The sequence below is a fragment of the Channa argus genome, chromosome 16 (genome assembly GCF_033026475.1).
Source record: "Channa argus isolate prfri chromosome 16, Channa argus male v1.0, whole genome shotgun sequence".
Classification (NCBI taxonomy): domain Eukaryota; kingdom Metazoa; phylum Chordata; class Actinopteri; order Anabantiformes; family Channidae; genus Channa; species Channa argus.
This window is the reverse complement of record NC_090212.1, coordinates 6,236,353-6,294,443: the sequence shown is the minus strand read 5'-3', so window position 1 is coordinate 6,294,443 and position 58,091 is coordinate 6,236,353. Positions and strand designations below refer to the sequence as shown.

At 38.7% G+C, this 58,091-nt stretch overlaps 2 protein-coding genes across 5 annotated transcripts; both read left to right on the top strand.

Moving 5' to 3' along the window:
* The first annotated feature begins 478 nt into the window (after positions 1 to 478).
* Positions 479 to 37,318, top strand: syt14a (synaptotagmin XIVa). Of its 4 annotated transcripts, XM_067480265.1 has the most exons (9): positions 479 to 578; positions 12,272 to 12,319; positions 19,344 to 19,496; positions 21,560 to 21,787; positions 26,842 to 27,113; positions 27,202 to 27,651; positions 28,920 to 29,109; positions 29,716 to 29,772; positions 32,455 to 37,318. In XM_067480265.1, the coding sequence occupies exons 1-9, from the start codon at positions 566 to 568 to the stop codon at positions 32,766 to 32,768; spliced, it is 1,725 nt and encodes a 574-aa protein (XP_067336366.1). In that variant the 5' UTR covers positions 479 to 565; the 3' UTR covers positions 32,769 to 37,318. The 4 variants fall into 4 exon arrangements, with proteins under 4 accessions (XP_067336366.1, XP_067336368.1, XP_067336367.1 ...); XM_067480267.1 differs by lacking the exon at positions 29,716 to 29,772; XM_067480266.1 differs by lacking the exon at positions 12,272 to 12,319 and having other exon boundaries at positions 528 to 578.
* A 1,788-nt stretch (positions 37,319 to 39,106) lies between these two features.
* Positions 39,107 to 55,849, top strand: sertad4 (SERTA domain containing 4). The gene is made up of 4 exons (XM_067478793.1): positions 39,107 to 39,615; positions 51,388 to 51,554; positions 51,841 to 51,959; positions 52,657 to 55,849. The coding sequence occupies exons 2-4, from the start codon at positions 51,407 to 51,409 to the stop codon at positions 53,515 to 53,517; spliced, it is 1,128 nt and encodes a 375-aa protein (XP_067334894.1). The 5' UTR covers positions 39,107 to 39,615; positions 51,388 to 51,406; the 3' UTR covers positions 53,518 to 55,849.
* The last annotated feature ends 2,242 nt before the right edge of the window (positions 55,850 to 58,091 follow it).

Here is a 58,091-nt window from a genome sequence, read left to right as displayed (position 1 = left end):
GAAGGGCATCCAGAGTAAAAACGCTGGATGCCGTACGGAAGGCGTTCGGCTGTGGTGACCCTTGAAGGGACAAGCCGAAAGCCGTTGTTCTTGATCCATATTTAGCTATAACATGTTAGCATCCTATAGCAAACAGTATTGATTTAAATACAGCTTGGTAAAGTAATTTACGTCTTAGCTGGCTGCATGATTAAGCTGTATTAGTATCTACACATGTATCTGAACATAAATACATTTTGTAATGTTATTATGTATCTGCATTGTTAAATAAACCTTTCAGCTGGTTAAACTAAAAAGCTGTAAAAGCATCAGGAGGAGCATAGCAAAGCACAGCAGTCTGCCTCTCATACACCGTGCTGAGCCTATGTAGCATGTGTTCTCTTGGCTGTAAATGATTGATTAAATATTTGTGCAGCACTTGTCTCACACAGCCAGTTTCCTCTTCTCTCCTCACGGACTGTACCATCCTCTGAATTCCTCCCCCTCCCTCCCCCGTCTCTCCCCTTGCAGTGGGCCGCTCCCCCTTCTTCCCCGCCCGCTTTGGTTGAAGCCAAAACAGAACATCATGGCGATTGATGGTAAGTAGGCCAATAACGTCTCTCCTCTGCTTGTAATTAACTTCAACTGGAAACAATACATGTCACAGGTGAATTCTGTACAGGAAAAAGTGAAATGACTTCAGAAGCTTGACGTTTGCTTTGTCTGCGTTCTGTGAAAGTGATTTTTATGCTTTTGTGGCGGTGATTTTCTCTCCGCCGCGCGCGCGCGCGCGCGTGTGTGTGTGTGTGTGAGGGAGAGAGCGGAGGAGAGAGGGATCTTGAAGCGGCGTTTTCTCAGTGTGTGTACCGGTGGTGCTGAAGGGACAGCTCTGCTTTCACACCGTGGGACTCATTTAACACAGACGGACTGAAAGTTGTGCTTCCTGTGCTCGTTGGCTGTGTTTTCACAGCTCATTTCAGTGTCCGTCATTTGGTTCATTTGAAAGTGTTGTGGTCTTTGCGTTGACCCGCTGAGTGTTGGTACTTTATAACTTGCTCTAAAGGGAGCAAACCACATACACACACACACAGAGTGCTTTCAATCAGTGGGACCAGTGGTGGAGACAGAGGGGGATATATTTCGTGCCAAGTTTGTAGGAAAGTGTAGATAGGAAATCGCCAGTTCAGCTTTGCAATTATAACTCCAAGTTTAGCTGCTGTTGCATAAGGACATTGTATTTTATCCTGTTTTTTAATTACTATGATTTTCTTCTTGCTAGACAGTATGTTCCTCCAACTGCCTTGAGGGCTGCACTCTGGACAATATGTGATTTTCCTCTTCACCTTTCTCGGCTTATGTAACTTTGCAGGTTTTAAGCAGCTTTTGTTTGCAGTTTATTGGTTTGAATATCACAGTGTTTGGCTTGGAATATATTACTTTAAATGCCAGAGTCCTGACCTTTTGGAACAAAAGATGTGACGTAAAGAATATTGTCCACTTAAGGGAATGATGTAAAGTATGAAATAACCTAAATGTACGCTTATCTGAACGGGTCAAAATAATCACAATGACATTTTCTTTCACAGTGATTTTATTTGCTTTTAAATATAGATGCAATGTAGAATGAGTTCACATAGTAAACCCTGTAAAATGTGTTCATGTAGGAGTTTTATTCCTTCATTTACTAGTGGGCAGATGAGGTGGGGCTGAAATAAGACAAAAGAGAGAGAAGGAGGATATGCAGCAAGTGATATTAATATAAAAAATATAGTATGTGTCTTAACCACTAGCTGGGGACCCCAACCCTTTAAATATTTAAGGTCTTCACCAAAGAACACCAAGGTAATGAGACATCATGAATATGGGACAGAAGGGTTCACCTCTAGAAACCAGCACAGTGGTGTGAACACTCCAGGTCTGGCCATAAACTAGGCAAATAGACCATTCACCAGAGCCTCCTGGGTTTTGCTAATCCCACTTAACACCCCGAAATTAAAAAATACATCATTCTGGAAATATGATCAAATGTTTCTGGAGAAGACCTCAGTCTCATCTGTACAGTTTAATTTATTTAGTCTGAACCATAATCAAGAGTGATGCATTATGTGTTGTTTCATAATAATCAGCCAGTCTATATTTGATATTTATTTTATTTATTTTTCAATTTACTTCACTTGAGTGAACTCTGAACACATTAGGAACTTGTTCGTTGGACCATTTTCCTTACATTTCACATTTTACCACTGGGGGCAGTTAATTAAACACATCCTTTGCTTTCTTTCTTTCTCTTATCATTTTTTCAACTGTATCTCGATGTGTATCCTTATTTGACATATTAGAGAAGCAAATAAATAAAAAACTAAACACAAGTGTTTTCTTATGCCCATACAGAATCAACATAAGACTAGGTAACTCTTTAAGAGGTGACTCTTTAACCCTTGACTGCTCACTGCCATTATTCGCAGATACCTTTCTTGTCCCCAGTTTATTACACAACCACACCTAAGCTGAGTTATGTGCTTATTCTACCCCACCCACTGATCCCCAGTTTCCCGCTACAGTTGTCAGCAAAGTGTTCATGAAAGCCCACAATTATAACGGTTCCTGTCTGTGATATTTTATCTCCCCTGGTCCCCGCTGAGGTTTATAAAGCTGTGGGGCTGACTGACACTGTCAGCATCCAGAGGCTGGGCTGTTAGCAGCAGTGGGAGGCTGATGTTTCTCGCTGTACTTGTGATGTTAGGTTGGATGAGCATCAAGAGGTGTCACAAAAACAGGAACGGACGTTTTTGAGCAAAGAATTAATTTAGCTGTTTTCATGTTTTTGACTGTGTTAAAATAAATGGGGCTGTTATTTAGAGTGCAACTTGGCATCTCATTTAATAAATACGTAATTTTTAATTGTATAAGATCTAAAGAAATTTTAGTTTGTCAGATCATGTTTATATTGGTTATTTTGCTCAGTCAAATTTTTAAAATCTCCTCAATACATAATGGAAATTTTTAAAAGAACCAACAGTAAACAAACAGCTAATTCTTCAAATTGTATTAAACCATTACATCAGATTATATTAATTTAAAATGACATTTTTTAGCATATCTGTTGCATCTGTTTGATGCAACAACCTCAAGCACAACATTTTGCTCTTTTCAAAGCCTTGTAGTTGAATACTTAAAGTATAAAGAGGTTTTATTAAAATAATGTCACTGACAATCAGTTGTTTGATCAAGTGTTTATTTACCTAATATACAGTTATCACATGTTTAAACTACCATTGGGAAAATATCCTATTTTAAATACCTAATACATCAGAACTCTTTAGGTTCTCTGTGAATAACTTGTGGACATTTATTAAGTGACTAGAAGAGACATTTAAATAATAATCAAAATGGACTGAAAGATGTAAAAATTGATCCTAATTACTTTAATAAATGGAGGACTTTACAAAAGTTTGGCTTCCCTTGTACAAATACTATCTTGACATACATTACAAACTGTATAAACTGATCGACTGCCGACCCGGCTGGATCTCACATGGCCAGGTGAGGCCTGGTTTTCTGGCCAGCACTTCGAAAGCAGCCCAGCTCACACGCGTGGCATTTTTAATGTGTCTGGTGTGGATGAAGCCTCGTTGAGAGCTGAGCTGGAGCCAAGTATACAGTAGGCAGAAACCAAAGTGTTGAGCTGTAGAAATATGTGTTAAAATTACAAGCAACAAATAAGCTCTTCATGATGACATTTAGACATTGTCTTCCAAAGCTTGCTGAAATACCCGATGGGCTATTCATCTTCAAATGCTTCTTTTAAGCAGTTTAGCTAAATCCAATAAGTGGAAATACAAAGAGTATGTGGTTTTCTTAAAAAATATTAAGTCTCTTTTATAAACCCAGTTGCTTCCTGTCAAGGATATTTCACCCTGTGTTTCCAACATGCTATGGTTTTGTTTGTCAGAGAGTGGGAAACAGGATATTAGATGATAATTGCCAGTATGTCTTCATACCATTTGAGCTAATGTGAGCCGTGAGACAGCTTAGCTGGAATAGAGCAATACATTACTCTTTCCAGTTGTGTGCCATCAATGAAATCAGGAGATTTCAGTGTCTCATAGGCTAATAGACAGTAAAGATGATATCAGTCTTTATAATGATAGTTTTGATGAGTTATACTTATAATTAAAGCTGCTTTAATCAATATTTTATTATAACAATGAATGAAATGAAATATCATAAACATCTTGTTAAGCATAAAGGTATAGCTCATAATGAACCAGCGGAGAATGATCATCTAATACTGGAGATCTGCTCAGCTCTACACAAATGTTTTGCACCATCTTTTTTCTTATTGTTTTGATTTACAGACCAGCTATGTGTGTTATGAAAGATACTTGTTGTATAGATCCAGTCGTTGTCACCAACTCTTCAGTTCCCCTCAGTTCTGAAAACATTTTATCATCTTTCAGCCAGTTGCTGAAGAAAGCTGAAGCCACAAAAAAAGTAATTAATGCCGCTTAAAAGCCACAATATGAAACTTTTAGGAATCAAAATAGCTTTAACAGGAAACTTAAAATCAGTCCACTGTTTTTCATTCTCACTTTATTCAGCCTCAGTCTATGTGAAATTACATTATTCATATTTCTACTGCTACACATCAGTGACAATACTGTAGCTTTAAGGTGTATAAAATATCATAATATTTTTTATGAGATAAATGGAATAGATATTATTAGTCTTTATAATGATAGTTTTAATGAGTTATACTTGTAATTAAAGATGATATTAGTCTTCATTATGATAGTTTTATAATGTAAAACTATCATTCTGATGTATTTAGTATTTAAAATAGGATACTTTCCCAATGGTAGTTTAAACATGTGATAACTGAAGTACAACTATAATTACTCCCAAGGACTGTTTTGTTTAGAACCTCAGAGGTTTGTCCTGTGGAGTGTGAGTGTGATGACCAAGTAGTTTTTACAGTTTTTGCCTTTCATCTATAGACACACATACAAACACCCACACTGGGCTATTAACCCATGGGCAAAGCAGTTAAATGAATTTCACATCCAGTGCACTGACTCACCATTAACAATTTTTTTGCCATATATGAGATTTGTCTTTTTGTTTGGATGAGACAAGGTGCGTGATTGTTGTGCAGTTTATTTTTTTGATTGCTTCTCCAGTTTTCACATCACCAGTGAGGTTAGGAATTGGATTTCAAGAAACTGAGGGAAGCCTTTACATCCTTGTTTGAGCAGGGTAGAGCATTAATCCAACAACTGTGATTGATGAATTTGTTTCAGTGAAAAAACATAGATAAATAATGAAGATACAGTTGTGGTGGAAAGAATAATTGTCTGCTAGTTTGCTTGCAGACTCAAAATGTTACCAGATTTACAGTGTTTGTGAAATAAAACGAACATGTGTGACTTTGTCAGTTCTAAAAATAAAGTATCAACTGCACTATTTTTGAAAGTGTGTTTTCATTGCCCAGGGCTATGGAGCAATGGTTGTCAGTGACTTAACACAATTCTCACTTTCCCCACAAGAAAACCTAGTGCAGCAGTGTAGTCTGAAGAAACTGTTGCTGCTTTATAAACCTGGAGCTAAACTGTCGGGGGTAATCTTTGACGTTCTGTATCCTCCACAAGCTAATTGGCTTAGCTAGAGCTGATTCCGAAGTCATTCCCCTATGCTTTTTATTAGGCCAACACCAACATGTTTCATGAACAACCTGATGTAGTGCTAACCCTGTCTGACAGTTTTAATAAAAACACTGAGGATTTTCATGCTGACAATGACAACAATCTGCCTCATAAATCAATTACTGCTCTTGTTAAAAGAGATTCTTGTTAAAACTGATTCTGTCATTATTTTACTGATAAAGATGATCACTGAATGTTTAGTTGAAGTTGATAATTATTTTTACTTGGATGTACTTTAGCATTTTGCAGGTTCGCGTCCTGGCCAACGTGGCGTTTCTGTGTGGAGTTTGCATGTTCTCCCAGTGCTTGCGTGGGTTTAGTCCGGGTACTCCAGTTTCCTCCCACAGTCCAAAAACGTGCATGTTAAGGTTAATTGGTGACTCTGTCTGGTCGTTTGTCTGTGTGTTGGCCCTGAGATAGACTGACGACCTGTCCAGAGTGAACCCTACTTCCCACCCTATGAAAGCAGGGATAGGTTCCAGTCCCCCCACAACCCTACACATATAAGCGGTCACTGATAATGGATGGATCGATGGATTTATTAAGAAGTGTAAAGTTGGATTAATGCACATTTATACCTTTTTATTTAAAAAAAATGGTTCAGATGACTATGTTTAATATTAGTAGGTCACTCTTAGTAACAGTCTTACAGACAATAATCTCTCAGCTCTGCAGTATCTTTTGCTCATTGTTTTGCTTTTATTACCTGCAATGTTAGTGTTTTTGCTTAAGTGCCATTTCCTAGATTTACTGTTTCAGGCTAGTTTTCAGTAGCAGCAGGCAGCTATTTTAAGCTATAAGGTTCAGGTAAACCTGCTAAATGCTAGTGTACCTAGCAGCAGATATAATGAATGGATTAAACAATCTAGATATAACATGGTAATTAAATTGTGTTTTCTGCTAAGCTAAACTGACTGGTTGCTGGTGTCAATATAGTTGCTACAGTATCTGTTTCTGCTTGGTTTAAATCTCTTTCCTTACCTCTCCAGCTGCAAATGTTTACATCATGATTATTATACAAGATATTCTAACTCTCACTTTCCTGTATAGCAGAAGAAACCTAAATGGGGAACAACAAAAGTTTGTTTCCCTGAGTTCTTTTTTCCCAAAGCACATTCTCTTCACTGACCTCAAACAACAAATAACCAAAGTTTCAGCTCCACTTTTCATGCCACAGTCTTAGTCCATTCTTCTCTCCTTAACCCAGACATGTTAGCTTCAGCAGCCCGATTAGAGGGGGCAGATAGAGGAGAGTCCTTAATGGAAACTGGGACAAACCCTAAAAATGCTGCTTTGCCCCGCCCTAGATGTCTGAATGAGGGAAGACTAAAAGGCCACCTTGATTTAGTTTGCTGAAACTAGACATTCTCCCTGGTGGAGTTAAGGGTGAGAAACTGCATAAAATTATCAAAACTGGTGCTTCATTTGATTCCAGCAAAGATTATGTAAACATCTCCCTAGTACAGGATGTTAACAGCCAGTACAGACACAAAGGGCCCTTAAAACACGGGAGATAATCTTCAAACTCTGCGCATTGTTCTCTCTGGTGTCCCTGAGTTGTATAAGTTAGTTCAAGGTTCACTGAGTTGTTATTAGTTTTGCTAAATTTTATAGTCATGGGAGTAAAAGTGCTCTTTCACAAGTAGGGCTGCAGGATATATAATTTATAGCATTGTCATTATAATGTGTGCATGTGCAGTATTCACATTGTAGAACTCTTGATAAGAAAGGCAAATTCATGGCACTGTGTCTAATTGATTCGGAAAACAAGAGGACAGTCGGTTGTACTTTGATGGGAAGTTAACAAATGTATTAAACTACTCTATTTCCAGTCTCTAAAACTTATTTCACAAGAGTAGATACATTGCTCACCTGGTTTTTGTGTTCTGTTTTGTGTGCTGAAATCAACAATCAAATAAAAGCTACAGAACAAACAAACAAACAACAAAAAAAAAAACCCATGAAACCAAATGTCTAAAAAATACACACCTTAGCAAATGCACATCTAAACAAATGTGTCTTTAGCTGCTTTTTAAAGTCATTCACAGCATACACTGCTCTCAAATCCAGTGGTAGAGAGTTTTATAGGTGAGGGGCTACGATCTTCAAAAGCACAGTCCCCTATTGTTTTGAGCTTGGAGCAAAGGGAAAACTAACAAGCTCTGATCAGAGGACCTGAGATTTCTGTCCCAGCTTTTTAAATCCATATGTGTGCATGAAATACTCACTAGATAACCATCATATTTGTTCTCTTCTTTTTCGTCACTATGAACAATTTACAAATTAACATACACGTACAACAATCAAGTTAAGTCATTTATCAAATTAAAGACTTGGGTTACAAAGCAAGCTCACTGGCTATAGGGAGAAGAGATTGAACAAAGTGCTAGTAGAAGAAATGCTTCTTTTTATTTAACTGTATATGAAGTTATATTGACGTAAAAAAGGAACCTCCTGCCATTGACTAGTTTGCATTTCTACTTTGCTTTATTTACTTACTTTATTAACTTCCACCTTGGTCACCATCACCCTTTTTTCTCTAATGAGTCAATCTTTCATTCTTACAAAAAAGAAATCTAAACATTTTTACACTGTTCTTAGAAATAAACTATTTTTAAGCACAGGCCTCAACATTTCATTATGGTCTAAATCACTTTAATGTCATGACTTGTTTCTTTTGCACGTATTATCAAGACAGTTTTGGCTCATTGATTCTGAAGTAATGAACATTACGCATCTGATAAATAAGCTATCATAACTTGAGACATAATTAATTGCAAGATATTTGTTTTGTTTTCACAAATGTACTTATATGTTGTACAACAGAATAATAAACCTATAATAATACACCTCTCATGTGTCTTCACAGTGCCAGGGCTTCTAACATAATAGGCATATGCCATCAGAAGGTACTAATGAATATTCTGGGTGGAAAGGCAGCGCTGGCCCCTCTGGTATCACCACTGCCATGGTGCTTCTGAGTAAGACTCCTAAACCAAACTGCTGCAGTAGAGCTGTTTAAGAAACCCCATTACACAAACTAGACAAAAACATTACACTTATTTATGTATTTACTGTGGAAAATGATACAATCCTAAACATTTTAGTATGTTAATTTTAACACTAGTTTTACAATTGCAGTAGATTTACATATGGAACATATGTAAAAAGGACAATGTTAGAGAGAATTCTGTTTGTAAAAAATACTTTTAAGGGGAAATATTTTTTGGCAGGTGAGATTTCAGCAATGTCAATATACTTAATCAATACAACGCAGGGTTAGGCAAGCTCACTTTTAGACCGACTTTGAGGTGTAAAATCTGTGGCATTCCCATTTAACAATGACATTACATATTAACAACATCAATTTAGTCATGCCTCCTTTCTTGGGAGGGAATCTATGCAAAAGGCATCAGTTTGTCCTTGTATTAATGAATGTTGGCAGTCTGTTCATATTAGTTTTTCAAATATGTTTTAGACAAGTATGTTAATACACATTCATTCATTTGCCTATTTTGTGGTCTAATTTACATTAACATATATGTTTTGATATATGTAGCTAGTAAGGTGAGACATCATAAGAAGTGAAAATGTTTCTTTATTTATTTTTAAATGAAGCCAGTGTTGCAGCATAATGCAAACAGTGAAAGTTAGACGGCAGTGGTAGAACACAGTGTCTTGAAACAGCCTCACCACTGATTAAAAGGCAAATTTGAAAATTTGTGAATTGGCAAAGGAATATCTGTCCTGCAATACTGAAGCCATGTGAGAGAAATAGCTTTGTTATTTGATATAAGCAACCAGCACTGTGTACCATATTCAAGACCACTTGCAAGAAAATGTTATTTTTGACGAGTGAGGTGTGTGGTAAGTGAAGGAGCATGAGGAGCTTCCTCCTACACGCAGCTGCTGGATCAATCTGCTGGACAACAGCAAGATGTCGGCTTCAGCTCACATTTTGGGAGGGAACATTTCCAGACAGTGCTGTCATGTGGAGTCACTACTTCCTTCAGTGTTTACATGAAATCTATACACGTTCTCTGGGTTAGGTCTTACTGAAGTTTGTGTTTGCATGAACCTTCGATACACTTTGACAGCTGTGGAAAAAAAATTGAATGTTTTGCTCTGGGACTAATTTCATCTTTTCTTTGTTTTGTTTTTTGATCCTTGTCAAATAAAAAAAAAACATCAATTGCAATTTGCAGAAGACAAACATATGATAACTGACTGTCTAACTAATTTAAATAATTTATAAATTAAGTGTTGTTGACTTATGAGATGTGATTTCTACAGGCTGCAAAACCTGTTAATAAGAGTCACTGCAGCTCGGAGCTGTGCACTTAATTTTAACACTAGTTTTACAATTCCCACACATACATATGCAGTAGATTTACATTTGGAACGTATGTAAAAAGGACAATAAATTATTACGTGTGAATAGTGTGACTATTTCTGCTGTTTTGGTTGTCAGAGACCTAACATGACTTGACTTTCTGATTTTATTAAGATGTGAATTATTGAGCTTGGTCAAATATTTTGGAAATAATCTGAATCTTATCATAGTTATGTCATTTCAGTAGTAAAAGGATTGCAGATCATTTCTGTCACTTGACTTTAAAATAGTTTTGGCTGTAACAGACCAGAGGAGGAGGAAAAAACAATATTTTGCGGTATGGCAATTTGTTCCACAAGTGCACGTCATAACAAAATCTCACACTTCATGACAGACATGAAGTGATGTACTTCAAATGATGCCCTTTGTTTGATTGCTGTCAGTTTTTTAGTTCATAACTACACAAGTCTTACAGTTGAAGTGTTACTGCTGAAAACAGTAAGAGCTATTTGAAACCTCAACCTGTAGGCAGATCCCAGAGGCTGCGGCAGAGCTCAGAGACTGGGAGGCCTTCACAAGTGTGAGTAATAGTTCTGATTTACAGTCATGCTGTCTGGAAGGCCCCCGTCTGGGTGTTCAGGTATCTAATTGCTGATATACTAATGGACTGGTGGACCCTTAGCGATGTTTGGTGCTTTGCATCCTCAGTTTTTATGGCAAGGCCAATCAATTGGTCTACATCTTTGGCCCCAACCAAGATCGCTCCTGGGTGTTTTTTTTTTTTTTTCTCTTTCAGGTCAGAACGTGTAGCCGGTGGAACTATTGTTTTGGTGTCGGACCATACCAAACTCATTTTAGGGACATACAACAACAAATCCACTGCCATGGTATTTCCATGACTAGACATGTGTAGGCTGGAAAATGGACAAGTATCTCACGAGGGCGCAAAAAAAACGTGATGTTTCCGAAACTAACAAGACAATGACGGCCAACGTGAAGGATGATTCTAAAAATATGTGCAATGTTTAACGGGCTCATTGCAGCCCCTGATACTGGTAAAATACGAAACGGTCACTGAGCATGTGAAAGACTCACGACACCACACCTTTATTTCATGAGCATCCCTCTGCATAGGTTTTGAATTAAGAACTTGGATGAGTGGATTATAACAAAAACACACCTGAATGAGTGAATCTAAATACCACACTGACATCATGTCGCACAGATTTATACATTTATCTTAAAACTGTCCATGGATTAACTTTAAAACAGCACATAAATTCCAAATACATCATATTCCTGCAGTTTATACAGACCTGAATTAAATTTTGGAGTTACTATGTTTATTTCTGTAAATTAGTCTGAAAATATTTACATTTTCTCAAAAATCCATCTGTCATTCCAGTCTTGTGTTTGGTCCTTTATGTAACCATCAAATTATACTGTGAATTGTGACATTAGAAAACCCAAATTTTTTCCATAGATAAGCATCACTGAGCTGTACTTTCTTTACAACAATGCTTTCTTGAGTCAGGTCACACACTGACATCCCTTTTGGTTTTTACACTGTAGCAAGCCTGTGAGGGGAATTCAAAATGTCATCCGAGGATGTTATAAAATATCTTGGGCCTTCATCTTTTCTGTCTGGTGGAGCTACTAATCACAATAAGCAAATTGAACAAACTGCAAAAAAATTAAAGATTTTATCCGTGGGTGTTTTCAAAATACAGAGATGCGGCCGACTCTGCAGACTGAGACATTGTTCAGTGAATGTTCTGGTTTTGAGGGATTGTCAGCTAAAATGAATGACACCTCACAGTCTTAATACAGGGGCATTTAAAACAACTGTTTGTAACAAAAAAGTTTTGGTAAATACGCATGTTTACTTTATTTCAGCAAGTTAGGTGACAATGAAAGTTTTTTTTGTCAAAAAACAGATAAATTTACGAGTTGGTCAACCACTTCTAGTTATTGGCCATTAATTCATTACTGAGATTGAAGAGAAAACAAAATACAATTCGACTTAGTGTCCGTCATCATGTCCACGCTTCTGTGCAAGAACTGAGATAGTAACAGACAGTACAACTGCCTTGTACCATCCAGTCTCTGCCAGTGTCTTTTATTTGTGTTGTCCATGTTTTTTTTGCAATTATGTCTAAATGTATCTTAACATGTATCAATGTGTTGCCATGGTGTTTGTTTGTCCCTTGTTTCCTCCATCACGGTGTAGCTCATTAAAACTGCATTGTCTTTCCAGGTGGCGAGCGTAACTGTGGAGTTCATGAGCTGATCTGCGTCAGAAAAGGTAGGGCAGATCAGAGCCGCTGGGGGGTTGGCCTTTGAGCCCACACTGCATTTCGCACTCCACTGTTTAACTTTCACAGTTAAAACTTGTCCTTGTGTCCTCTTTCTGTTCCACTGTTGCGTTGCCTTCACTGTTGTTGAGCTCTGCTGTATGTTTCATCCTTCGTTTGTTCTTTGTGCCTTGTGCTTCCATTCATTGTTTTTTATAAACCCCTCAATAATCTTTATTTTACTTAAAATCGAGACACAATTTGACAATTAAAACTAAGATAAATAAAAGATAGTAATAAGTATACAAATATTTATTGGCTTGTTCGTGTTGTCACAAGACACTCAAATCATTAAAATAATTAGAATTTCTCATGTCACATCAGAGGAATCGGTGCCTCTCGTTCACATATTCCAGATGGAAATGACATTTAAACAAAATGCACAAGTGGATTGAGAGGGTACTTGTCACTGTGACTGTGTATGGACAAGCTGAAAAGTCTGATTGGGTAAGTGAGTGCTTGGGTGTTGCTTGGGTTTACCCCTTTTCTTAGTATGTGATTGTTGATACTGGTGTGTGTGTGATACGGGTGTGTGTGTGTGTGTGCGTGCACGTGAGTGCAAGTATGCATGTGAGCCAGCAGGTTTGTGGCAATACAATAGTTATTGTGCTTCAGCCCATATCCTGCACATGTGTGGGAGAGTGTATGGGAGTGCTGGTAAGAGTGCTTATGAGCTGCCTGTGGAGTGTGTGGGTGTCTTGTGGTATTGAGATGGTTTTGTGCTTTTTGACATTCAACATGGCAACTGTTTCCATGTGAACAAAATACTTCCTTTACTCTGCTCTAAACATGATAAACAAAAATAGTAGTCTAGGATTAGCACTTAGTCCCACACCTGAGTCTGATTTGACTAGTTGTAGCAGGTTCAGCTGAGCAGTCCAGATGTTCTTCTCTCCAGCATCTATCCATAAATCAATCCATTATCTTAACCGGTTTTCTTGTTTAGGGTCAAGGGAGGGGGATTTTCCCAGCTGTCATTGTTAGCTGCAATAGGCGACGTACATCCTGGAAAAGTAGTCATGTCCTTAGGGCCAACACACCGAGACAAAAACAGATAAACAAACGTTCACAGTCACATTCACAATTTTGAGTCACCAAAAAACATAACATGTGTGTCTTTAGGCTGTTGGAGGAAACCCACAAGGAGCACGAGGAGAGCATGCAAATGTCATACAGAAAGGACACAGCCGGCCGGGATTCAGAACAGGAACCTTTTAGCGTGGAGGCAGCAGCTAGAAGCCTCATTCCTTATGAGTTATAGTGTTCTTTAGGTATCAGAATCAGAATCAGACACTGCTGTTAAATAGTCTTGTCCCCACAATGTCACTGGCCCTTCTGATAATGACAGTCCTCATAGCTATGACAACTATGAGGACTGTCCCCAGTGTTACTCACCACTCTGTCTGACACGTCGTGCTGGGGATGTATATACTGTGGTCTGCCAGTCAGATAGTCAACAATCCAGGACACAGTGGGAGGATCTACCTGCATCACTGTCAGTTTCTCACGCAGAGCTGGACTGATGGTGTTGAAACCACTGGAGAAGTCAATAAACATGACCCTCACAGTGCCCACAGGCTTGTCCAGATGGGCATATGCGCAGTTCACCCGGTAGATGATGGCATCCTCAACTCCTAGCCAGGGCTGGAAGGCGAACTGGAGAGGGTCCAGGTGGGGGCCTTACTATAGGGCAGACAGGTATTGTGGGGTATTTATTTTGTGCCTTACAACTCTTCAGCGTTGAAGAATGACTACTAAGAAGAATGCGGCCTATCACAGTCATCTTCTGCTTGTTTTGATGACAAAAGACTTTTGGTTTAAATAACATTTAGTGTTTCCTTTAGAAAGGTTTTCAAGCACAGTGGCAAGAGGATAACAGGGGTTTTGCATAAACACACTAAAGAAATGTGGTTATTTATTTCTCATGCAGCACCTTTACTTGGTAAATTCCATCTAAGGTTCACCTTAAACAAAGTAAATATTAGTTATGTGTAATTATTACACGCAAATAATTTCTCATAGTGTGACCATGTTTGTTTGTGTTTTAGAGCATAATCGCTGTGTAACGATCCGAAAAGACCGTTTGATTTCTCTGATTTACTGATTTGTTCTTGGTAACGCTGCTCCCTCTCTTCATTCACTCACTATGTCACTTTACTGATGTCCTAGCTCTCACCAAGCTGAGGAGGAGGGGACAATTAAATGGTGTGTTTAATCACAACAATGGACAAATCATAGGGCCTTTCAACAACGTCTGCCTCTCTGTTACGGTGGGTTTTCATTCTTCAAGTAAAAGAGAGAGAGGAGTGGATGTAGGACAGGCAGTGAAATTTGGACAGAACCGTAACAAGAACGGCTCGCGGATTCCTTCGTACCTACCTAGATGTCAAAAAGAAGCAGATTGGTCATGAATGCAACATCAACTATACATAAAAATATTTTGCCAGTTGTTGTAAGCATGGCGGGGGGTCTTGTTGGCATGGTGGGCCTCCATGGTTGTACCATGTAAGTAAAACACTGACTTTAAATAGCAGATGAAGCCATTCCTTTATCTGGACCCAGTTAGTGATTTATTAAGATATTTGTTATTGCTTTTATGTTAGTTTGTTTCAGACCAATGTGTGTGTGTGTGTGTGTGTGTGTGTGTGTGTGTGTGTGTGTGAGACCACCACCAGCACGCCTAAAAGGAAATAGGAAATAATGTGTTTAAAGTGTAGAATTTGCAACCGTGTATTAAAACTGACTTGGGAGCCGCTAAATTTAGGGGGTCATGTATGAAAATGGTACAGTAGAAATTCCTGCATGGTTCATACAGTAGTTTTAAATTAAAGCACACAACTGGATTGCACGAATTAAAATTGGGTCACTGTTTGGGTACTTATGCATCTTACTGCAAGTCTATTTGTTAAACCTAAGGAAAGGTCTCTATGTCTTTTGAACTGTGGTCAGAGATAGGACAGTCTTGTCACACCTGGTGGATGACACACAAATTCAGGCTTTACGCTTCTTATTCAACTTTGGTAGAGTCAATTTATTCATAGCCTAACACAACACAGTGTGTGTAAACTGACCTGTGTTCCTTCTTAAAAATAGATTTTGATCATATTTAACATAGTGTTAGGTTCTTATCTCACCCCAAACACTCACACCAAAAACAAAACCCTCTTACAATTGTGTGCAGAATATTTTATAACCACTATGGACTTGCGGTCATTGTTCTTTGTGCTTCTTGTATAACAAAGTCTGTTATTGTTTAATCTTCCTGTGAGTCATCAGCCAGTCCCCCACACATTATCCACCGGCTATTCTGAGTGTTTTAATGGAGCCCAGTTGATTTAGTGAAGTAAGTCAAACATGAAAATGAGAAATGAGGGTAGACGTCCTACACCACACAGCACCTACACTGTATTACAGCACTCAGGTTTCTTGTAGAAATATCTGAGAGGAAACACGTTTCAATGTAGTGAAGAGAGCAAAATAGAGGAATACTGCTTGATATGCTGTTTGTTTAAAGAATGAAACGAATAATTATTGTATTTTTAAGTGAGCAAGGGCAAAGTAAAGAGAGAAACTCTGTAGGCATCTCTGATTGAATCTTCTCTTCCCTACTGGAGCCAGTTGGGGAATTACACAGAGCAGGATCCCACTCCATCTGTGCTGTGAATAATTCAGTCAACATTGAAAAGCTGGTACAGTGTGAGCAGACAGGCATTCCCATGGGATAACGCCTCCCCCTCCCACCTCACCATGTGACCAAACATCGTGGGCAACTAACAATAATCCAGGCTCATTAAATTTAACTGAGAGAACAGACAATTACTTAATCTTTGTCAGACACTTGTCTTTGTAGGCTAAAAAGTCAAGGCAAACACAGCAGGTTATGTAACAGTTTTTTCTAGTGTTTTGCTGTGTAAGAGTGAATCTGGCTGTTAATATGTAAGAGTCCTAATGTTAAAGCAAACTAGACAGCTTGATGGTTTTATAATAATAGTAGAGCAGATACATTTAAAATAGTTGGAACATACAAAGAACTCATTCAGACTCATACAGATGTCAGCCTTAACTAAGAAAGCTTAAAAAACAGAGTGAGACACATGTAAAAGTGCAGCTCAGAGTGCCATTAAGTGCTAAGTCCATGTGGTGCCGATATTACATTAGCATTGTAAATAACAGAAAGCACGGAATCGTCATCATTGATGGGAAAATAAGATGCCGTCTAAGTTCACTTTGTTTCCGAATTAGATAATTATGACCAAGGTAGTCATTTGGATTTAACTGATTAAAATGGACTTTACATATACTGCAGTGATTTCCACATTGCTTAGAGCTCTATTCATCATGGTGAGTGAGCTCAGTAGTAATTTGTGAACAAAAGGCTTTCTAATTGCATTATAATTCAGTTACCTTTGCTTATTTTGTCTCTGTTATCACGTCTGACTTCTTATGTAACCTTTAGAGAAGGTTATGGTGTTATGCCATTGGTTACATTTTGAGAATTCCTGGATCAAGTGTGGTAATTTCAGACTACTAATGAAGTGTCCCTGCCTCTTTTTCGTTGTTGAAAATTGTACCTATTTTTGAAACCCCAAACCTCATGTATCTATCCAAGGAAGTTGTAAAACCCAGATACTTCCTAAGTCCTTAATGTTATTTAATCATTTTCAAACATTAATTCTAGGTTTTTTAAATGTATTGATATTGTAGCTGGAGTGGCAAGTAAGTAAAATCTTTGCAATGTTCAGATTTTCTGCATAAATTAGTAATGAAATGTGATCTGATCTTTACCGAATCAAAAATATAAATAGACACAATATTTCTAAGCTGATAAAACACAAGCATTTCTGCTCTTTCATGCTCTTTTAGATGATGGTGGGAAAGGTAAGTGCAACGGTCACTTACCTTTTCTACCGTCACTTTGTATGTTTAAGGGGTGTATTAAATAAAGACATAAAAGGTCACAACAATTTCTATTTTATTATCTTACAAATATTTGTGACTTTTTTATAGATAACATATTTTTATTGACCAATTTATGCAAAACAGGAAATATTTATTGTCAGTGTACATCCTTTTCAAAAGTGCACCTTTGCCTTTCACCCTACAATATAAATCCCACATTTTACTTTTACAATAGTGTACGTAGAGTTTGACAGCATTTTCAAATGGTCAAAAAAGATCAACAGCTTTCGACTTGTCCAATCAGGGGTGGTCACAGCGGAACGTGTTCCGCACGTTGATTTGGCACGTGTTTTTAAACCAGATGCCCTTTCTGCCGCAACCCTCCCATTTTATCTGGGCTCGAGACTAGCACCAAGGTGGTCCTTGTACATCCTGAAATAAGCTATTGACAGCTTCTCTGAAAAGGTTGCAGTACTAATGAGATAAATTATATAATTTTCCGTTCATTTGCAACCACGCAATAAAATGATCATGTGTGTCCCACTCAAAAAATAACCACTTAGGAGAATCTGAACAGCTTGGTGCAGTCCAATCCTGTAAATTACACTAAATGCAAATTCTGTTAATCTATTTGTTCTTCAGTATGTTCTTCCTTTAACAATAGATTCAATTTGCCCCTTGCACTCTAGTAATAATCTTGTGTGTATTGCTGTGTCTCACCAGTTCATCAGCTAGTTCTAATTTTGCTAAAATAGAGCACAAATTTCCCACAGTGACATTTTAGTATGACACAGCAGAGGTAACAGTTTGTGAATAGTCTACAAAAAAGAGATAAGGTTCATTCTCTAAATTTGTCCCACTGATTGGAACAAATTACTTTGTCTGTGTTAAATGTCAAATTTATTTCCTGAACACACGCAAGAGGTCACAGCAGATTTCTGGAATGGAGATTTCTGAACTTTCTTCAGAGGTTTAAAAGAATTATAAAATAGACTTGCAGTGAGGAAAACAAGACAAAAAGATTTCCTCCTCTAGCCATATATGATGATGATGATGCTGATGATAGTGATGATGTTATAGCACCTTCATGGTGGGGGTGTAGTCAAGGGAGGTAGAATTTCTCACAACTGGTTCCCATCTGTTAAAACCTCCCTCACGTGTTTTTCATCAGGAAGGCTCATTCTGGTTTTACATGTCCTGTCTACGTTTGTAATGATGTTAGAAAGGTATTTTCTGATGTGTGACACTCAGTGTGGCATTTAATGAAATGTGACTTGCTGGCACCTGAACCTGTTGCTATAGCAACAGCATGCGCAGCTACAGTGATCCAACCTCTCATTTTTTTCATTGGCTTTAGACTACTCTGAGACAGTAAATTTGCTTTTGTCTGTTGCATTAAAATACTCATTATACCATTTATGTTATTGAGTACAACTGTGTTAATTTTAAAATAATAAAATCTAATTTACAAATCTGCAGGTTTGCTTTATGGCACTTTACTCACATGTTGTTTTTTCAATAGTGTCCTTGCTGTCAGTTTTTAAAATTATAGATAATTTTTATCTGGTATATCAAATGTCACGTTAATAATTTGACATTTGACATTTTTATTCACGTTTAAGATAGAAAAGAAAATTGAAAGGCTACTATTATTATGTCTTGTAATGTTAATTACAACAAATATCAATTGGCAACGAGACAGCTAATAATAACTGCAAGCTCTGCACCTGGCCAAGTACTTAGCATAATATGAAGCTAAAGAGTTTGTCTCTAAATCTTAGTAAATAGAGCTTTCTTTCCTCCTCACAAAAACCAAAGTAAGTTTCATGGGTCATTGGTGTGTGTAGGTGTGTGTGTGTATGTGTGTGAAAGCTTAAATGAGAGTAAACATTGTACAGCACTTTGTCTATTAGGGTAAAAAACTGCTGTGTAGATACCATTAAGATTAGCATCTAGAATCATCTTGAACACAATCTCATTTGTTAACCAGAAATTATACTAGAATTGTTTTTAAAAGAGTGTGTTCAAGTTAAATATGCCAAATCCAGCCAGTTTGATTTCATTTCTGTCTTTCAGTCTCTCCAGAGGTGCTGGGGTTTCTGACAGCTATCGGGCTCTTCATCATCCTCATGACCCTCCTGTTCTGGTACCTCAACAACAAGTTGGCACTAGAGAACCCAGGGAGCCTTCCGTGCCTTGATGACTTCAGGAAAAACACAGAGGTGCAAGGTAAGCTTACATTTACAAAGTACATCTAGAAGTACTACTTAGGCTCTAGAACAGACTCAACCCGCTCATGCTGACCAGTAACACCATAAAACTGTGACCATGTGCCATCAGCTGCAGCATGGAGCCATTTTCCACTGACACTGGCCTTTCTCTACCCATGGAGGGATTACTGTTGCCGCCAGGTGTAGGTTGTTTATTTGACATCCAGCTACAAGACTTCAGAAGTGTCAAACGTTGGTGGCCCGAGGGAGCCTGCACTGTCAGCCCAGAGAAGCCACCTGGTGAACATTCAGTTAAAAACAAAGGGGGACAATTTCAGGTGTTTGTTTTTAAGGGCTACGTTTTTTACTGTTTATCCTCTTGCAAAATAATATAAGACATTGTGGTAAATTGTAAAGCCTTAAACCAACTGAAAGAAGATGCTCAATTGTTCCTCCTTTGCTAAAATATTTTTTTTGTAATAAGCAAAATTAATGCTGTAAAACCTGATACACTTTAGAAACTCTGTTAGTTTGGAGATATTTCAGTCTGCTTGAGAAATGTTGCACACTGGCTGGACTTAAAATTATTAAAATTTTGTTGCCCCCTAGTGGAACAAAGGTAAAGCTACACATAGTGTCGCAGTGAAGCAACAATGTTTAATTGAAATTTATTATTTAGAAAAATACATGTAAAAGCAGGGATAGATTTTGCAATCTCTATACAATATTATATAGAGATTATATAATTTTATTTATTTTTTTTTTTCGTGATTTGAATGACCACACATGACCTTTGTTTTGTTTTTTAATTATTTTATTTATCAAGCTTTAATTTCAAAGACTGTATATGTATGTTTGCATAACAAAGACACATGAAAAATTAGCAATGGAAATTAACACCCGAACTATATAACCTTAAAATATATCACACAGACAATGAACAGGTTTAACAAAGATACTTTTGCTTTATATTCTGTAAAACATCATCAGTATATTACTGATTACTTATGCTGTGTGATGCATAGTTTTTCTTTTTGACCGTGTCCCTTCAAAATACTAAAACATATCAGACATTTCTCAAAGTTGAAAGGCTTTTGGTTGTCCCTTCAGGGGTCGCCACAATGGAACGTGTTCCGCGTGTTGATTTGGTATGTATTTTCTACATCAGATGCCCTAAGCCTCCCATTTTATCTGGGCTTGGGACTGGCAACAAGGTGGCTCTTGATGGCTGGGCGGGGCCAAACCTGGCGGGGGGGGAATTCATGAAAAAATTTGAAAATAAGGCTAAAGACATACTCTGAAAGTAATTAAAATAAATCTTGTTCTGTAACTCATTTAAATCTTCACAGAGTGAAACATCAAACATTCACATCCTTCAAGTTAATGGTGTATACAGGAGTATTAACAGAGTGATAAATCACCCTGTCATGAAGCCATGGAATAAAACCTTGGTAATGTATAATTCTTGAAGATATAATCATAAAGCTGACATTAATAGAGTGGTTTGGTTTCTAAAAAATATCAAAAACACTTCAACGACATGTAGAGTAGATAATGGATAACTTAAAAAAATCTAAATTTTCAAAGCTCTTATGGATTAATATTGTCAATTTTCCAAGAGAAAAAAAGCAGTGAATTCAACACAAAACATAAAATTCCAGATACGGTAATGTGGGAAAAATGCAATAAAAGACATAAAATAGCATTGCAGGGTGTGTGTACAGATGGTCCATTTTGATTTAGTGTATTCTGACTTTGTCACCTTTAAAATGTGTAGCTGTACACCCTAAATCATGTAGTCAGCAACAGCTGCTTTAAGGTTTTCAAGTTAATTGTGCTGCAAAACAATAAATGAAAGCATTTTACAATTGAACTTCAGTTTTGTCCATCCAGCATTCTCAAAATTACCATTTGCCTCCCTGATTTAGAGATCATTCTTAAATCACTCCTGAACCATCAGTGCACCTTTATTGCCAGTAGATGCTGCCAGTCAACAGGAGTTAAATCAGCAACCGGCTCTTTTTGCTTGAAAATCTCAGCATGTCCCACAGTAACCAGGGCTTGTTTCTCTACTCCAAACAGACAAGGCCTACTCTGATGCTGACCTGCAGGGCTCATCATCGGACAGTGAGGATGAACTGATGGGTCAGTATCAGGAAGCAGTCAGCCGCTCCCAGGGCCTAAGGGGAGGGGGCAAGGCAGCCACTAATGTCAAACACGCCGGAGGTTTCAGCTGGGAGAGCCGGCAGAAGTACAGTCCTCTGACTGCTGATTATGATGGCTACAGCAGTGAAGCGTCCGCTGACGATGGTAGGTTCTGTATTCGTGAGTTGAATTTTAAAAAAAATCAAGTATGCTCTCAGAAGTGTTTTTTGGGGGGGTTAATGATCATTTAAAGTATTTTGTTTATTTTTCTAAGAACATCCCCAAAGGGTGCCTCAACTGTACAATCCAAATATGCACTTAGATTTTAATACCAAATATTTCCTTCTTATCACTGCAATAAGCTTTAGTCAAAAGCACATTTTCTTCCACAACTCCACCATACTAACAAACACAAATGCACCACACACAACCTACACGCTGATACACACTGTCAGTTAATCCAGAGAGGTGATCAAAGCGAAACTCCCGTTCAGCACACTCTCTGTGGGAGGCTTGTGAAACAGTCAACTGTCTGCATAATCTACACAGCCGCAGTCTCACATTTTTATCTGTTTGTTTGTTTTTTTCAAGTATCATAATGTAAAGAGGTGACCCGGCAAAATTGTATCACTAGTTTTGTTTAACACACGTAGTAAGAGGAAAACATCCTATATATGCCATCCACTGACAGGCATCAGCTGTGGTTGTCTCTTCAAAGACAAAAACAATCTGATTTTGCTTGGGTCCTCAATCTGTGATTCATGTCTGAACCAGCTTTATATTATATAAGACAGTGGGTTCCAAGGATGAGTGTCTGAAACCGTCTATTTAAAGCAATGTTTGAATATGTTGCTGAGGGATAAATAGGGCATGACACGCTTCTGACTCCATTAGTAAAGAAGCATTTCACTGTATAAGGATGTCGTTATGCAAGTGCTGCAGAAGCTGCATTGCTCTCCTTAGCCACTAGATGATCTCTGAGTTCAGATGTATGGTGAAACCAGGGCTGCTCACTGATATGATGTCTAAAGATTTTCTGGGTATTTTAGAAGGCTTATAAAGAATTCTTAAAGCTGTGTTCCCTACTGTAATACTAACACATTTTCTTTTACAAGGTGCTTAAGCCCTGAAACACAATAGCCTGATTTAATTTGTGTTTTACAGCCACAGCGATTGTTCATCCTGAGCTTTAAGAGCTAATTAGTGATTCTTAACCAACAGTCAAGTGATTCTCTGACAAGAGTGAGAACCAGGAATCTAAATTACTGATTAGTTACTGTTCACTGACAGTACAGATTTTTCTTCTTCTTCTTAGTTAGTTAGTTCATCAGTGCATTAACTGAAACTCATCTAGAGTATGCTGTTCACAACATTGCATCCTACAGAGACATATTTCGCATATTATGCCTCAAAAAGTGCTACATGCAGTGTATTATCATCCCACTGTTTTTTAAGCTAACAGTGTAGATAAATGACACCTTTGTATAGAACAATGGTTCCCAACATTTTTGGTTTGTGACCCCTTGAAATTTAAGAAATGTTTAATCTTCATCACTGACGTGTGTCTACCAGGTCAGATGACTCTGTCTCCAGCTGTGCAAGGTCTGATAAACTGCAATTGTAAGTTGAAGCTAAACAAACTGAGTGTACAGACGTCTGTAGCCTGCTCCTCATCTCTGTTTGAGAACTGCAGCACCATTTGTTCCCACTGGCTTCAAACACCTGAATCTCCTGAATGAAACTGTTGGTGGTCAGATAGTATTGTGAGTACTTTAGGTGACATAGAATTTCTGTTTTTATCAATAATTTACTGTTCATTGAATAAATGTCTGACAGTGATTGTAAAATGTACTCGTACAGAGGATTGTTCTATTAGTGATCTCACAATCCCTCAGTTTTATCTTCCAACCCAGGCTGGAAACCCCTGACTTAGAAAATTAATCTTTTAAATGACACTATGTGTCATGGGGATCGTGTTTGGCAGCTTTGAGCAGACAGTAGTAAATGGTTTCATGTTTCTGTGAATGCCATTTTAACTTTTCAATTTCACTTACACTCTCCTCAGCTGCTCATCACATATAGTTACTGCTTCTAACTATTTTTTCTTATTACTTAGACAAATGGTATACTGCCAGGATGTTAAACACAAAAGGTTAAGTCGAATACATCATGTACTTTTCATATATTATGTCTTACAAGACAGTATAAGTGAATGTATGATGAAACAGCTATAATGTAATTTTTCATTTAATGCTACGGTATGTTTTTTATGTTTTTATTTTCCCAAACTAATGTGCAGAGGTGCTATTTATGTCTCCTGTGACATGGGCTCACAGAGTTATTTCCTTCTGTAAGTTTTGGAGTGAGGTTTTGCTCTTCTAACCTATCTGAGTTTTAACCCAGTGGGTCCCATGCAGCTGCAAAACGGTACTATGAGAGGCCACGGGTTTTGATATAGCCCCAATATATGACACTATTGTGACTGTTAATTTTAAGTCTCAAAGTACAGCTAGCCCAATTCCTAATAGTTGTATGTTGTAGCATATTGTAGCTTTAATAGGTTTTAAGACGTCATTGCTTCATGTCATTGCCACATTTTTGTTTAGTTTTTTTTGACAAAGCAATAGCTGGCTTTGTTTAAATTCCATTCAAGGTTTGAAACATTATATGCATCAGGAAGTTCAGATTTGAAGCAATTTCATAAAAAGTAAAATAAAAGAACATTTATTGACAGAAATTCATATATATTTTAACACAGCAGTGAGAGGAAGTGAAAACTATGTCCATCCATTGCTGCTTGTTGTTTGAATGTACTAGAATTCCATAATTTTTCTCACAGTTTTAAGGCTTTCTCTCTCTCTACCAAGTAATCATCAATCTCAGCAAGCCATCGAGCATCAACAATGATGAAGCTGCCTCACCTGACTAACATCAAGTCACTATTACTCCTCAAACAGAGACACAATATTATTTAAAATGTAGAGTTTCCATGATAAATGTGAATGTCACTTTTTTGTCTTAGGTAACATTTCATTTAATACATTTTTAAGTCCTGGGGTTCCTGTAAAGGATGTTTGTAAGTGATCGCAATGCGGAAACTAAGTGTTGATTTTTTTCTTTTTGTTTTTAATGCTTTGATTAGCAGGATAGTGAATTTGATGACCATGAGGATGATAGGGTTGCTACTGGTTTTCTAGAGAAAAATCCAATATATTGAAAATCTAAAAAGATTCACGGTGTGTGCTCTGGTGTTATTTCACACTGCTAAAGACAGTCTCCCCCTTTGCTTTTCCCCCTTTTGCTTATCTCCCCTGCCATCACTCATGCTAAGCTAAGCTATATAATTATAGCTTCACTGCAGAAAATCTAAACAACATTTTCATTTTAGAACAAAGACATTTCTCAGATGGTTCTAATAGAAAAAGAAATTAGGGTTGCTGATTATCACATACTGTAGCTATAATGCTGTTACATTTTTTAAAGATGACTGTATGTGTTTTTTGGGAACTCAAAAAACAAAATTAGGTTTAACTTACAAAGCATATATTGATCGTGTATCAATGAACATGTGTATATAAAATTGTGTTGATAAATTGGACCCATCATTGCTTCTGTTTCTGATTGATAATCATGATGTGAAGTTATTACTTTATAAATCCTGACAGTCTGTCTTTTAAAACTACAAGATGTTGAGTGGGAGAGAGGTCGGTTGCATTCCTATCGTTCTACAACAGTGGGCAGGACAATAGAGCAGTGCTTCCCTCATTTGTCACCTAAGATATTTATATCCGAGTTTCACAGTAAAGACTCACAAAGCTCAAACTGTTTCCCCACCTACAGAGGTACAAGATGGCAAAACAAGGTGACTGCCAGTACAGAGGGGATGAAATTCTGTGAAGGAAGGGTGGGATATACAAGAGGAGGAATGGTAGCCACCCCAATTAGCAGGCTGGAGAAAAGAGTAGTGCTTTTACACAGCAGCTTCCATCAAATCAACCGCCCCCGGCTCAGCAGGAAAAAAGCTGCTCAAAATGGATTTGCTCCTTTTACCACTCCCTCCATGACACTTAGTTAAAAACTCCTTTGCCGCTATCCTACCACTGATATGTTCCACTTTGAGGTGGTGTCTCACTGACATTATTAAGAGTGAAAGTTTCAAGAACTTTGGAGAGAGCTGGAACAATCAGTTAGAGTGGATTACGTCATCATAGTGTTGGCTTTTTCCCGAAGTTAGGAGACAGCATACGAAAAGGATTTTTTCCAAGTTATTTTCTTCCTTATCTTTTGTTTCCCTTTTTTTGTAAGAGAAAGACTGAGTTTAAAGCAGTCTTCGCCAGTGTCCCAATGGGAGTATTAGCATCGGCTGCTCAATTTTTATGAATCCAAATTGGACAAGGGAGGCAGATTTAAGAATGCAGCTGACAACACTATTCAAGGTTCTTTATAAGTGCCACAGAGACGCTCAGTATAGTCTTTTTCTTTGCCTTGCAGGCAACTGAATCATTTAGAAAGGTGAGAGGCATGAAATCTGTGGCAGATTAAAAAGTATTGAGTTCAGTCCTTTAATGGTGCATGTCTGATGTTTTATTTAGGTTGTGCATTCAGAAGACTGCGCTCACAGAGCGCATTATGCTCACGAGGACACGTAGAGTAAGCTCTATTTGTCAGAGGGAAAATGAAATCTATGATGAATAGCATACAGTAGTGTGTGATTCAATGCTGAAGAATTAGTTTAACAATGTACATTTTATCAGAAAATAAGAACCTGAATGTTTGTTTGAGGTGCAGCTACTGATTAAATATTTACCCTAACTTGGAACATCAGCAAATGAAACATAAAAATCAGTACATGGGGCACGGCTGAACCACATGTGCATTAATGATCGTGTAAGCCTTTAGCAGTGAATGGCGTCAGCAATTTCAGCCGTTGCTGTGGTGTAATCTAGTGTTAATTCTGTAAACCCATTACAACAACCATTACACAACTCCTTCTTCATCTTTTACTGTTGCTAAAAACAGATTATAATATTTGGGAACCAATATTATTAGAAAACTCTTCATCAACATTCTGAATGATTAACATTCTAAATAATTTTACAGTTGCCTGGACACTTTTATTACTTTTAGATCAAAGTTGATCACTTACCCATATTTCTAGAGCCCTGTTGACTGAACACAGGGTCATTTTAGTCTGATCTCCTTGATTTTCTCCTGACCAGCAAACTGCATCCAGCGAATGAGACGAACACCACCACTGGATGAACTTCAGCCCCCACCCTATCAAGATGAGAATGGGTCTCCACGGATGTCCTGCACACTGTCCGACCATGGCGACACCAAGTGTGATCTATCCCACAACAGTGGCAGTCCCCATATGTCCTTTGGCAAATGTCCAAGCGAGGGCAGTGATCTCCAAGAGACTGAGAGCTACCTCAACAAGGGCTACGAGGAGGATGTACCTAGTGATAGTACGGCTGTCCTCAGCCCAGAGGTAAAGAACAGTCATACAAGATATGACTAAAGACCGGCTGTATATTGAGGTTTTTCTTGCACATTGACGTTGGTATTGGTTTCTTTAGGATATGTCAGCCCGTGGATCAGCAGCACAGCTCCCTAAAGGTTACGAACCAGATTCTGTTGGAAGATACGGGACCCTGGATGTGGTGTTTGACTATGACTCAGAGGATCAGCAGCTGGCAGTGACCATCATGGCAGTAACTGACGTTCCACCCCTCAGATGCACTGGCAACATCTCTTGGCAGGTCCACCTGGTGCTGCTGCCCACCAAGAAGCAAAGGGCGAAGACAGGAATCCAGAGAGGCCCTTGTCCCATTTTCACGGAGACCTTCCGTTTTAGCCATGTGGAATCAGAGATGATCAGCAACTACGCCATCCGTTTCCGCCTTTACAGTATGCGGCGGATGAAGAAGGAGAAGGTGCTCGGGGAAAAGGTGTTCTACCTCACCAAGCTCAACCTTCAGGGCAAAATGTCTGTGCCAGTCATATTAGACCCATTTTGTGCTCTGCCGGTAAGTAGGATCAAAGCAGGCTCCTGAACACTGATTGATGTTCAGGAGCCTTTAATGTTATTGGATAACATTTTCAGAGTGAAGCCTGACTTAAGTACTAAGAACTTATGTGGTGAACCAGTTCTGTCTTGATAGTGATAATGTTAATCTCGGGCCTTTTAAAAACACAAGCAAACTTGTCAGAAATGGAATAAACATTGTGTTTATTTGCTTCTGCAAACTTTTAAAGCCAAGGTCACTAAATTAGTTTCTTGCCCTTTCACTGGTTAATAGATTTACTGTTGTATTTCTTTGCTGTGTTAAAGTCTGTCCAGCTCTCAATGAAGTTTTTTTCATACAGTATCAATGTCCTTCACAACTACGGTTGTCAGAGACATATTACAAAATTGTGTTTGGTGTTTTCTGGTATAGAAAAAAAACAGTTTTGGGGTGGATTGAATTGTGATCATTCATGAAAAGGGGTTCTTGTGTGTGGCATTCAAGTGCCACTTGTTCATTAGCAGGTTCTTCTCCTTTCCACTTAGGGTCATAAGCAACCACAAGGATTTCTATTTAACTTCTGTTCACACTTTGTACTGTTAACCTCAAGTGGCCGATATTGGCGTGGTGCAAGATAATTTGCATTATTATGTGGTATTCTGATTGACTGGGAGTGAATTTGGAGGCCACACCTTTAGGGGAATCTGGGCCTTTAGTGAAGATGAATTTAGAGAAATTTAAATAGCTGTAGGTTTAGAATACACAAGTATTTATAAAACACCCTATAAAAAGAATCAGAATAGCAGATCTTTAAGCTAAGACATTGGTGGGGAATTAGATTTCAACCAATTTATAGAGCTTGTATTAGTTTAACTGACTTTCAGATGAAAACCTCCATGGTTGCCTACTACCAATGAGCCGAGCTTTTGTCTGCATCAAACCCACTGTTTGAAAGCTTACTAAAAGTGGTGATAGTCCATTTCTGTTATTGTAATTGTTTGTAATGTTTGGTTGCTTGCTATCCAGAACACTCACATGTCAAATGAGCAGGTAGATTGACCTTTGAGGTAAGGGCGCACGTCGGATATGTTTATAACATTATTTCATAAATGTATTTGAAAGTAATTTTGTACTCTTACTCATGTAATGGAGGGCCTGCAGCACCCCCAGTACCCCTACTTAATTTTACACAGTGAGTCCTCTGCACCAGATATTGGAAAGTTCTCTTTGTTGTTGTTATCATCATCATATCAGAAAACAATTTTCTGAATGTCTGTAAACACTTTCAGGGTGGTGAATCCCAGGTCAGCCTCTCAGATATGACATGCAGTGAAAGCGCCTCATCATTCCAGTCAGTCAGTCAGACTTCCACACCAGAGATCCTTGTGGGGCTGGTGTACAATGCCACAACAGGACGTCTGTCTGTGGAGGTCATCAAAGGCATCCATTTCAAAAACCTGGCTGCCAACAAGTCACCCAGTAAGTACTCTAAAACGTTTTATTTGAGTAGGTGTGCAAAAAGCAGTGAACGGTGAAACAGTTTGATGGTATGTTTCATATACCAGAAGGGAAAAGGACAAGTTGAGCCTGTGCATAGGGATATGTGTGTTTAGTCAGCCGTGATAAAATTGTAATCCTGCATCAATCAAATAAAAATATGTTTTCTAACTTACCCATTAAATATACTGTTTTATTAATATATATCGTGTGCTTTCCTTTATTAAAATACAACGGAGGGAGAAGGAGTCTATGCACAGCTTGTAACTTCTCCAAATAAGAGATAGTCTGATCTATCTCAGCTGCACGAACCTGCTTTTTAGTTTTGCTCTGGTTTGTTCCCTGGTTTACCTCTTTTCCCTGTACTGCCAGGCACTTTTCTCAGTCATTTTCCAGGGACTGGAGCAGCAAGTTCAAACAAAAAGTGCCTCTTGTTGAACTTTGTGCAATGTTATTGGCCTTCTGACCCTGTTTCTCTTTCCTTGCATCTTTATCTGTTATGTCTGTACCTGAAATTCTCTCACCCTACTACCTTTTTGACATCTTGGTCCGTTGTTTTTCTTACTGCTGTCCAACCCTTGTTGTCAGATGGGCTGTTCTGTTGTCTAAAGCACTTGATAGGTGGACAGGTTTATATTATCAGAGGTGAGTCTCTGTCCCTGTCACGTGAACTGCTATCAGTGTTGGATTCTGAACTTTTTTGTTCTATCTTCATGGATGCGGTTTATTAAACACAAAGCATTATTCACCATCAACATTTGTTTACTTTGTTTACCATCAGGTATTTTACTTACCTAGTTTGCATGAAAAATTAATTTTTATGTTTAAAAATAAGAAAAACAAAAAATAAGGTGTTGCTGTATTGTCAGGCATTTTCTTTTCTTTTGTAATCTTGATGTTTTTATTTTGCTTCAATCAGTAGTCGAGCCTTTTAGCAGATGTGGTTTTTTTTTTCACATGAGAAATGAGAATACTGAAGCTGTTCTTGAGTCCCTACACTTTACAGCTTAGCTTAGAATAAAGACATGCCCTTTAGATGCAGTCGTGCTAGCTGGTTCTTATTTTCCAGTCCTTATGTTAAGCTTTATGCTAAGCTAAGCTAAGGGATAGTAACCTTATAATTATCACATTAATTATAACAGTGATAAAGTTCTTTGTGTCTAACTCTTCTTATCTAGAAAATACATTTGTGTTTGTGTCAAATGTGCTAATTAAGTTCTTAGAAATTTTAAAACTATAAAGCTCATCCATGAAGAAAAACTGCTTGTTGTAACCTTTATATATATCTTTTTATGCATGCAGCCATGTTACCAATCTTCACTCCCTGTCTTGTGTCTCTCATGTGTTTGTGCTTGTGATGCCTGGAAGTCTTCCATGTTTTCACTCAGAAGTAACACTTTTCATGCTCAGTCAGTCCGGGTTGCTTGGTGGCTGATGGCCACCTAAAAGGAGCTGTTGTGCGTCAGTGACTGCTGGCTCAATTCAAACAGTACACGTTGGCATGCTTTGGATATAATCTGTCAATTTTTAGCTCTGCTTACAGCATATGAAACAGTGCTTCCGTGATAGAGTTGCATAAATGTTCATTTTAAAGACCCACTGTGCTGTACTCCCATTTATTGCCACAGTCCTTGTATTCCTGAATGTCTGTAACTAATAACAAGCTGCCAGATTTTGATATTGTTTGTGCTTTCAAAAATAGCATATTAACATACTGTGTAGTTGTCAGATTACATTTAGAAAATAGTCACATCTGGTAACACTGAAAAAAAAAAATCTTTGTGCAAAATTCTTATGAAGGCCTTGATTGACTTTGTGCATCTTACGAAGTGGAAGGATTGCAGTGAGAAATGCGGAGCGATTTCAAAGCTCATATTCTGTCATTTCAAAACACTACCATGCAGAAGAGTCAAGTTAATCATCAGTCGCAGCCCCTCTCATTCAGCAACAATACCAAAGAGCCATGCATCACCGCTACTGACCACTTAAGACATCCACGGCCCATTCAGCAGCAGTCGAAAAAGAAATCAAGGCTATTTTTTTCACTGTGCTTTTATGTCAAAGAGAGCAACTGAATGTGTGATTCAAGGCAGTGAGCTAGGAATTGGAAGGCAGCTGGCACTCGACAGCATGAAAGCCTCGGCAATTCATTCCTTATACTCCCTCTTAGACAGGAACATAATACACAGCATTATTACGGAGTATGGTTGTAGACGAGTGGCGAAACACTCTCAAAGACCCATTGTGATTGCCAGTCTTTCCTCGTTTACTTTCAGCTGGATCTGTGGCTTCAGTTTCTGCATGGAAACGAGGAATGAATACGAAAACTGAAAGCTGAATCACTTGATAAAGGCAGTTTTTCCTTTTCCTTTTTCCTGTTTGGGCTTAAATGAATTAGGCTTATTGGGAATACGTTTTTGGGAATGTTCACTGATTTAAAATAGAATAGAAATGAAAATGAGAGATGTCACACAGGCCAACGTTATCAGCAACATAACTACTCTCAGCATTTGGCTAATGTGAAATATGTAAAAAAGGTTAAGTACTGTGTTTAAAAATAGGGATGTGTTTAGCCTAAAATAAGTGCCAAAGTATACGAGAATTGTGCATGAGTGACCTTATATGTATTTTTGAGCACGGCCATTTTTGCAGCAGGCATACTACTGCAAAATATGTCACTCATATTTGGATTAAGCATGGTTTGGGAAACTGCCCTGGGCTTTAAAAGTCTCTGTACATGTCACGACAATGACATTATGTCAATGTCAGAGGAAGTAATAGCTCCTGTAGTGCTTTTCTGACGAGGAACATTCATTTTATCATTTGTTTCCTTTTCTTCTATAAGCATAGGCTGACATATTAGTAACTTTTCCTAGTCCATTTTTATCTTCTATATTATCCTCTTCTTCAGGTTAGACATACACCAGTTGCATAGCAACAAGACTGAATTAACGCTCCCTGCACCCTTTGAATTCTTGCTCTCTGTTATCAGGAACACTCACAGCTGCGCTTTGTGTTTGATCAGGAGAAACCACATTCTATGTGTTGATGATCTTAAACATCAACTGCAGTGACATTACCAATGCTTTGTAGAGCTAATATATCTTATGCCTACTCTCTGCAAAGAACACAGCTGCAGCAGGCTGTAATGCATTAATTCAAAGAGGATAAAATATGGAAGCATAAGGATTTTGCACAATTTAACCATTTCTCAAAGTCAGGAAAGGCTAAATGCATTTTAAAATTGTCAACCATGGATTTTAAAATACATCAAAAGATTTACATCATGTCCCCTCTAATTGTCTATTGCACTGGTTTCCTGTGTAGATACATATGTTAAGCTGACCTTACTGAACTCCATGGGCCATGAGATGTCAAAATGCAAGACATCCATCTGTCGAGGTCAGCCCAACCCAACCTACAAAGAGACGTTTGTCTTCCAGGTAGCCCTTTTCCAGCTTTCAGATGTAACACTCATCCTCTCAGTGTACAACAAACGAAGCATGAAGCGTAAGGAGATGATTGGTTGGATTTCACTTGGCCTCAACAGCTCTGGAGAGGAGGAGCTCACCCACTGGACTCAAATGAAAGAGTCTAAAGGACAGCAGGTTTGTCGTTGGCACAGTTTATTGGAGTCCTAACAGCAGCCGAAGAGTAAATAAAGAAAGTTTCTGAGGGGACATCAGCTGCTCTGTGCAGTTGATGTCCCAGATGGCCAAAAAATGGATAAGCTGACCTGGGATATAGTCAAGTGACAGACCACCAGACAGCCAGGATCGTTGGTGATGAAAAAGATTCCACAGTCTGGATTCAGACTGGATTCATCTTGACATAGCTTTGAATTGTCATGACACACATCGATCAGTCATTTGGGTCATAATGTGATTATTTTTTTCCTTGTTCCTTTTCCTTGCATCTCCTTGTACAGATTCTGCAGATGGGACATCTTTTTGTTTGCTGAGTTGGAACCTGTTCCAAATAGCAAGTTATGGGTAACACTGGTTGCTGATAAATGTGTGTAACCACACCTCTAGATCAAATAACTGACAGCATCAGTTTACCTGATCTTCCTATAAAAGCTCACATTACAAATTTGGGAACACAGCCCTGCTGTTTGCTTTGCCCATCTTTGCAGAACAGGTTTATGTCATGAATTTTATTGTTAACCAAGACAACATTCTGCCTGAGAACTTGCATTCCCCAGTCTCAGTAAAAGTCATTACTTTTTTGCCATGGACTTTGTGCCACTCTTGTTAACTACTACTGTTTGTGAGATGTGAATATCAAGAATATGAAAGAACAATTTACAATTCTTTTTGTGAGCACTATGTCAGAGTTGCTTCATTTACCCATTTATTTTCTAGTGTGGGCACCAGTGTCACGTGGTGGAAAAGCACATGGCCTCGCTGTGCTTAGCTCTTGAATTTCAATTTCTGCTAATGTCTGTTGTTTGGTGGCCAGAGGTGTGGCTACATGAAACTACCTTCACTGCTGATGGAAACTACTCTGTCACATACACTGCCTGTCCAAAAAATGTCTCCAACTAGATTAAAGTTAGCGAATAGGTAATTGGATAATTACTGGAGTGATTAATATATCTCAGCTGGCAACAAGTTATTCAACCCCAACTGATGCAATAGTAGCTGACTACCTGAATACAATGACCAGGTTTTTTCCATGAGTGGAGTTTTTCTTTTCCGATGAAATGGACATGTTCAAGATGACAATGCCAGGCTCATTGCGCTCAAATTGTTGAAAAAGAGTGTTCAGGGAGCATGAGACATCATTTTCACACATGTGTTGGCCACCTTAACCCTGTTGAGAATCTTTAGAATGTGCTGGAAAGTAGTCTGACTCTCATCATTCATACAAGGTCTTGGTGAAAAATAATTGCAAATCTGGATTGGAATAAATGTTATGACATTGGATAAGTTCTTCCAAATGATGCCACAGTAAATGCACAGCGTAATAAAAGCTACAGGCGGTTGAATGAAATAGCGTGGGTTCTTTTTTTGGTTAGGCAGTGTATCACAAATTGTTTCTTTTTGGCTGCGAACATAAAACACAAAACCTCTTCCATCCAGTCACTTGATTTGAATGTGGATACTGTTAAGATTCATTTACTACATTGTAAATGTTGCTTATTATTTTGCCAAAGCTGAATTTGCCATATGAGTACCGCAGATTCACTGCAGTTATCTGTTGCATTCAGACATCTGCAGAACTCCGTCTGGAGGATATTTGTAAGGCCTAGTGGGTACTGACCAATTTGGATGAACTTAGTATAAGTACAACATATAAAGATTTAATTTGAAGAGTCAAAATTACTTCTTTCCCACTTTGAAAAATCACTCTTGTCGACACTGCCAAAGTAAAACATCTCAATGTTTTCCCAACCTAAACATAAGCAGGCAAAACAAGTAAATAATTTTAGACACATTTGTCAGGCAAATAAACTTTATGACAAAAAAACCTGACATCACTGACAGCGACGCTGTCATGTTTGATGTTGAGATGAAACTCAGGAGTGGTCTCTGAGAAGAAATGAGCATTTCACATTGTCAGATATTTTTGGAAAACAGCAGTTTGCAGAAGCACTGACAGATTGCAATATGTTATATATAGAGAGAGTTCTGGTGGTGGTTTTGTGATCCTGAGTTTCCATCAACCATTCAAAGTCACAAAGAATTTCAAAAGATTCTTCAAAGAAGTTTAGGACAGTTTTTTTAAATCTTCTGAATAAAACTGACTAGGTAACAAATCACAGCAGTAAGTTAACAGGTGAGAAGAAAATGTACCTGTTACACTGTTTTACCTGCTCTGGTGCTACACAAGTGCTGTGGCTGCACACCCACAATCCTTTGCCCTATGGTTTATTCAAATCCTACATTTCTTGTGGTCCCAGTTTAAAAACATACTCAGATACAGCCTCGGAGCACACAGACCTGCGTCCATAATTACAGAAAGCACACACAGTACTCCACCGCTCAACCTTGATGATACGCTGTGTTTACTGACTATCTTCAAGAACGTCTACAGGTAGAGGGCCTTTATTTTTGGCCACTTTCTCACTTCATTTAATTTACAGACAACGGAATATACATATGCTGTGCCTGTGATTGTGGTGAAAGCTACTGTAGCTTTGTGCAGTATTAACCCAGTGGATGTGTGCGTGTGTGTGTGTTGACTGGAGAGGCACAATAAAAGGGGTGTGGTGGGGGGCAGTGATATAGGTAGTTGTTGCATTTTTTTGTTGAGTGTGGCAATTTCTGAAATCAATTACTGGTATTTAGAACAACATAACCCACTTCTTGATTGTCTGCCATATACTTTATATACAGTAAATGTTTCTTATGTATTTTTGTATTAATAATGGGAACAGAATTGTGTTACAGTAGTAATTAGTGAAAATATTAACCCACTCTGTGAGCAATACTATTTAGGATTGCTAGTCTTTATTATTTGTATGTTTAGTTTCACAGGATAAACTAAAACAATCATATCTTATAGCTCTGGCCTTCTTTACATACCCTTGAGTAAAACCAGATTTGACTGACACCAGCTTAGCTCATCTCAAACCAATCTATCAAGACTTTTCTGCTTTGATGCTTTTCTAATCGTGTGAAACAAAAGCACAGCCTATACGGCACAATAGGGAAACACACCATGTGAAAGATTGACAAATTAGTTGTACACACTGAACTTCATCATATAATTTGTACGTGTTACTTTTTCACAACCTTACACTTTTGATTTTACTTCAGTAAATTATCGTGTCTCGCCACTTGACAACCTGCAAAAACAGGGAGTGATCTTGTTGAATCAACAGAAGATGTGTAGGAATGTGGCATGAAGTGTATTCATTTATCATTTAAGTGTATTCATTAAGCTCAGTCGAGCTCCATAGATTAGGATATATTGTCATCCGACAGGAAGTTGGTTTCCCAAAATCATAATTTCTACCTGAATTAGTATTGGGAAAATTATTGCAAAATGACTTAAAACATACACACATACCCTTCTTAGAACACCACATATCCTTTGTTTATTGTAATAGTTATTTATATTATTAATGTTAAAACCACAAAAGTATAGAGGCCAACTAAGTATAGAAGTATAATAAGGACAAAAGAATTTTAATCTTGAAAGTAAATACCAGTGTGAAATAAAATGTGTTATTTTATTTTAAAATGTATCTGTTTTAAAAACTTTATCTGAACATATGAAGTTTTAACATTTGGAATCATCTGATAATGGTGTTAGGAGGTTTCTGAAATTAAGAGAAAAAATTATTAAAATTACATTCCATATAAATATTTTCTTTTTTCAACTTTACTTTGTATTTTTTGAATATTTTCAACTGTTAAAACACGTAAACATGTAAAAATATCTGTGAAAGTTAGTGATAAGTGGACACATTTTTTTGCAAATGTTCACATGAAATGTGCTCAAATTTAAAAAGTGATTTTGGTGACACAAAATTTATTTCAGGTTGTTCACATTAGATTAGTGAAATTCATAGGCGACAATTGAAGATGAAAAATTAAATATATATTATAAACATCTGGGCTTCCAAGGACTGACTAAAAACCTCATCACATAAAAAGAAGTTTATGTTAACAACTGGAAGCCCTGGACACTTGAGATCTTGGCTTTTATTTGTGTACCTGAACAACAATAAAAATCTACATAAAGACGTAAATTTGTTTTTAAAGAAAAGTGTTTCAGGGCTATAAATGTCAGCATTAAGTATTCAGTAGTGTTAATTTCCACATAAATGTATTCAGCTGCTTTATGAGATTAAATAATTATGGCCTTTCTTTGCTCCCAAGACCTGATAATGTTTTTTGAAATCTTTCACAGAATGTTTACCTGCATATATGTTGAAGTTTTTTGGTATTGACTCTTTTGCTTTCGTTTTTGACACATTTTGATTTCAAAAGTGATTTTTTTTTGGTTTTCATTTAGTTTTGAAAATACCTATGCCACAGATGGCATCGGTGCCTTACTGTTTTTGACTCAGCAACCTTGTGTCACAGTGTCTTAATGTTTGTAATTGTACTTTTCTTCTGTACTTTAGGCTGAGTTTGTAAAATGTCTTATAACTTGATTTATGATGGACAGAATTTATATGTGATGATATTATTGTTTAAAAAAAGCGTATCAAAGAAAAAACATGCTTGTGTTGGAGCATTTTTTTTTAGCACATCGTTGTGTCAATGTTTAAACTTATATTTACTCTAAAGCAACATCAGTGTTGATAGGAACTGACACTTACACCTTTTTTCAAGTTTGGGGCTTTGGTGCCTCCCTCTACAGTTATTAAAATCCTCCCAAATATGGTTTACCCCACACTGTTATAAAGTAACCAACAGGTGGAGCAATTATTACATTTTACTGCTTGTTTGGCAAAATTTATTTCAGGGTATGTCTGAATGTTTAGCCTTTCTTACTTCAATTCGAAGCTACAGGAATTAATATGAATTCATATGAGTGCTGCAATGCTTTCCACATATTCAGATGGGGAGCTGTTGGTGGTGGCTCATGACACTGACACGGCTGGGAATAGTAAAACCACCCTGTGCCCAAAACAATTCTGACATTAAATGGCTACACAAAATACTGGTGAAATAATTGAAAGTGAAATAATTTTGTTACAGGAATGATAGTGGTAGATGTCATCAGGTGTACGTCCAAGTGTACCATGTCTTTCTTTATGGAAGTCCATATTTGATCTTTTTTCTTTTCATTTTTAAAAAAAATCATACTGCAAAGAACTTAGGACCAGCGTTTGCAGTTTTACTGAGCTACATTTTAACACACAGACAGACGCTAACTTCCAAGCCATCAATTTTGTTCCACTCTGCAGGGGCTGTGACATGATGTTTGTCTGACTGAAACGACACCCCTGCTCTGTGTGATCGTCTCACAAACCTGAATCGTTCAGTGCTAGTTGGAGCTGTTGCAGAAACTGGTAAAGAGAGCGAAAACAACATCAGACGTGGAAGGTTTTTACAATTAACTGTGTTCTCCAGCGCATTCCACAGCTGAACACAGAACAAAGCGCTTTGGGGGAGAAATGCTGGAAAATAAGATTCAGTGGCTGCTGCTGTATCAAAGGGGAAATGCATAACAGATGAGAGGGGCTTGCTCCCTCCCTTCTCTGTGGGTCACATCCCTGCAGAGTAGATCTCCAACACACAAGCCCTCTAAAAAGAAGTGTTAGGACACCTTGAAGTGCTGCCGAAATATTACTATTTCAGTGCAGAGGCCCACATAAAGTGATATTAAATTTATACTCAGAGAACTATTAACAGAAAATTTACCTAAAAGTAAGTTGATAAGCTTGTCACTGGTAAAACTGTTAATGCATGACTATATTGATAGGTTGGTAGCTTAATACAAACATAACTCAATTATGTAAATTAATCATATAAACTGAAATATTTTGTCAATTAATGTATTATTAGTAAAACAGAAAATAATATTTTGAAATGGTTGCATGTTTTAACATGCATGCATTTAACACCAATGCCCATACATTGATCTAACTTGAATATTTTCAGGATTTAAACACCAAACGATCAATCAATAAATAAGTTAATCAAAAGAATATTATTCAAATTTAAAAATATATATAAATGTCCTTGCTCCATCTTTCAAATGTAAAATAGATGAGCTAGTTATCTTGGAAGTCTTCTCGACTATGTGGTGGTAAGTTAGATGCTCTTTCATTTGATTAGATAAAGCAGGGAAAAAACAAATGCCGTTGTAGGCTCTGGAAATACAGCAGGACCTTTATCGTTTTGTTTGTTTGTTTGTTTGATAGAATGTGTGGTATTCAACAATCCACCAAAATAACCGACATATTCATCGGCATTGAAAATAATCTTTAATTCAGCGAGACCGACTCTTCACAAACAAGTCGAGGATGAAAATAGTGGCAGAAATTCCGAGCTGCGCCTGAACTCCTCAGCAGTAGTTGACTGGAAGGGACGGAGCGACGCTGGTGTTGTTCTCTCCGACACACAATCAGATTAACTGTCAGCTCGGCTGGGACGACGTGAGCTGTTCGGGATCCTGTGCACGGAAAACCGCCCAGAACGGACTACCAGCCTCTTGTCTTCACCGAGGAAAAGAAAAGCAGCTGCTTACTGAGCCGCTGACGAAGGCGCGCGTGGAGGCTTGGCGTGTGGTACAGTGAGAGAAAAGCGCGCGCACTTAATAATTAGTATTTAGACAAGTAGCTAATTAACTCGTAATTAACTAGTAATTACATAAGTATTTAAACCAGCAGTGTCGGTCGCGTGTCTGCCGGAAGGCCAAAATTATAACGCGGCGGTGCCGCCGGAGGACAGGGTCCTATTTATTTATCAGGTGTTTTTTTTTTTTTTTTTTTTTCATTTTTTAATCAGCGCATCTTGGATTTAAGTCGTTATTACAAAGCAAGTGTGGAGCCGAAGACGAGGTCAAAACAATTCACAACAGGTAACAGTCTCTTTAGCTCAATGTTTGAAAACGTTTATCTGTGTAACTAATGTCATATAAAAGAAGTAGAAGTATTATATTTTGTCACCGTAACTTATTTATAAACATACTCCCACAGCCTTATGTTTCTGTATGACTTCCAGTGTGTGTGTGTATGTGTGTCCGTCCACGGTGTATTAATAAGTATAACCTTCAGTGTCTAACTAGCACTTAAAACAGCTTTTTTTGGCATGTGTACAGTTCTTGTTGACGCCCCAGCTTCACTACACTAATGGCAATAACTTGTCTTTAAGGATATTTTGGTAGTGATTTTACAAAGTAATTTCCTTTAATAAACAAATCTGAATAAAGACGTGAGAAATGACAGTGAATGCTTGGCATGAATGCAAGTCAGCTGCAGTGTTTTTTCGGATGTCTTTTAGTGAATTCTGATGATTTGTGCAAAACAGAGTAGTTCATCTACTTAGTGGTCAAAAAGCTCTAGTATATTGATGTGATCGCATCGTGGAGGATTTATGAGAATCGATGGCTCACATATGACATGATAGAGACCCTGGTCTAACACATTATGCAGGCTGACATAACCCGCCAACCTCCTGGCACCCATCCAGCCTGGCTTCATTATTTTGTGGGGACTGATCTTGTTCACAAATCCTGAAGTGGCGGTTGTCTGTGTTACAGTTCTGCAGCCTTCTGAAAAGAACAGGCTTTAGTCGATTAAGCTGAATTCTGAGCAGCTGTTGTAATTCTCTCCTTGATGTCATTTCTGGGTTTTCTTAAGACTTAATGTCACAAGCATCAGCTCTACTCAGAGCTCCCCCCCCCCATCATGTCTTTATCTTTCTCTGGTGTTTTGGTGAAAGCAAGGCTTCGAGCCCAGTGGGCTGCTAATAGGGTTGGATGCGCTTCACCTCCACTCGGTGCCAACAACATCCGGAGTCACTTGCCTGGAATTCTACCTCTGCTATTTGTTTCCCTTGGAGGGAGAAGTGTGTTATGTGGAATAGCCAGGCACACAACAGGGAGGAACATCCAGCTCAGATTGAACTCACAGACCAGAGAAGTGGGGTTGTAACAAGGGGAAGCACTCCGGCTTTGCAGCAGTTCCTGGCATCTAGCTTGGGCAAGTCTGACGCCCGATTCGTTCTTTTTGCCACCTGCCAAAGCCCTCCACCCCATATAGTCTTTATCAAAAGCCTCCACTGTGATTCCCCTCTTCCAGTTCTGTCGCGCACTATCAATCATATCTTGCTCTCAGCAGACTCTTCTGCTCATTAAGGATGTGAACCTGTAGGTAGCCTGCAGCCCGCCTAGCCATTCATCTTTCTCAGCAGGGTGCACAGACTCACATCTGGAGCAGCATTTCAAAACATGGCTCTTAGCTGACACTGACTATTTTCTCAAGGAGACTCAATGCATTTTTAAAGGCCGCCTTGAAGCAGATGTGGTGCCAAGCATAAAATTAACACAGCACTTGAGCTGTGTTGCTCACACTGTACACAGACAGGTATGTATTTTAATTTGCCTAAAAAGCAGAAAAAGCATATATATATATATATATATATATATATATATATGTTGTTGGAAATGATAGTTGGCTAGCTTCACACGTCAGTCTCTTTCTTCCTCTCCTTCCCTGCCCTGTTTTGCGTAAAAAGGTTTCAGCCAAAAGACAGCTGCTTTTGTGTGTGTGTGTTTGTGTGTGTGTGTGTTTGACAGTACCGCTGGGTGTAGCCCCAGACTTCATTTTTTTCCCCTCAGGCACTGCTTCCCCATCATGAATACGCCTTTTGTGCTCCAGAAAAAACACACAACTAAGGTGGACAACTTGTGAGACAAGGAGCGCACATTTATTTCTGCACGATAAAAAGAGAGGAAGGTGTTACATTGTTTTTATTTATAGCAAAGACCTCATGACTTCACACACACTAAAAAGAACTACATTTACAACCTGAGATCATACATACACCTTAAATATTTGCAGTTACTCCAATCATTATGTTTCTCAAAAGAATTCTTTGCTTGGATTGCATTAATGAATGCAGACCTGCATAGGAAGAATATTTTATTTAGACGAGATCAATGCAACATGTTCAAAATGCCTCACATACCAGGCTGTAAGAGCAGTTTATCACTTAAAAGTAGTAACATATGTGCGATTGTGGTGGATAAAAGCAGCTTAACATTTTCTTTAACATTTTCTCTATAGGAAAAAGGGATACTTCCTTTTTTTTTTCTAAATAAACACACACCAATGCCCTTGTCTGTCTTTACTGTGCTGCATCCACCTCTGGGAGTGCTGGCAGTGACATACCCACAGAGCCCTAGCCTGTTAACCCTCAGAGCCACAACAAGCCTTCCCCGGATAGTCCATAATGCAGCCACCCTGTCACAACACATGTGTCACCACTCAGCAAGAAGAGCGCCGGGCGAAACACAGAGGGGCTTGAACATGGCATAGTCACGCCACTGCGGCCAAGACGGCCCACCACCGAGTGAAAGCTGCTCTGATGCCTCCTGACAAGATGCAAGCTGGCAGAAACCACAACAAGAGGAAAATAGCAACATACTGTAGCACAGCATAAGAATGGACTGGCTGAGGAAACAGCCACTTGGCCAGTTGTTATTTCTGTCCAACGTCAGGTTACCTATAAAACTAACTGCTCACCAGATGTAAATGTTGATAGGGAAGGATTCAGCACTGCGTGAATCCCTTAAATTATGGCAATACCAGAAGCACAGCAGGGGGCTAATTTTGGAGGAGACTCAGCATATTGGTGTACATGGCTGTGACATGGCCAAGGTGTTTTGTAAATATTTATGGGCATTGTGTGCAAACACTTTTGCGGATGTCTGCCAGCTAATTGGTTACATGTGTACAAGGACACAAGTGTTGCAACAATGAAACCCCTATTTTACCAGTGAGACGGTTTAACAATCATAGAAATGAGAGTTTACACGTCTTATGTTAGGCACATGAAGCAACCACATATTTTTTAAGTGTTTCCTACACACATTCTCTTTTTAGCATCTCATGTTGCACATGTAAGTTGTAAGTTTCCTGGTTTGCTGCATAAATTGGTCATGCAATGTGATGTGACCTTCACTAGTATCTCAAATATCAACAAACACAATATTTCTAACCTGATAGAACACAATCATGATCTTTTATGTCTTTATTGTTCAATCAACCACTAAACATACAAAGTGATGTTGGAAAAACTGATAGCAACAATTCATCTAGAGTGGAGGAGTGGTTTACAACTACCCTGACTTATAATAACACTCAAAGGTGCTATTCACAAGCAGCATCAGCTGATGTGAGCCTTGCCTCAGAAAAAAGGAGATTTCAGAAGACCTACAATCAAGAGTTGTTTTTTGCATGTAGCTTGAAAAGGTTACAGATATTCATCAGTCTACCGTTAGACATAATGCCTAAAAATGGAGATGGCTTGGTACTGCAGTTACTCTCCATAGAAGTGGGCACCTAGCCAAGATCACTCTAAAGACACAAAGCAGAATGCTCAATAAAGCAAAAAAAGCCCCAGTGTAACAGCCTGAAAATTCACTGGAGTTGGTTAACATCACTATTCATGAGTCAACCATATGTAAATCACAAGAGTCCATGGCGGGACACCACAGAAGAAGCCATTGCTCTCCAAAAACAACATTGCAGCACACCTGAGGTTTACCAAAGATCATAACATCCATGACCATAACGGCACTGGGAAAATATTTTGTGGACAGATAAAATGAAGGTAGAATTGTCTGGGGAAAAACAGCAGCACTATGCATGACATAAAAAGAGAACCACACACCAACAAGAAAATATCAGTGTGTAAAACGTTTAAGTCAAGACAGAATGCTTGTTTGAAGTTGTGGCTTTCAAAAGGTGGTAATAGTTAATAAAACACTGTTGCTATTACTTTTTCCACAATTATATGCTTAATGGGTGTGTTCAATAAAGACATGAAAGATCATGACTTATATTGTGTTTATTTGTTGTCTGTTGACATTTTTTGAATATGGTGAAAATCAGATCACATTTCATGACCAATTTATGCAGAAAACCAGGAATTTGCAAACAGTGCCATTAATTTTTCTTGTGGCTCTAAGTAGGTAAGAGGAGACTTATTCATAGCTAATCATCCTTCTGTTAGTGTTCAAGAGGATGTCTGTGCATTGACATTTCTTGTGAACGCCCACAAATCATAGCTGTAATGTTTCTGAACACGCTCTGCAAAGCATTGCCGCCTCATCTGTCTAATATGCCCAGCGTAGCTGTTCTCAGTGTTCCTGTGTGACTGTGGTCCACTCTACCAGCAGGGGGCTAATCACTTGCTTTATGAGTGTCTCAATTTTGATTCATGGGGTACTGTGTCTTGTTGCGCTTGATGCCATGAAACCTATTATCTATTTTCCATCAGTTTACTTTTGCTGTGTGCTTCAGCCTCTTATGCCAGCACTTGCAATCTTCACCCCCACACCAACAGTCTTACTGATGGAGTGAAGATACTTCATATTGACAAAAAGTGGGCTCCCTTATAATGTATTGATCAGCCTGTATGATCAGAGCGTAAATTATTAGCTGACTTCTACCTTGTAGGTTGATAGACCTAAATTAATTATTAACATTATTATAACAGTTTTTTGTGATGTGCCATTAAATATAGAAATGCTTTCATAACATACATCAGAAAGGCTATGTATAAAGTACATTTTCAATTGTAGCTATACATGGAAAAAGATAAATAAAAATAGAATATTAAGAGAAACAAAATATCTTCAGTATCTGTATGGTTTATAATACCAAAGAAAGAGGCCACAGTAATTTGTAGTAGTTTGGTTCTCATTTAACATGTAGTAGTAGCCAGATCTCCATCTGGAGAGAATATGGACAGATTAAACAGAATTTCAAAAAACTATGTAAAATGTGATTTAAGGCTTCCGTCCAGAATTGTTGCCCAAGTATGAAGTTGTGTTGAGATAAACAGTTTGTGGTGCTTATTCTTACAGAGGCTGTTAAAACTGTGCAGTAGATGAGGATGAAACCCTGATGACATTTAACGCTTGTGTTTATTTATGAGGAATGTTTCGGTCTCTGGGCAGCACAGTGGTGGAGTGGTTAGTGCTGCTGCCTCAAAGTTTGCATCCTTTCTGTGTGGAGTTTGCATGTCCGCCTCATGTTTGTGTGGGTTTGCTCCAGGTACTCTGGTTTCCTGCCACAGTCCAAAGACATGCATGTTAGGTTAATTGCTAAGGTGTGAAATGTGAGTGTGATTACCAGTCTGTGTAAGTAACTCTTTGTACCGCAGGGCAGGTGTACCTCACCTTTCCCCCAATGACAGTTGGGATAGGGTCCAGCCCCCCTTGCAACCCTAAACAGGATAAGCAGTTACTGGATGTCTCTTACTGGTCACCTGTCAAGTCTTTTTGTCCAATTTTTTGTCCTTTTGGTGGAAGCCTCTGTTTGCTTTTCCCAAAGCAACTTTCCATCAATTGTAAACCTTTATTACACAATTACACCTAGATTTTATTTTGTGCACTTCCCCAGTAGAGTTCAGTCTCTGAGGGAGCATGTAATGCAAGAAAGACAGGAAGATCTAAAAGCCCAGGCATCAGAGTGTTGCAGATGACCGGGTAACACTATACAGATACAACAGGTTACTACACGTGACAGATTTCACTGGCCGTGTTGTCAAATCATATCATATTTCAGTTTCACTGTTTGTGTGTGTGAGCAAAGGCAGCAGGCATAAAATTAAAAGAGAAATGCCGGAAAGCGGGTGCCAGTGCTCAAGTTTTCCCTCTCCCTGCGTGATTCAAAGTGCCTGCCATGAGATCACAGAGCTTTGAGGAAGCTGGCGGTTGAAGCTCCTGTCAGCACAACCACGGGCAGCTCTTTCAGGGCTACGCCCACTTATCTTCTCACTGTGGAGATACATCACTTAGATGTGGTCCACCACACAAACTGTCACTGTACACATACATAGCTATCTGTGTCTGTACAGGGAGATGTACTGACATACACAAAGGTTGACACTGACAAGAGCTGACAATGTCAAGAGTGGCTTTTAAAGGGATTTTCTTTCTTTATACGTATGCACAAGTTTGCTGTCAGCATCATAGATGGATATTATACATTATAGATAGTTAGTATTTTACTGTACCTCTATTATTTATAAAGTAATTTGTCATATTGAATATATTGTGTCCAAGTGTTCACACTCTTCCTTTATACAGTATCTGCAGCAATTTTTCAACTAACACATTTGGAATCAGGCAGAGAATTGCTACATTGAATTTGTAATCTGGTTTAAACCAGATGACAAGCTGCTACTTATTTTACTGCAATAAAAAGGGAGACGTTCATAAACTAATTATGCCCAAAAAGACACAATTATGATTGATTGAGATAATGATATTCAGCCTTATAATATTGTGTAATAGTAACACAGCCCAATGTTTCATCACTTTTTTTTCTAAGAAAATTCTAAATCATAAATACAGATTCAGTGTCGGTATGCACCTTCTCAGTTATTATTTGATTTATCTTCATGCATTGGGTGTGTCCCAATGTAATTTGTTGTAATTGCTCATGGCAGCACAAAATCTTCCCGGCATGCTCACATTCTCCTGCATATTTCCCTGTTCTACAATTTATTAGCCTAGTTCTGTGCATTTGTTAAGTCATAACATGTTGCATTTGCTTGTGTGTGCTGTGAAGACCCTCTCATCCAGTCTGGGATCTATTCTGATGTGAAAACCACAGACACGCACTCTTTTCATTGCTACAGTATCTGTTCCCCTAAGGGTCGGAAACACTCAGTAAAAACCTGGCCAAAAGAACAGAAAGTAAACTTAACAGGCACACACACACACACGTGGAGTGATACTGCATACACTCTGTCAAACACATGCTGCAACGATTAACATTTTTTAGGCCGCAGAGAAAAATACTTTGAGAAAGCACAGCATTTATTCTAGGCATGTTTCATACTCTCCAGAATCAGTGAACAAATGAGATCTTTCCTCATGTTGGGCTTAAATGTCAGTCTTTCCTTAAGAGTGTTGTTTTAAATGTAGGTTGAGGGCACAGCACTTAGAACTTGCAAACGAGTGATACAGTATTGCACATTTTAGTCTTAGCCAGTTTATCTTTCAGACTAAGTTTTGACATGGGCGGTCAGTCCAGGACAGTCATAGTTTACCCACCTTACCTTAACAACATAAATACCTGCAGCCAGAGGATGCAGGACTTCCACCTTAAAACCCTGCTGCCGATATTGTGGTGCGATTGCAAACAAAATGTGGAAACAAGACCTGCTGGCAGTAATGGGCTCCTTGTGTCTAAGGCATGCAGTACAGGAATGTGTGTGCATAAAAAAGGGAAGATCCATGAGTTCAAGATGAAAAACAATTGGCTTATATATCATCAGATTTTTATACTATATACAGTATGTATAGACATCTGCCCCTATAATCCAGTATAGGTCAATCCATAGCTCCTAACAGTAAAACCAAGCAGACACAGTACACTTTACATTGATGATGTGGCAGATTTACCACTCAAAATTCTCATATTCTCACATTTTTCAAAGGCTGGGCCCCGTGTTTCACATACACATAGACACAATTGCATTGTACACATAGTTAGCATTTCTAAGTCCTAGTCTAGATTTAGCAAAAAAAAATATAAATATATTTCAGTGTTAGATTATATGAGGTGTGGGTTGCAAATGATAATAAGAGCCATAAGAGCCAAAACTGTCACAAGCTGGCTTTTTAATGTTTCTAGTTGACTCATTTGAAAATGAGACTCTTGTAAAAACTTCCCCTCATGACATGTATGTGATAACATACAAACACTTTGAGTGTTTGAACTAAAACAAAGTATTATATTGCATTGTGGAGACAGTAATCTTAATATTGGTCACTTTTAATTGTTAAATACTATTTAAATAATTTTAAACACTGCATTTTCCAGAGGTCATACACTTTAAACCCATTTTTTTGATATGTTCTTTGAGAGAAAATACATAAGTACAACATTCATTTATATGCAAATGCTGTTATTTAAACAATGCCGGAATTGAATCCCCAATCTCCAATGAAAATCTTCAAAGTTGCCAAAAAAATACTTGTTATTAGAATGTGAATGTCAAAAATAGTTTGTTTGAGGAAGATACAATACCAATGACAGTACATGTGTAAAAAGCCAAAATCTTTAGTAGTTTTGGTACTAGAGTGTTGTGGCCTTAGTTGATTTCCCCACATAATATTTCAGGACACTACAAGCTGTGCATGTCTAAGTGTGTGTGTTTGTGTGTGTGTGTGTGCGCGCGCTCATGTGTGCGTGCGTGTGCCTGTCTGTCTCACCGCTGGGGGGGAGTGAGTCAATCACAGCAGCAGAAATCATCCCTGCGGGCGATCTGTCTTCACTCATGACAAGGCTCCTAAGGCACTTATCTTTCTTTCCCTGACTCATTCCATCCATCCATCTCTCCCTCTACCCCCCTACACCTCTCCCCATTCTCTCCTCCTATTCTCTATCACTGTGCTTCCCTCCCACGGTTTGTCTTGTGCCCCTGCGCTGCAATTAACTTCTCATCATCAAAGAGTGTAATAGAAAAGAAGGCGAGATTGAGAGTCAGACAGAGGTAGGGAAACTGTGAAGAGGGATGAAGCCAGAGGAGCTGTAACTGAACAGGGGTGCAGCAGTGTGACACTTACACACACACACACACACACACACACACACACACACACACACTTACATACATTTGTACATACTTACAGCCCCCCCACCCCTAATACACACTCTGTTAAACACAATTATGCATACACAGGTTGCGCTTGCTCTCAATCACTCACACATTCCTGCGAGATGCAGACAGAAACACAGAAAGAGAGGGATGATATCCTCCCCCAGGAGATTATTCTCTCCTCATTCCTTCATTTTTATTTGTTAGCCCTCCATTTCTCTCTTCCCCTTTCACAGATGCGCACACACTTGTTCACACTGTCTCTCCTCCTCCCCCTTCTTTTCTTTGAAGTACAAGAAGTATTGCTGTACATGTAGGGAAGCTGCTCTGTCGGTATTCTCATTGTTTTTTTTTTTCAACCCCCTGGTTACAGAGAGCTGTCAACTGTGACCGCTGTTGAAAAGATGTCAGAAAGACAGGCAGAGAAACAGAGGGAGCATGAATGAGACTTAGGGATGAAAGGAGGGTGGGGGGTTGTTGAGATGGAGGTCCCTACGGAGGGCAAAGGGAGTGATGGCATTCTCGTTCCTTTGTGCCCAAACAAATGCAGCAACATTCGTAGTGAGCCAGGGTGATAGAGAGGAAAGTAGCTGAGGGTAAAAAAAGCAGCTGAGGGGGTAAATAAGAGGGGCCAAAACTGCTAATTAAGCATGGCACTAGCGCTCAATAACAGTGACATAATTGGCCCTAGTTGGTGGTCCTTTGTGGGGGAGCCCTCAGCTGTGGAATGTAGCTGACATGATTTGACTCTGACAACAGGTTATAAAATGTGAATAATCCATAATGTAACATAGCAGTTAGAATTAGACTAGAGCTCAATTGCAGTCTCCAACAGACAGGGAAAACCTAACTCCCCCCCCTTAAGTAAATCATATAGTAACGTGTTTTTTTGTTTTTTTTTACCAAAGTGAGAATTTTTTTTTTTCGACAATACTTTTTTAATAGCAAATTCCTCCCAGAATTTGCAGTGTGGCGATTGCAACAATTAAATTCCAATCCAATTTAAACATGATATCACATTTTCTTTATACACCTGTCACTAAAATCAGGCATTTTAGGCTGAAACAATCCCAAAAAGGTCCACAAAGTCCGGAGCTCTGAATAGCTCACTCTCTCTGCCCAGTCTTTTGTCATCTGATACACACGGACAGTAGCTTTTTTTTCCTGTTGGTTGACACAAGGCCCCCACTAACTGCAATACTATTAATGCAGCAATAACAATGTGATCCAATGTGATCCACTGGCCTCACACCTACTGTATAAACACTGTTATTTGGAAGTTTTCTTGACAACGACTATGACAATAATATTCAATGATCTATTATTTTTTCTCCAAGACTACTACTTTTGATACCATGGTATTATCACAATGATAAAATTATTGCTGCTGTGATCATTTAAAATTTGGTGTGAGAGTATTACAAACTCTCAAAGTCTTTTGGTGTCTGAAAAGCCTTCGGATTAAAGGTTGTTTATCAAACTGTGGTGTTTTGTGAAACAGGTTTATTTTGGGTCTCAGTGCCAGTTTAAAGTTTGTCTTGTAACAGGAGCAATGGAACTGACCTGTAAATTACAATATACTGTATATGAAGAACTCAAAAGGAAAGAATTGTTTTAGTTTTAAATCTGGTTTAATGTTTCAAAAGACCAGGTTGCATAAACCAGGGCTGGGCACCTACCACACAACTATCTGTAAATCGTGGGGATGGGTGGCCCCAACAGGGATGACTTTTACATGGTGCTAAAGCCACTGGTCCGCAAATTGGCAGGTGAATTCCATTCTAAAGCTGTTCATGAGTCAATATAAGGAGAAATGATGATGAATTTGAGCAGCCACTGCAGTGATTTTGAGGCAGTGCTGAACTGTTGTAGGTGACAATTAATGCTTAATGCTTGTCTGCTAAATTAGACATACAGGCACTGAAAAATGTATCATTGCTTCTTCCTTAGTTTAGAAGAAGCAGCACTGTCCATGATGATGTTTCAGTGGTAAACACTAGAAAAGCAACACGCAGAGGAAAAAAAACTATTCATCCTAGAGGAGACATTTTAATCAGCTACTGAACAGGAGGTGAGGCAGAAATGGTGTAGCCTCAGTTTGGTCTGTCAAGGTGGGTTGTGGGGGATGAGATCTGTTCATGCTGGGTGGGTGGAGGAGGGGCAGAAGAAGAAACTTTTCAGGAGGAAAGGTGGTGACAAGAAAGTCTAGCCGCTGATCCCTCAAACAGCTGGCTTTGCTTTCTGCATGAAAGGGAGGAAACAACAGCGAACTAGATGACAGTCATTCACTGTAAACAAAAGAACGACGCAGTTTGCCACCACACATTCAGAGAATCACACATATACATCAGCTCTCAGGCTCCTCATTGTCTTCACAGTAGGGTTCTGTTTTCAGATTGAAGAAAGCCCAGTCATGCAATTTAAAACATCAGGTGATACGGCTTCACATATTTGTATTATTTATTTTGTGTAGCACACATTATGCCTGTTGGATACCTTTTGTCACACTGTTTACCTTGAGTACTGAAGCCACTAACACTGCACATCTTCTCTGCTTCCTAGATTACCAGACTGTTGACACAGCTTCTGAGTGTGATTCAATGTGTGGGACCCATTTCACCAAATAAATTGGTGTCAAACATCTCAGTAACTCTCCTACCAACTAATCAATAGGGAATTCATGGTGTGAGTGGGTGTCACCACTCCATCTGTGTCCCACTTGTTAGATTTCACAGAGTTGCCAGCCATCTGCCAATTTTTCGTGTTCACCAATCTTGAGATTTGTTGCCGTTGAGATTTGTCACGCGGCTTGCACAGAAGCTCCTCCACGCAACACCAATGTACTTGCCAGTAGCATAGATAAACATCTTGTTAACATTTGCAACATCATTACGAAAGCATATGTAAGGATGCTTGCGAGATTTATGGAAATAGCATATGCACAAACACAAATAACACATGTACACAAATAACCTATACGTTTTCAATCATCTTTTTTTCTTGCCAGACCGAAATCAGAGAGAGAGATGACCCTTGTTTTGTCAATGAATCCTTTCCTGGATCCAGAAGGAGACCCTCCGCCCTACCAGCCCATATGGGAATCGGGGCGGCGTACCAAGGCCTGCCTGTCAAACCCTGTCCCACCATGCAGCTCTGAGGAGCAATTTACACAAGGTGCAGACGTCAGCACAGATGTTCATTCAGTGATCTGCTCAAGTTTAATTAAATTAGATGTTTTATTAAACAAGCTCGGTTAAAAGTAAAATACTGTGGTTCAGCTCAGTCCTGGATTAATGTCACTTGTACCGCACATCTGTTATGTTACCCTCCATAGTTGAGCAAATTTTATAGCCAAACATCACCAATTGGTGTCCAGAGGTTTTACAGCATGTAACATGAATGGTAATGGTACTTAATATATTGTATTCCACCAGATTATTTATGTTCGTGTTTTCTGCAGAACCCCCCTGTAGGCGAGTTCCAGATCATGTTTCCGTGTCAAGGATTGCGTATTTCAAGAGGAAGTTTGTAGATGACGACGAGGAGCCTCCATTCAGTTTCAGGACATACTGCCAGACTGTAAGTATTGATACACACCTTCTCACATTTAGAGGGCACTGTGTATCCTCAAATTACTCAATAGAAAATCACATTATTTACTATATGTACACAATAAATAGAAGCCCTTATACAATACAAAGGTTATGATCAAACTAAGTTAATTATATACAGTTACCTCTGTTGATATATCTAATAGTTTCATCCAATTAACCAAGCCTTTAAGTCATTGAAAAGATGGTACAAAGATTGTTATATTGATTGTTATATAATGTCTTAGTGGTTTATAGACACGTATATTGTGTGTTAATGTTATAGTCGATACTAAGTAGCTAAAACAGGACACAGGCATGTAGATAAATGCAGGGATTCCTTAAAATTATGTTGAACGGTTTAAATTTTTTTAAAGTGTTATAAGAGTTATAAGAGAGTGTTATAAGGGATTTTTTTTTATCAAAAATGTTTAAAAAGTACTGGAGAATAATTTGATTAGAGCAGGAGCAGTACAATCAATTCAAAGTTCAGGCATGTTCATCTGTTTGAAGTTGATGAAGAGGCATAGTTCCCTGCACAGGGGTTAGGGATTCTTTACCTTATGCCTTGGATCAGTAGCAGTGAGACATTGAAAATGTTACCTTAAGCTGGTGAAACCTAAATAAATGTTTTATTGAATCCTACTGGCCAGGTTACACAGATCTAATGATAGATTTTCTATTAGGTTTCACCAGTTTTGGAGGAACGTGCCCACGTGCTGCGTCTCTCCCTGGAGAAGATGAGATTCATTGACGACCCTGAGGCTTTTCTTCGTCGCTCCGTCCTTGTAAACAACCTCCTTCGCCGCCTGAGAGCCGAGATCCTGCTCCAGAGCACTGACTGGTGCTTCCCACCAAACCCAGCCTTCGCCTCTGGTCCCTGCGTCCTGCCGCCCAGCACCAACCCTGCTCACCAGCCACTCCACGGAACAATACCCGCCCGGATCTGCTTAGCACCACAAGCCGGACCACCCTTTCGTAAGCGCTTCCGAATGGTTCGTGGAGGACAGGGGGATGTACGCCCTGACTGTGCGCAGACATGCTGTTGCATCTACGCTGCAGCAGCAGCTGCAGGACACTACCTCCACCTACCATTCTCCATGTATGATGCAACACTCTCTACCTGCCAATCGACACCACACTCCTCCTTCTTTCAGCTAGCTAGCCACAGTAAGTTAGGATTGACAATGGCCGTAGATGATGAAGATGAAGATGTTGAGGAGGATGAAGAAAATGAAGATGAGGAAGAGAGGGAAGACGAGGAGGAGGAAGAAGATGATGAAAGAAGACAAGCAGGGCCTTCTATTGAAGTTGTTAAGGACAATTTAAGACAGAAAAGTAGAACTGGGGCTTTTCCGGGTCATGCACACACAAGGACAGAAGAGGAGAGCTGCATGACAGGTAGGGTAGAAGAAGATGAGGAAGGAGAGCAGGGGGAGGAAGAGGAGGACGAGGAGGAAGAGCATTTAGTGAGACCTAGTCAGTGGGACTCAGAAAGAGAGCTTCACAAAGGTAGCTTTTGGCACCGCAGGGCTCATAGACAATGATTCGTTTTCTGAGAATTTTGTTGTAATTCTGCATCTGTTCAAAAAAAAAATGTACTGGTGGTGAAAACTGTCATCAGCTCTCCTCATAGACATTTAAGGTGACATCTACCTACTCTATTATAATACAAAGTCAGCTTTATTTTAATGGTCTATTCTGTAAACAAACTCCATTCTGTTCTGTTGTCAGATAAAAGAGTAGACACTTTTTTGTCTCTGTTGTCACTTGAAACGTTTTTTTTCAAACAATTAAGAAAGGCTGAGGTCACATATGGTGGGATCTTAAATCCCAAAGGTGAAATGAAGCTTGGTATTGCACTGTCTCCAAGACCATTTTCAAGCCCCACAGCACAAGACTAAAGGTCTCAAATGGGCCTTTATATTGGTGCAACGGTCTAGTTTCAGGACCCTAAACAAGCCTATGAAACGAAGGGTTGTGGATTTCTGAGTATGTGCTTCTGTACGTTTGTGTGTGTGTTTGCACAATATGATGTAGCATTTTAAAACTTGATTTTAAGTTGTTCTTTTGATTATTAAACATGGGTTACACAATATTGTGTGCCTGTTGATTTTGACGCTGTCTCAGGTGACTATGCTGCAGCGGCGGTACAATGTGTATTCTTCATATTACTTTGAGAGATAACAATCATAAACATTTGAAATGTTAAATCACAATTTCAAGTGCCTTAGTGTTTTATAGACACGTATATTGTGTGTTAATGTTATAGTCGATACTAAGTAGCTAAAACAGGACACAGGCATGTAGATAAATGCAGGGATTCCTTAAAATTATGTTGAACGGTTTAAATTTTTAAAGCAAACTAAGTTTCCGCACCCAGGCTGCATTCTGTTTGCATATTTTCATGCATGTTTTATAGCTCTACCTGTCTTTACAATGCACAACCATACAGCCAAACTTCAAGAACAGCTGCAAAAGCCTTGAAAAGCTCATTGTGTTCAAAACCTAACGTATGTTATGGTTTGGTTAGTCAGTCTATTGACACAGCAAATCTCACTGTGTGATTTTAAAAATATAATTAGAACCGTTACACCTATATAAAATATGTTTTTCTTTTCATCATTGAGCAAAAGCATTATTTACAACAAATTAGTGTTGACCTTTTATTCAGGAGCAGGGGGCCAATGCAATTTAACAAGTGTTTGAAGATTCTATGTAAAGTACATTGTGTGGAGCCCGACTGCAGTATTCTGTATTATAGCCAAAGCTTCCCCAAATAGCTGCAGCTAATCGCAAAATCCAACCGAGCCTCTTTAGGAAGCCTTTTTTGTTTAATTTGTTCTTTCAAAATGTTTTAAAAGATTACAAAATGTACAAAAGTACAGTCCAGCATTTCAGGAAATATCCTGCAACAAGGTTACGATTAGTTTAGCATAAAGACTGGAAACGGGGGAAACATCTGACCTAACAGCATCTTTAAAACTTATAAAGCCACAGGTTATACATGGGTCTACGTGTGGTTATGTGCTGGAATATTTCTTTGAAAGAATTATTGTAGCACATAACCCACAGTAAAATCGTGTTTTTTATACTGCTGATGTTGTACAGAATAATATAAGGACAGAACCAGCCTAGTTTGTGCTAAGCTAAGCAGGTGGCAGTAATTTCATATTTACTTTACAGTTATCATAAAATGTTATTATTTTCTCATGTGACTCTCAGCGAGGAAGTGAATATGTGTATTGTGCAAAATGTCAGAGTCTTTATCAAGGACCCAAGGAAGGTTAGTTCACACAATAATACAACTCCAAACTAGTTTGAATCTATTATACAGTATATGAACCTTTGTGTCTTGATGGCATGGTCAATGGTTTCTTGTATGTTACTGAGTCTCAGTTGGGGATATTGAATCCTTTGGTCCTCACACTGAAGACAAACCCAAACCAAAGTTGTTAAAAAATAAATTAGGAATTAGTTAGTTGTGTTTTGTTTTTTTGCCACATTTCTCATGGCACAAGTTGTTTGGATGGTCTCAGTTGCTTTGCAGGGTGAAATCATTCCTGCCTTGCCACCTGTTCTGTCTTATTCGATGTACAAAATTAAAACCTCTGAGGATTCCAATGATACAGTGCAACTACAAACAGACAAATTGAGTCCCAGCTTATTTTATTACAGCTCTCTAACCTCCATCGTAGTTTGTGGTTTTTTTTTCTTAAATGAAAGAATTTGACAAAGCAATATCTGTTTCTGAGACTAGAACCTGTAAAACTGCATTATCTGTAATTAAAAACAACAAAAGAGCAAATCTGCTCTGATAAATTTATGTGATGTTCTGTGAAAAGTGTAAAGATCAGTAAAAGAAATGTTGAAAACTGTCGCTTTCTCCTTTATTCTTTTCATTCCAACCATGTTGATTCTTGCAGTTTTCTGAGACAATATAATGCAATTTCTGTTGTATGTAGGTGCCTGAGTTCCTCATTGTGGTCTTGCCTCCCATCCTGTCTGCTGTTCAGTGGAGTGCACTACTGCAGCTTATTGCACTCGCCAAATGCCACGATTCTTGTTAATCTTTTTGACATTACGCTCAGAGCAGTCACCGCCACACTCCTCCCTGCTCCCAGTCTCATTGTCCCTGCAATATTCTGCAATAAGTACAGTAAAACAGACCCTTGTATCCATACCCCATACAACCTAGAGATAAACCAGTTCTTACACAGTACTGTCAACCACTGGCATTACTGGGCTTTAAATGCTCTTTTGATCCAGTAATAGTGCTCACAACGTGTGTCCTAATTACTGGATTACTGGTTTTGTGTGACATTGCTACAGATTGCTTGAAAGCATATAAGCCACTGTAGCGTGTGTGTCTGTCTGTGTGTAATGTAACACTAAGAAGCAGAGAGGTTAAATCACGGGTCTGAACATCTTGACAGCTCTGTTGCGAGGTGAGGATGGAAGATCATCTTTTCCCGACACTTCTGCTGCAGGGGTGTGTGTGTGAGTGTGTGTGTGTGTGCGTTTCCTGGCGCTCAACTTTACCCATCTTTTTTCTTTCCGATTCCTCAGTATTTTTGCCACTTATTTTACAACACTATTATTATTGGCCTGAGTCTTTTGAATAGACGTCCAGGATACATAATAATAAAGTGTTAAAAATAATGTGGAGGTATTATTATGTCTGTACTACGTGTGGGGTTTAAAGTGATTTTTGCCACTACAGCTGTAAGACACCACCTGCCGTGTTTGAAACATATTCTTCAGAAATAATATTAACACTATTCAATGGATTCTAAAACTTTATACAAGCCTTTCATACAACTGGACCAGTAAAAGCAACAACCTTTTAAATTTCAATTCTACAGTTTTCTACAAGACTTTCCACAAACCTTCTAGCCGCTGCAGCAGTACCCTCTGAGGTACAACTACCTTTAAATAGGAATTATGGTAGTACTTATGTCCACAATTACTGTTACCTTTCATATCAAATTAATTGGTCTAAAGACATCGCCCTTAACCAAACATCCAATAAGCACATGTAGTTAAACAAATGATTCAGAAGCCAGTAAGGTGTGTGTGTGTTTGTGTAAGTGTATGTGAACACTGCCTGCATACATAACACAAACAATGTTCTTTCACTGTCGCTATCCCTTCACCCTTTCTTCCCCCTATGAATAAGGCAAAGATGGCGACTTGCCAAATGCACACACACGTGCACACATGCATATGCACACATATACACACACACACACTGGGTGAGTGCTGAGGAGAGGGGAGCTGTCATTTGTCAACAAGGAACTTTGGCAGCTCACCGTTGCCATGGGAACTGTCTGTTGCTGAGGACTGGTTTTGCATCACAAGGTCCTCAAATTGGCTCCAAAGCCTCGGAGGTCCTACCCCTCCTCCACCTGGCTCACCTCCATCTCTCACAGCTTCAAACAAATTGTCAATTTTCTTTTTTCTCCCCTCTGCCTGTTGTCTTCCACCGCAGAGAAAGAATTCCTCTGTTGCACTCCCCAGTCAAGTTTTCTTATTAGCAGCAGGCTTTGTCTCTGCAGTATACATGATACATGATAGAAAGATAGATTGAGTCTGGGCAGTAGACACATTTAATCTGTTTAGTGTCACTGGTGGCCACCAAGGGACAAAGCCAGGATTTCATATTTCTATTTGAAGCACGCCTGTATGCACTCATTATCATGATCCTGGATGACTGTGTCTCTGATTTACTTCCTGTTTTCAGCCTTTATTTTGTAGTTCCTAAGTTCTGTTTCCTGCCCAATGATTTCACCTTCATCACTCACCATCAGCCCTGATTAGTTTCACCTGTTCCCCTGCTAATTTAAATCCAGCTTTCCCCACATAAATAATATGGTTAAGACTTTCTGTTCCCGAGGACATTTTTGCTTACCTGTTACTTATTTATCTTTTCGAGCTCAGGAGAGAGATCACTCAGTTTGTGTGTGTGTGTTTATGTGTTCAGTGCGTTGTTTAGAGAAAAAAAAAAAGCCAATCGATCCCTTGTTTTTTCAGTGTTATAGTTTCCGTGGTTTTATTTCTAGTTACACCATTTAGTTCCTATTTGCTGTTTGCCTAGTTTGTGCCTTTTGTTAGTGTATGT

Coding starts and splice junctions, on each gene's coding strand:
- syt14a (XM_067480265.1), top strand. Junction 12,320..19,343: donor GCTGATCTGCGTCAGAAAAG/GTAGGGCAGATC, acceptor TCTGTCTTTCAG/TCTCTCCAGAGGTGCTGGGG. Junction 27,114..27,201: donor CGGCTGTCCTCAGCCCAGAG/GTAAAGAACAGT, acceptor TGGTTTCTTTAG/GATATGTCAGCCCGTGGATC.
- sertad4 (XM_067478793.1), top strand. CDS start 51,407: ATGACCCTTGTTTTGTCAATGAATCCTTTCCTGGATCCAGAAGGAGAC. Junction 51,555..51,840: donor TGAGGAGCAATTTACACAAG/GTGCAGACGTCA, acceptor TGTTTTCTGCAG/AACCCCCCTGTAGGCGAGTT. Junction 51,960..52,656: donor TCAGGACATACTGCCAGACT/GTAAGTATTGAT, acceptor ATTTTCTATTAG/GTTTCACCAGTTTTGGAGGA.